Source organism: Gossypium arboreum, chromosome 3 (assembly GCF_025698485.1).
Source record: "Gossypium arboreum isolate Shixiya-1 chromosome 3, ASM2569848v2, whole genome shotgun sequence".
NCBI lineage: Eukaryota > Viridiplantae > Streptophyta > Magnoliopsida > Malvales > Malvaceae > Gossypium > Gossypium arboreum.
Window position 1 is genome coordinate 107,920,879 of NC_069072.1, and position 72,089 is coordinate 107,992,967.

Here is a 72,089-nt window from a genome sequence, read left to right on the forward strand (position 1 = left end):
TTAAATAGGACTTGTGTGAGAAAATTTAGAAATATGCTAGGCAAATGTTAAAGTGGTCTATTAATGCATGTTAGAAAATGCTTGTACTTGCATGTCAAATTAGCCAAATTTTAGATAGTGGCCGGCCATGTTATGGATTAAAACATATTATAAATATTTTATGTTAATATTTTGTGTTAAAAATAAAATAAAGAATATGGATAATAAAATAATAGTGGTTAGTGGGAGGAGAAACCAAAGTTAGCTTATGTTGCTCCTCCATTGCCGTAACTAGAGGAAGAAGAAGAAGAAAAATTCGGCCAAGGTGGTTCTCTAGATTAAGGTATGTTCAATGTTACTTTTGGAAGTTTATACATCCTTTGGATGATTAGTCTAAATTCTATCTATCTCATGATTGGATTTGGGGTTGTTGGAGAGTTAGGATTCGGCTAAGAAGCTTAAAAATTTTAGTTGATGCCTTGATGCTATTAGCATGTTAGTTATGTGGATGTGTTAAGTTGCTGGTTATGTTAGCATAAAAGTTGAAATTTTTAACTTATTTTGTTTGGAGGTGCCGAATTTAGATTTAAGAAGAGAATGGGTAATCGGTTGTGTTTGGTAAAATGGTGGATGAAAGTTGCTGAATGTGGTCTTTGGTTTGGGCATAAGAAATAATATTATGCATAGGTTTCGGTTTTGGTAGTACTTATATAATTATAATTAGTTCATTTTGATAGTTTGGTATGAGGTGATAAGTAAAAGTTTAAAGGTAGCTTAAGTCAATTGATATTCGGCTAATGATTTCGAATTGAAGTTTTGTTAGGTTATGGAATAAGTGGCCGAGAGAACTATAGGCTATGTAAGGATGAAATTTGCTTATAAGCTGTGTGTGTATGGCTTTATTTATTGATGACATTTAACATTAATTTTTATCATTTGTATAATTGTGCATTCGGTCTTTGGGAGTTAATAGACGAAGCTAAAATGATGAAAATGTTTCCTAATTAGACTTGTAAAGTTTTGTGGCTATTGCTTGGATGTATGTTTGGTTAATAGAGTCTCCAAATTGGTTATATATGTGTATGCTATTAGAAATTCAAAGAATTTTCGGCAAAATGTGGTTAAGGGTTAAGTCATGAGAACTTTGGGGGTATTCATATTTGGACCTTAAGATTATATATATATATACTTTGGCTATGTGAGTTAGGTGTTAAATAACTTAATTATGTGATAGGCATATTCGGTCTTTGGTTGGTAATAATATAACCCAACAAAAAAAAATTAAAATTAATTATAATATTAAAAGCATGCATTATGTATATGTATTGAAGTTTATATGATTGTCTATTGTGACTACTAAAATGTAAAATCGAGTAAGTAATTTAAATAAATTTATTTGTTCTAAATTAAGCTTAAGAGCAAAAGGGGTCTCAATCAGATAGGGGAAAGGAGAAAGCAGCCGAGTAGATTATCCACAACTGTTCAAAACACCGAGGTAAGTTTTGAGTAATCACATTTAGTAAATGATTGATGATACTTGGATAAGTGTAAAGCTGGATCTTTTAGTCTTATTTGAATAAAGTGTATGATTAATAACTTATTTATATGATTCATAGAAGATTGATCATTATAGGATAAGTTGAATGATAGAAGGAGTATGTGAGAATTTTCTATGATGTTTGAACCGTAATATTAACAATGGTACCCGTATGAAGCTTATTTTGAATGTGGAAATGACTACTGTTGTGATATGTAGAATGAGATGTGGTAAAATATGAATATATATACATGATATATGGTGATTATATCCAGACTTAAGGTCCGTAGGCTATATGTGGGAATTATATCCGGACTTAAGGTCCGTAGGCTATATGTGGGAATCATATTCGAACTTCGAGTTCACGGCTATATGTTTGGAATTATATCCGGCTAATAGTCCCAAGGCTTTGTGCTAGTGATTGGACTCGGGTTTTAAACCTAGCAGGCTTAACGCACGGTGATTTGAGTAAAATCGTGAATTTGAATATTCGAGAAAACCACTATTGATTTGGTATGATACACTAAGATAGCAGTGCACGCATACTACGTACTCATATGTCGATTGATGTTTTTGAAACAAACCATTAATATAAAGAATGATAATTAGATATATATATACATATGTATTTAAGTTTGTATATATATATATATGTATGTGTGTGGATGAGTACCGTATCACTGAATAAGAGAATGGTCTATTTGGTGATGTTCATTGTTATAAGGAAGTATATGTCTAAATTTAATTGTATGAGCTAAACAAGACAGTAAAGTATGTGCTAAAAGCCTTGTGAGTATACATGTATGTATTAGGCCAATCAGCCTTATAACTAGTACGCTTGTGTTCAACCGGTCAAATGATTTACAGTTTAATTATGAACTTAGCGATACTTAATGTTTGATTTTAAATGAAATGCTTAAAACTTACTAAGCATGTTAATGCTTACTTTGTTGTCTTAATTCTATGTTTTGTAGATTTTGTTCGTCAGCTACGGTTTTTAGGGATCTCAAAGTCGAAGTCATCCACACTATCTAAGCCCCTTTTTAGTACTCTTTTAGTTGAACTTTGATAATGGCATGTATAGGACTAACCTTTGTTGTTAATTAAGTATCTTTTGGTAATGTATATTCGTATAGCCATGCGAAAAAGGCTTGTATATTTTGAGTATAGCATTATAATCATTTTGTATATATGGTCTTATGATATGGTTATTGAGTGGTATGGAAATGCTTGGTAATGATTAGCCATTGGAATGGCTAATCATGATCATTTTTGGTGCTATGTATGTCAAATTGCTAGCTAATCCATGGAAACCATGAAATAGGTAAAATTTACCACAAAATAGATTCAGACAGCAGTAGTGATGTGAATTTGAAAAATCACTAAAAATAATAGAAATGGAATTAAATAATGAATAAGTTATGGAATCGAAGCCTGATGAGTCTATTTTTATATGGAAGAAGCAAAACAGGTATATGAGCTATATTTTATGAGATGTTTAAATTTTTGTGAAACAGGGCCAGAGCGATTTCTGGATCCCTTGTTATGACTTTGGAAATTCACCATAAATTTTACAAAGATAATTATAAGTCATGATTTATATGTACAGATTTAGTATTGAGTCTAGTTTTATTAGAGACAAACGACATAGTCATTGAAGCTCCGTACAGGGAGATATCTGATTCGTAATAAATAGAGGTCAGAGTAGTCGAACCCTGAAACAGGGGAGACTTTAACTAATAAACTGTACTAATTGGCCCGACCAAAAATTTTGAAAAAAAATTAGTAGATATATGTATGAGTCTAGTTTCAGGAAAAATTTACAGAACTGGATTTTGAGTTTTGGAACTCGAAATATGATTTTTAAAGCGACTATGATTTAGCTAGCTTGTCTGGAAATTTTAAAATGAATTGTATGAGCTGTTTAAGAAATGAATTAAGTCCGTTAACACCTCGTGTTCGACTTCGGCAATGGTCTCGGGTACGGGGCGTTACATTTCCTTTGACCAAAGCTGTCCTCATCTCCATCATTTTGTCCATCTGATCTCTTTGCTCGAGCGATTCCTCTCAAGATCTTAACATCAGATCTCTTACTTCCTGTTGTGACTTGGTGAACTGCTATTGCAATTCTTTTTGGGTCCTTTCCATCCTTTCAATTCTCTCATTGAACATGGCTTCCATAATTCTAGCTTTTCGGCGCGTCCTATAAGAATGGCATGATTCTAGACTCGTAGTGTCGCAACTGCAGATTATACGGTTTTAACCTCAGTGAATGATTATGGTGATATGTACATGCAATGAATGGATGAATGGATGGATGATAAATGAATGTTAGTCATGAATGAATGTGCAAGAATTTGGAGTTGATTTCAAGATTTCCCCTACTTAGGCATTTCATTAATCAAAAGAGTCGATTACAAAACGTTTCGCTATCTTTGATTCAACAGTTACACAAATTTTCTAGCCACATTGCCTTGTTTCTTCACTCGTTCTAAGAATTCTGATATGCTTGATCTTTGTCTCGAAGGGAATTGGCAACTGAGAACTTCTGCTTCGTCTGATAACTGCACAACTTGCATAGCTGCCTTGCTGATTTCATTGATCAAAAAGCCCAGTTGCATTTCCTTTTCTTGGAGAGTTCTTTCACAGGCGTGAGTGTCTCTGTCGTACTTGTAACACCCCAAACCCGGCCTGGAAGTTTGGCTCGAACCTGGCGTGTCACATTGAAGTGTTTTTCAAAAACCATGTTTCCATTAAAAACCCTTCTTAATAATTAAAAACTTATACCCTTTTTAAACCTTGTTAGAAAAACTCAGCTGAATAACATTCTTAACAACTTTCTAAAAACCTTGGCAGTTGCGGAAGCTTAATTTAAAAAAATTGTGGATACGTAATGTTTTGAACAACAGTAGTTGCTTTGGAAAACCGTGTTCTAATACTAGCAATTATAACAACAATAAATAAAATTCCAAATTTGAAATCTAGAAAATTACAATGGCTTTACTACAACCCACATAAAAACATTTAAAAGTAATAATCAAAACTATAACATAAATAGTGTGTGTGGCTTCCTCCGAGCCCCTCGCAGCTCCGATCCGTCTAAGGCTGGAAATTACCTGAAAGGTTAATAAACGGGGTGAGTTTACGAAAACTCGGTGTGAAATCCCCTACTATATAAAAGGAACTGTGACAGCCCAAAATTGACCCTAGTCGGAATGTGGTTTCGGGACCACAAAATCGAGGCATAAAAATAATTTAATGCTCATTTTGATGCTTATGATATGTGTTAATTCGTGTGTGACATTTTTGATGTTTGATTTAGAGTTATAAATGTGAATTTCACTAGAAAGGACCTAGTAGAAAACTTTGAAAGTATGATGGGGAAATGTGTGATGACTAATTAAAGCATGCATGCAAAACAATGGCCTTGCATGTCAAATATCCCTCTTTTTATAGGAGGTGGCCGGCCATGACAAGGGAGTATGGGCTAAACATGTCATGAAACATGTTTTGTTGGTGCATTAGGGAGAAACAATAAACAAATAAGTATGGGTAATAAAGAAAGAAAAAAAAATGTGTGTGAGTGAACCCCCCTTTGCCGTGCATTGAGGAAGAGAAAAGAAAAAAAATTGTTCATCCATTTTTCATTCTCTCTTGACCGAAAATACTAGAGGGGTAGGGTGGAATTTTGCTTCATGCTTGGTTTGGAAGAGGATTAGGAAGAGGTTTGGCTATACTTGCATCAAGATTAAGGTATGTTTGAGGTTGTGCCATGAGATTCATGCATGTTTTTAGTGGATAGCTTGATGCTCTTGTTAGCCCATGGTTCAAACCTTTGTTATATCATGGGGATGGTATTTGGCCAAGGTGGATTTTGTGTTAATGCCATTGCATGTTAAATATGAAGCTTGCTAATGAGTGAGAGTTTGATAGATACTATGAGGTTAAACTTCATGAGGTTGTAAGCTTGTAATTTGGATGATGAAATTTATGCTTTGTGAAGGTAAATGGTGTGGAAGGAGCATTCGGCCATGGTAGTAAGATGAAATGCAAAATGTTAGTATTTGCTTTCTAGTGTATAAATGTGTATTAGCCGAGTTTTGAATTTGAAATGAAACGAGATATAATCAATCGAGTAACCATACTTGTAGGAAGTATTGAGCATAATTGGCCTCAACATATACATGCATACTCGGCCACATGAGAAGATTAGTGTTGCATGCTTTCGGTTAGAGGCAAGCATATTGATGCCTTTATCTTGGTTAGGAAAATCGACTAAAAGGGATGTGAGTTAATATGTTGAGTTGATGCATGATTTCACATGTATGTGACTTTAATGTCTAATGTATAAATATGGGCTAAGTGCCTTGTATTCCTCTTTTCGATGCTCAAATGATTAAGTCAATTTGTTTGTTTAATTAAGCTCAAGAGCCTAGAGGATCAAGTTGGATAAGGGAAGGGAAGAAGTGATCGAATAGCCGTCGAAATCGTTCGACCACATCCGAGGTAAGTTTTAAGCGATTAATCGTTGAGTAAATTCAATCATAATAGGACATAATGAGTTGATTTGATAAGATATGATGTGGCCATGATATGTCTTAAGCCCAAATGGTAAGTTCATAAGTGTTTGGACTTGGAAAGTTAAGAGCAAATTGTAATAAATTGCTTGGACAGCAGCAGTAATGTGATTTTAGAAAATCACTATAAATTGTTGGTGTGGAATTATAGGCTGAATAAAACATGTAATCAAAGCTTAGTTGGTCTAGTTTCTTATAAAAGAGACCGTGGAAGCAAAGGAATTTCCTATAAAGAGATATTTAAAGTTGTGCGGGACAGTGTCGGAATGACTCCGAAAACCCCTGTTTTGTATTTGGAAAATCATTATAATTTGTACAAAAATGGTTATGAGATAAGATTTATATGCTTAGACTCCTTAATGAGTCTAGTATCAAATGGAATCAAATAAAACACATTATGAATTCTGTACAATGAAAAATTTGATTCGTAGTGAAGAGTGGTCAGATTGGTCAAACAGTGAAACAGGGGAAACTTTAAGAAAAATCTGGTATTGATTGGCCGAACCTAAAATTCTGAAAATTTTATGGATGAAAGATACATGAGTCTAAATTCGGGGAAAATTAACGGCAATTGATTTTGAGTTTTGTAGCTCCAGTTATAAACAATTTAGTGACTGTTGCTCAGGAAAAGAAAACTGCTTGTAGTGAATAGGTGATTTTGTTGTAAACTTTGATGAAATTATTTGAGTTGCTTATGAGCCATTGCTGAAATTGATGTACAAGAAAAATATGAAATATGTATGAGATGTATATATGTGATACGGCCTAATGGCCAATGTGATGAATGTGAAAGTGTATATATATGTGATAAGGCCTAATGGCCAATGTGATGAATGTGAAAGTGTATATACATGTGATAAGGCCTAATGGCCAATGTGATGAATGTGAAAAAGTATATATGTGATAAGGCCTAATGGCCAATGTGATGAATGTGAAAGTGTATATACATGTGATCAGGCCTAATGGCCAATGTGATGAATGTGAAAGTGTATATACATGTGATAAGGCCTAATGGCCAATGTGATGAATGTGAAAGAGTATATATGTGATAAGGCCTAATGGCCGATGTGATGAATGTGAAGGTGTATATATATGTGATAAGGCCTAATGGCCGATGTGATGAATGTGAAATATATGTGTGATATGTATATGTGGTAAAGCCGAAGGGCTAATGTGAAATATATGTGTGATATGTATATGTGGTAAAGCCGAATGGTTAATGTGAAATATATGTGTGATATGTATGTGTGGTAAAGCCGAATGGCTAATGTGAATGTTGTAACATGTGATTAAATGTACATGAAACTTGGAAATATGTTCCGGGTGAGACCCAATGACTACGTGTGGAGATTATGTCCGGGTAAGACTTCGTAATAAGAATTGCTTATAAATATACGCAATGCGAAAGGTTAAACAGTATGTACTCCAAGTTTATATATGATGCACACGAGAGCAATCTATGGGACTATTCCTATGATTATGTGACATCGGTTTAGTGTGAGAGGTTATGTGAAATCATACGATATATCTATGTCACATGAGCTCACTTTTATGTGAGAGTTTATCGCCTATTGTATATGATGAGATGTGCATATTCGGAAAAGGGATAGTATGCCCGAAGGAAGAGTGAAATAAAAATACGAACAACTATGTTATGATTTGGTTGTTATCTGTTGACACTGCTTAAAACTTACTAAGCATTGTAATGCTTACTCTGTTTACTTTGTTTTCCTCTGTTTTATAGATCTCATTGGAAGCTACAGGCTCGGGGATCGTCAACAACTAGTCACACTATCACTACCCACCGTTTGGTACTGCTACGTTTTGGAATATCTTATGGCATGTATGGAATAGACTAGTAGGGAGAGGATATTTTGGTCAATGTATAGGACTACCCCTTTTGTTGTGGGTCATGGACCCTTTGGATTTGTATAATTTTGGATAGCCATGCGAAAATGGCTTATAAATGTTTTGAGCATAATGTTATAATCATTCGATATGTATATGCTCATTAAGAGGCATGGAAATGTTTGGCAATGATCAGCCATTAGAATGGTTCATCTTGATTATATTTTGGACTATATATATGCAAGAGGGTTAGTTGAGTCCTAGAAACTATGTGCTAGATAAAGTCTACCCTAAAAATAGATGCTGGCAGCAGCAGTGATGTGGATGTGAAAAATCACTAAAAATAGTAGAGATGGAATTAAATAGTGAATAAATTATGTAAATGAGCCTTGATGAATCTACTTTCATATGGAAGAAACGAAACGGTCATATGAGTTGTATGTTAAGAGATATTTAGGTTTTTGTGAAACAGGTCCAGAACGGTTTCTGGAATCCCTGTTCCGAATTTGGAAATTCATTGTAAATTAACCAGAGATAATTAGGAGTCATGCCATATATTTATAGATTCCTCTTTGAGTCTAGTTTCTATAGAAACAAACGGCATCAGTATTTAAGCCCTGTACATGGAGATATCCCATTCGTAATGCATGAAGGTCAGTGTAGTCAAACCCTGGAATAGGGGAGACTTTAACTAATAAACTGTACTAATCGGCCCGACCAAAACTTCTAAGAAAAAATATGTAGATGGACATATGAGTCTAGTTTCAGGGAAAAATTACGAATCTGATTTTCGAGTTGTGGAACTCAAGTTATGATTTTTAAGGTGACAGTGACGCAGTTAGCCAGTCGTCTGGAAAAATTTTTAATTGGACTGCGAGAGTAAATGAATTAGTCGGTTAGCACCTCGTGTTCGACTCCGGTAACGGTCTCGGGTACGGGGTGTTACAGGAACAGTCAGTCATATAAAAGAATTAAAAGTCTATCCCCAGCCATACTTACAATTTCAGTATCAATTGGGCCTTAGCCAATTATAACAGACAGTACCAAATAGGCTTTAGCCCATTACAGAATAAGAAACATTATCAGAACTAGAATCAAAATGAGAATCAGAATCAAACCACAGAATCAAATTCAGAATGAAGCCCATAGGCCCATAATAGATACAGAACAGATATTTCATGTATGCAGAAAACCCAACCTATGTCCAGCCGTATACACCCCCGTACCAACCTTACACCATGTGAGGAGACAACTCGACCCACCCATCCGCTACACGCTACAGAATTTGCAGCATGGCTGCCAGAACTGATATTGTGACAGAGTCACCAGATACAGATATTGTGGCAGAGCCACCAGAATCAGATAATGTGGCAAAGCCACTTAACAGAATACGTGGCACAAAGCCATCGATAACGGGTCTATAATCGGCACGAAGCCCACAATATCGATACGAAGCCTACAATAACGGCACCCAGCCTTCAGTAACATGATCGGCACTCATCCATTGATAATGGGTTTATAATTGGCACGAAGCCTACAATATCGATACGAAGCCTACAATAACGGCACACAGCCTTTGGTAACATGATCGACACTCAGCCATTGATAACGGGTCTATAATTGGCACGAAGCCTACAATAACGGCACACAGCCTTCGGTAACATGATCGGCACTCAGCCATCGATCGATAAACAGATATTGTGACAAAGTCACCAGATAAAGATATTGTGGCAGAGCCACCAAAATAGATATTTGTGGCATAGCCACCAGAACGCTACCTCCATCAATATAACCCATATCCCATGCAACAGATACACATGTCATGGCAAACAACATATAGAATCAGAATATCATGCCCATATTTGAATCAAACAATCACAGTCAAGTCATTCATATCACCAACATATATTCATAATCAAATCCGTCAACCACACAGTCCAAGTCAGTCACTTGCCCACAAGGGCAAAACAGTCATTTAACACCCTAGGGGTAAAATGGAAATTTTACCCACAAGGGTATCTCGGTAATTCTATCCTACAGGGGTATTTCAGGAATTCTACCCTATAGGGGTATTTCGGTAATTCTACCTTACAGGGGTATTTCAGTAATTCTACCTTGTATGGGTATTTCAGTAATTCTACCCTACAGGGGTATTTCGATATTTCTACCCTACAAGGGTATTTCGGTATTTCTACCCTATAAGGATATTCCGGTAATTCTACCTTACAGGGGTATTTCAGTAATTCTACCCTACAGGGGTATTTCGGTAATTCTACCCTATAGGGGTATTTCAATAATTTTGTAAATTGAGGGTAAAATGGTAATTTTGTAAATCAAGGTTACTTTGGTAATTTTACAAGTCGAGGGTATTTCAATAATTTTACAAATCGAGGGTATTTTAGTAGTTTTTCAAACTGAGGGTATTTCGATAATTTCACAAATCAAGGGTATTTTGGTAATTTTACAAACCAAGGGTATTTTGGTAATTTTACAAACCAGGGGTATTTTGGTAATTTTGTAAACCAAGGGTATTTTGGTAGTTTTACAAACTAGGGGTGTTGTGGTGATTTGGTAAACTAAAGTATTCTAAACAGGGATAACAATACGAATGGGCCTAAAGCCCTTCTCGGCCCAAATGGGCCCACACGCTCGTATGGCCCTTTTAGCCCAAATCTAGCCACAGATGTGAGATTCACCTAGCCTAGTCCAATATTTACTACACAATCAAACAACTTTTCCAATTGGGCCCGTAGGCCCATTGGGCCCACATGGCCCCTTTCGAGCCATCGCGGCCCGAAGTAGCCATCCTACAGCTAGATTAGTGAGAAATACACACCTGATAGGAGACTGGAGTTAATCCGCACTCCAAGCATTCTTAGTCGACGCCCAACCTAAACGAGCACGCCATAAAGCGAAACGGATCAGCCAAGAAAGGTACCTTTACTCTCCTCATGGTTCACTCTATTTAAAGCCAGCTTCGCATCCACTCTTATGTTAGCTTCCCGATGTGGGATCCCTCCATCATCAGAGTTTAAATTCAACACCAACTCTTGCCGCCTCTTGTTAGCAAAATAAATGCTCTTTGATTGCCATGAGTTTCGAACCCTAGACCTCCTTGCCAACTATATGACGCCACATTCCTGCCTCTTATGTGGCGCTACTTTGCCACTAGACCACAAGGCTTTTTGGGGCACAATTTCCCCACCAATATTCTTAAGGCCTATCTACTACACCCAGGGTTTGATTCACCTTAAACCAAATTTTTTGCTAGAGTCCAGATTTGAACCCAGGACTTCTCAAACACTTCTCAGTACACTTAACCACTAAAACAAGCCTTCATTAACGAAATTTACATGCACAACAAAATATTATAAGCTGCCTTAAACCGCTCCCATGCTCAAGGCCCAAAACTTCTAAGCCCAAATTCAGGGTGTTACAGTACTGACTATTCTTTTCTTCCAAGGCTTTTAGAAGATTATCCAACTGTTGATGTTGAGCTTGCAGTGTATTTTCTAAATCTCGTACTTTCCCTCTTAGTTCTTGATGTTTAGACTGACTAGTCGTTAGTTCTACAGACACGGTTTCATATTTAAGATTTTTCTTTTTTAACTCCATTACAACACGCGCAGCTTTTTCCTCTTCTTTCTTTGCTTTCCCTCTCCAGAAATCCATCCCACCTTTGATATTGCTAATTTCTTCCTTCCATTCTGCTGACGACTTGCCCAAACCACTATTTTTTATAGTGTTTCTTAATTTCTTATTTTCCAAATGAAGGTCCCTTAAGTCGTTTCTCACAATCTCAACTTCTTTTTGAACTTTCATGGTTTTGGATTCTTCAATTTGAACCTCGATCTTCAGCTGGTAGTTTTCCTCTTGAAGAGAACTAATATCCCGTAACAGCTTGGCCTTTTCACGTTCGAATTCATGTCTCGCTACTTCCAACTCGGATGGCATTTCTTCTGGGAAAGGATTTTGGAAAGTGTAACTCGTCGGTAAGATTTGTTGACTATTCACTCGTTGTTTTCTCCATAAGCCATAATCCTGAGTGATGGTATCAGCATAAAGGGCTAACTTCATTAAGTGAATTTCCTTCCAAGACTTTGCAGTATCTCGGACTCTTTTCATGTAGCCTTCACCCGTAAAGGCGAACTCTGATTGTGCCAATCCTCCGGTAGCGGGTATGAACTGTTGTGAAGCAAAATGCCTTTGTACCATTAACGGAGCGTATCCAACTCCTCCCCATAATCCTAGTAAAGGCACCCAATCTTGGCTTCCACATTTGTATAATAGAACTGAAGGACGGATCCATAGTCCTCTCCAGGTTATATCTTCGGTACGAAGGTTCTGAAAAATTGAAACCCAATACTGTTCGGTGACATCCTTTGGCCAATCTTTATCAACGTAAGCTTTCAACGGGGTGAATGTTTTTGAAAACATGTGGAAAGGTGTGCGCTCCACTTTCTAGAAATGGCTTAGAATCCAGATATTAAGTAACTGTGTGCATTCAATAAAACGTCCTTCCCCTTTCCTCCTACAACAACTTAGAGATCTAAAAGTCTCGGCCAAGATAGTCAAGACGGGGTTGATCCATTGCTTCAATCTTTCAAAGAAATCCACTACCGCGACTTCTATATGCCCGAGAATTTTTAGGAAGACAATTAATCCGTAAATGGCCAAATCAAGCAGATCCACTCTCTTCGCAATATCTGGATGGTTTTGAACTAAGTCTCGCAGAGAAAACCACGGAACACAACTGAATTCATTCTTTTTCTTTATCTGTGTTTCAGCCCATATATCGATCATTCCCGTCAACCTCACTAGCTTTTTTCTTGAAAGTCATTGGTTTGGGCTCTTTCACATATATCTTGTTGAAGTGTATGTTGTCAACACGAAGCAAGGTAGCATACTCTTCTATGGTCGGAGTCATATCTTCCTGATTGAAAGTGAAACATTGGTATGTTGGGTCCCAGAATCGAACCATGGCTTGAATCAACTATTCGTCTACATTGACGGCGATCAAGTGAGCTATATCCCCATACTTTTCAGTGAAAATGCCCCTAGTATCTGAGTCCCATTGTTTCCAAATCCGAGTCAAGTCTTCGAGGTTATTCTGACGAAAGTTCAAAGTTACATGTTTGGGAAGATTGGAGATACATCCTTTCGTTAAACTATCCCTTTTTTCTTTCTGGGTTTTCAAAGACCAGCCTCGAACCATGGGATTTTTCTCGGTTATTTGCGTAATTGACTCCTCCATCAGAAACCTGTTTTTGGCAACCACTCTCTAATCAACACCTTTCTAATCAAGATGCCTATGATGCATGATGAAAAATAAAAACAAAAATAAACAACCTTGGTTAGTAATCACAATAAATATGAACAGAGAAAAAAACTATGGAGAATCTAACAAGTTAAGTTACCCGGTCCAATAGGCCCGATTCCTTTGCAAAGTATAAACGTAAAAGAAATGAAAGGTAAGAGGCGTTTCTCCTATGTACCTATTTTAGTGATTATTAACGAACGGAGGTTTGGCATGGCTCTAGTTAGGTGGCTCGTATGGTTTACTATATGCGGTTTCTGTTCTAGACAGGTACTCGAATTGTTCGTACTATCGTCTACTAAGACTAGTACAAAGCCTCGGTCGTAGGCCATCACAGGCTCACGAGTTCAATTCGAGGGATTACATTTAGTTATGCCTATACGGAGGGACAAGTTAACTCATGAAAGCATAAGTCATATGTAACCCGGAAGTATTCACTAGCCTGTGCGGAGGGACGAGTTAACTCACGAAGGCATAGCATTTACTTCCACTTAAGTGGACGGAGCCCGAGTAGAGAGCTCTTGTTATGCAAAAAATGCAAGTGCACTGTGTGTGGGGAGAAACTCACAAACCTTTACGTTTTATTTAAAAACTAAACTAAAAAACTAAAACCATACAAACTTAGAGCTGAAAAACAACAAGACAAAACAAGTTAGAAGAATATTTACGACACGATGCAAATACATACCTTTTCAAAAACAAAATTTAAGGATCACGAGTAAATATTAATTTGAACAAAGAATTTTGAAAATTTTGACAACACGCGTTTAATCCTAGACTTGACTCTCAAAGAAAAAAAAATGTCCCGAGCGGAGTCACCAGCTGTAGCGACGTAAAAATTACGTTTTGGTCACTAGTTGAGGCGATTATTTGAAAACTTGAAAACGGAGTTTAGGTTTGAAAGAGAAAAGGAGTAGCCACCGATCTTCTTTCTAGGTGTGATCGGACAACTAATAAATCCTCTTTTTTTTGAAAGAAAATTTATTTTTGAACAAAAATGAATGCCGAATTTAGGTCTACGTGAAAATCCAGAGAAAAATAGGGTTCGGGAGTCGGTTGGTATCTTATTAAACACACGTTGTCTTAATTCTCAAAGATACAAGTTTAATTTAATATTTAATCGCGACCGATTGAAATACGAGAATTTGAAATTTTTGATTTTTTAAAAGGACGTCTTGTTTTTAACACGAGCTAATGATATCCACCCAACATAGCGATGAAATCAGCGACTTAGTGCTGAAATCGGTACGTTGCCTTATTTATTGAAATTAATTAAAATATAAAAATAATGTTATTTGCAATAGGAATTTGTAAATAATGCAAACAATGATACAATTAATGAAACATATTAAAATACAATATTAGAATAAAAATAACAATAACATTCACAATATAGAAAATGATAATAAGAAATAATGTTCTAATAATATAATAAAAGAAATAATATATTTGTAATAATAGTAGAAAATACTAATATGTACATGAAAGATACACAAGTATATGTATATGTTAATAATGATGATAATGATAATAAAACTAGCAATAATAATGAAATACAAAAAACGCAAATATAATATAATAATAATGTTAAAATAAAGTAAATAAAAAATAATACTATGTATAAATATATATATATAATAAAATATACACTAATATTAATAATAATAATGATAATAGTAATAATATTGAAATACAAAAGCAAATATAATAAAAATATTAAAATAAAGTAATAAAGAATAATACTATATATAAATATATATACATATACGTATATAATAAAAAGTATACACTAATATCTAATAATAATAATAATAATAATAATAATAATAATAATAATAATAATAATAGTGATAATATTAATAATATTAGAAATAACAATAATAATATTTAATAAAGAAACGAAAATAAACAAGGAAGGACTAAAATTGAACTAAAAACAGAGTTTTGGGGCAAATTTAAAAGAAATAAAGGGAAAAGGATCAAAATGCAATACACGCGTAATCTGGAAAGACCGAAACAGAAATTATTCCTTCCCCTCAAAACGCAGCACAACATGGGGGACCAAATTGCAAAGCATAATAAATTACAGGGTTAAATTATAAATAATGAAAAATCTAACTTCAAAGCGATAAAAAGCGGAAGGGCTAAAAGCGCAATTAGCCCCTCTTTTGAAAACATGTGGATCCCCTGAGGAGGGTTGGGTCAACGCGCGGTTCGTCTCAAAAGGATGTCGTTTTGGCGTTTAAACCCCTGAACTGAAACGACGTCTTTTTTGTGGGGCTATAAAAGGCCAAATTTTTTTTTTTAAAAAAATCATTTCTCTCTTCTTTAAAACAAAAAAAAACTCTCAGCCCTCTCTAGCTGAAATCAAAATCTGGCGAGCAGACCGTCGTATGTCGCCGTCGACCACCGTCGCCGGCCACTACGTGCGGTGGCCGAAAATCCAAAAAGGGTATTATTTTTCTTTTTTTCTAGTCTTATATTTAACTGATTTTTTTTAAAAATAGAGAAAATATCAATGTATGCCTGTGAATAGATTCGAAAAAAATGGAAAAATATAAAAAAGTAACCTTTTGCCCTTGTATAACTTAGTTTCTTCTCCGAATCTGTTTTGGAGATTTTTTTGATATCTGAATCTCTTTTTTGATTGTATTCAAATGTCCAAAAAAAAAACTAAACTTTTTACATGGTTTTGTTCGGCTTATATAGCCATTTACATTGCCTTTATTTTTTTTAATCCATTGCATGTGTGTTTGTTTTATTTTTGCAGGCTAGTTGATGGCGGTGGAGCAGGTAGTGGTGGCAGACAGCATGGGGCGATGGGACAAGTGCGGCTGGTGGCAATAACTAGGTTGATTTAGGTTTTTTTTCTTTTTGTTTTGTTTTTGGGTTGGGCTAGGGTTAAAAAAAATTTGGGTTTTTAGTGGGTCTGGGTAGCTTTAGGTTATTGTGGTTTGCGCTTTGTTTTGGCTCGGGCCAAAATTGGACTGAACACTATTGCCCTTTTTTATTATAAACACCTTAAAAATCTCTATTTATGTTCATTTGTAATATAATTTATTTAAAGTACTAATTAGATCTATTGTGTTTAGATTAGGATTCATTTAGTGGTCGCTTCCTTTTGGGTACGATTCCCAGAGTACTCACCTACTTCGTTGTAACTATATTACATCTTGACCTGTGTACTTGTGGATACCGCCTTTTTAATACATTTTGTGCAAGATTCCTACTCTGGACATTGGTACGTCCGGATGCAGTCACACACATATGGTTATCTGAGGTGTCAACCAGGAAAGGTAAATGGGAGTTCGAGATTAAGATAGACGGGGTTAGGCCTCATAAGAAATTTTTATTTGGAAGTACACAGTGATGGCTAGATTAAATGAAGTGCCATCAACAGTTAGCTTAGAGAAAACAAGGTAAAGGTAGTAAGAGTACACGGCAACTAGATTCAACTTGAGTGACCGCCAAATTATCTTGTAGAGTACTTGTAGGCGTTATCGTGGCCAATTAAACCACAGAACCTCTTGTAATATATAGGGAGATAAATTATGCGAATCATTCATTTATTTATCTAACTTCTAGTTAATTGTAAGCACTGTAATCCAAACTCTCACTAGGTTCATATGAACTTAAGTGTGCTTTATCTTGGATGTAGGGTCAAGAAGAGACTTGAGAATTATATGGAGGGATCACGCCAGACATTGCCAAGTCCTATGCAAATAGCATTGTGACTGTATCATGCATATAGAAGAGCACCCCTAAAGGAGATACCTCAAGGATTAATTTAGTGTATCTGTAGTAGTGTTTCAAGTTAAAATTTGTAAATATTTATTCCTGGTTAATAAGGTAGAATGACTCTAAGATCTTAGTGCTTGTATGTAGGGGAATATAATGAGAGTTAAAACTTGAAATCTGATGTTACTCCCGAAACTGAGTAAAATTAAGTAGTAGCAATGTATGTATAATTTGGTAACGTCTAAATCTTTAAGTAAATCAGGGTTAGAAATTTTATTAAGATATTCCAGTTGATTGGGACATTTAGTAGCCGAACCCAGTGATCTAGTCAGGTATAGGGTGTTACATTTTAGTGGCATCAAAGCTTCAGTTTAGTCGACCCTCTGGGCATTGGAAGTTAAGGTATAGCCTCTATATCCATGTTACGTTAGATTTAGCTTATTCCCTTAGGTTATTATGAGATTAATGTGTGTTATGGAATTGGATGCAGTTGTATAGATTTTCATAAGTTAATATTAGGCATATCATAAAAGAAGGAAAGATAAATAAAACAAAATATCAAAGGCAAGTAAAAGCAAATTCCATTAAAAAGAAAAAAAAGGGGTTAGTATAAGGTACAACTAGAATTTTAGTTTTCCCTTAGAGTAGTAGGACCGATAACATCTTTGGGATTCTCACTATCTGAGTCAACCTCTTCTAATGACTCAGGGATTCTCACTATCCGGGTCATCCTCTTCTAAAGACCCAGGGATAGACATCCCGACTCCTAAGCATAAAATAGTTCCCTAGAACCCTTCCACTTCCTTTGGAACTCCTCCCACTCTAGCCTTGAAGGATTGAAAGTGTTGTAGTTGAGGTTGGCATTGATGTGCCTTCGTATGCAGTTGAAGTTCAGTTGGCTCAAGTCAAGGAGACCTATGGTGACTTGTGCGCAAAGAATCATGTTAGCCCTTAGATTAGGCAAATATTCTTGAATGCTCTTCTGGGTGTTCGGCTTGTATTTCTCTAAGGCCTCACTTTTCTGTCTCCAAATTTTTTCCTTCTCGACTAGGTGCTGCTTCTCGAGTATCTCCAGTTGGTGAACCTTCTCCTGCAACTCCTTTCCTCGGGTCTCAAAGGATTAGTACTTGGTCTCCCAAGTAGAGACAAATTTTGAGAGTTCATTGGTTTGGTAGATAGGGGCTTCATATGATTGGTGGAGATGGCTAAGGGATTGCTCGTTAGATAGAAAAGCCCTTTCAGATTCTACCTGCTTAGCTTCAGTTTCAGCACAAGCCTTTCGAAGGGCCCAACTCGCGAGACCACACTTCGTTTCCAGCATGGAGAAGGAACTCAACAACTCATTAAGAGTGGGCTTATGAATGCTGCTAGAGGGGAATAAAGGATAGATGAACTCCTGGGACAACTCCCTATCTTGTCTCTATTGGACAACATAAAGGGAAAATGGGTATTGCCTCGTGTGTAACACCCCTTACCCGTATCCGACGCTGGAACAGGGTTCGAAGCGTTACCAAACTTAAACATAAACATTTATATAAAACTGGGTCATAAAATTTCGTCCCAATTTAAAACTTTTCAATCACATGCATATTGTCCCTTATAAAAGTCTGCAAGACTCGAAACATACATCAGAAGCGGTTTGGGACTAAACCGAGAACTTTTGGAACCTTTTAAACACTTAGAAAATTTTCTTATTTTAGAGAGTCACACGCCCGTGTGGTCACACATGCCCATGTGACTCAAGACACGCTCATGTCCCTAGCCTATGTAACTCTTTGACAATGACATCATCAACAAAATAAGGTCACACGATCAAGTCACATGCCCGTGTGCTTAGACCATGTGGCGAATTAAATTCCAAAAATTAAGTGTGGACTTCACACGACCTGGGCCCACGCCCATGTCCTTCACACGGCTAAGACACATGGCCATGTCTCTGCCCGTCTGTTTACTATTGCGCATTCTATTTTGCATAATTAGGGTATAGGGGACACACGACCAGATCACATGCCCATGGGGTAGGCCATGTGTCACACACGGCCAAGACACATGCATGTGTGTCTAACTGTGTGGATAAATTCTAAGCTATTTTCCAAGCCATTTGTCACCCTTAAACACTCACACATTTACACTCACTTCATGGCATGTAACATGGCACATTTGATCACTCAAACATTCACATTCATGATTAAACTATGACTTAGTAAAGTCAACATGTCACCCATTCAAATTATCATACTTTAATATGTCATTCCACACCAATTTCATGTTTATTTATCATCTTTACCAATCTACCTTCAAGTTACACATTTTCACCACATTTATTGCATACTTATTAACCATATCTCATTCACCAAATGTACATGCTATCCATCACACTCATCAACCACAATCAACCATACCCATATTAAAGCATCAACACATTTGCATGCATGCTTCAATAAATAGGGTTGCAACCCAAAATAATAAATATGAACCACCTCTAATGGCCATATACAAAATAATCATGACACCATCATAAGCCAACACCTTTGGCTAATCAATATGACATAGAACAAAAAGACCAAGTCCTTATACATGCTACACTCAGAATGATAAGGCTAGCTATACCCAAATGTTCGATTGATAGTGTGATCGAGTTTCTAACATTCTCCGGTCCCCGAGTTAGGTTGGCAAAACTATAAGAAAGGAAAAAGAGAAAGGGGGTAAGCATAAAGCTTAGTAAGTTCACATGGAAATAAAATACAACTTAAACAAACATAAATCATGTATTTGACATAATGAAAATAACCTTATGTTTTATCAAATCTCATGAACTTATTTCTCATATATATATATGTATAGATGTTCTTACCACAAGCTCATCATATTTCATGTCATTCGCATTAGTTCGATGTACATACCTGTGCCACTTGCACATAATAACTTACTTTCTAGTCTTGATGCAACCATTAAGATTGCTCATTGAACTTCTCTTGAACTGCCTGTTCAACACTCAGAATTCTATCGGATACATCAGAAACTTGCACCTAAGTGCCTCATATGTAGCCAATGTTACTCCATCTCTCAGACCACATGTTGCTCACTAACGAGCTACTCACGGGACTGCTCATACAGGCCATCAGGTATTTGCAACACCAGTCGGACTACCTCGCCATTAATATCATATACGAGACCAATACTCGGATGCCAAAACTTGTGTTATACATATCACGAACTCAGACCACAACTCAAAGAGTTCGGATGTCACATATATCATGAACTCAGACACAACTCAATGAGTTTAGATTACATAATTCCTAGTGACATGTCACATGTATCCAAATCTATTCCTAAGGTTCAAACGGGATTCTTCAATACCACATTTCTATTGAGCTGGCTCGTAGTGTCAATTTCAATGCTCATAGCACCAATCACATACTCATGGAATAATTAAGGCATCATTCATAATGGAAATGTAAATATTTAAACACATGGTACAACATCTCATTAAATATGTATGTACTTACCATACATGCAATATTAAAGCATTTAAAGCATGGTATATGTTGCATTATTTGCAAATGAACTTACCTCGGTACAGAAGTGATAGAAACAAGTCTAATCCTCGTAAACCTTGTTCTTCCCCCGATCAAGACCCAAATCACGTTTTTTCTTGATCTATAATGCCAAATTTAATTTGTCAATACACACATTACTCATATCGACTCATAACATATACTTTGGTGAAATTACCTTTTTACCCCTAACTTTTCACTTAATTACACTTTAGTCCTTAGGCTCGTAAAATGAAATGCATCTAATTTCTTGGTTATCCAAGCTTAGAAAATTTATATTCTATCTCATATCAGCCCATATTTTCCTTTATTTCACATTTTTACTACTTATTTTTACTTTTTTTACAAACAAGTCCTTTTTAGGTGTTTTCACTATATATCACTTAGAAAAAGATGTTTATCACACATCGAACATTCATGTTCCTCCATTAAACATCAAAATACAACCATGTTACACATGGGTAAAATTTAATGCATGAATCCTAGCTCAAAATAATGGTAGGAATGGATAGATCATGCTTCAAAGACTTCAAAAAAGCAAACAATATAAAAAACGGGGCTAGAGAGCACTTACAATCAAGCTTGAAAAGTTAAAAACCCTAGCTATGGAGCCCTTGTAAAATTCAGCTATGGTTTGAAGAAGATGGGTAAGATTTTCACTTCATTTTCCCTTTTTATTCTTTTATTTACCAAATGAAAAAAATGTCCTTAAGGCCTTTCTTTCAAAATTTTCCTATTCATGCCCATTTTTGTCCAAATTTTTAGAACTTCGTCTAATTGCTATTTAAGGACCTCTAATTAATAATCTAGTGCAATTTCATGCTTAAACCTTCTAGAACACAAGTTTTGTAATTTATTTAATTTAGTCCCTAAAGTCAAATTGGACATCTTAGGCATAGAATTTATTTATGAAAATTTCACACAAGCAAGCAATTATATCATGGACCATCAAATAATCATAAAATAATCATTTCTATTTGGATTTATGGTCTCAAAACCACTGTTCTCACTAGACCTTAATTCAGGATGTTACAACTCTCCCCTTTAAGGGATTTTTGTCCTCGAAAATCTTACCGATGAAAAGGTTTGGGTATTGCTTCCTCATGGCCTCCTCGAGCTCCCATGTAGCCTCTTCAACCCCATGTCTTTGCCATAGTACTTTTACCAAGGTAATGCTTTTGTTTCTCAATTGTTTGACCTCTTGAGCAAAAATTCTAACTGGTTCCTCTCCATAAGTCATATCCAGTCGAATCTCAACATCTGTCGATGAAATCATGTGCGAAGGATCAAATCAATATTGACACAACATAGACACATGGAATACATCATGAATCTTTTCCAACCCTGATGGTAAGGCTAACCGATAGGCAACCAGTCCTATTCTCTCGGTGATCTCATACGGCCCTATAAAAATGAGGACTCAACTTGTGTAACACCCCATACCCGAGTCCGTTACCGGAGTCGAACACAAGGTGCATACGGACTTAACTTAATTATTCCACAGTCCATTTAAAAATTTCCAGACTAGCTGGTTACTGCATCACTGTCGCCTTAAAAATCATATCTCGAGTTCCAAAACTCGAAAACTGATTCCGTAAATTTTCCCTGAAATTAGACTCATATATCCATCTGTGGATTTATTTCTAGAATTTTTGGTCGGGCCAATTGGTACAGTTTATTAGTTAAAGTCTCCCCTGATTCTGGGTTAGACTACTCTGACCTTCATGTCTTACGACTTGGATATCTCCCTGTACAGAGCTTCAATACTCATGCTGTTTGTTTCTAATGAAACTAAACTCAAAGGGAAATCTATACATGTAAGGCATGACTTCTAATTGTCTCTAGGTAATTTATGGTAAATTTTCAAAGTCGAAACAGGGGATCCAGAAACCGTTCTGGCCCTGCTTCACGAGAACTTTAATATCTCTTAATATACTATTCATATGATAGTTTCGTTACTTTCATATGAAAATAGATTCATCAAGGTTCGATTACATAATTTATTCACTATTTAATTCCATTCCTACAAATTTTAGTGATTTTTGAAATCCACACCACTGCTGCTGTCAGCATCTGTTTTCAAGGTAAACTTTACCTATTTCGTGGTTTCCATGGACCAACTAGAGTTTTGTCATACATAGGTCCACATATAATCATATTTAGCCATTCCAATGGCTGATCATTTGCCCAACACTTCCATTCCAGTCCATAGTCACATCATGAAACCATACATATATACATAAACACAAATGGTCTAATGCCATACTCCACTTTTACGAGCCATTTTCGCATGGCTGTACACACATACATCACAAAACGTACTTGAAAAACAGCAAAGGGTAGTCCTATACATGCCATATCCAGAGTTCAACTAAAAGAGTACCAAAAGGTCTTTGATAGTGTGGATGACTTTGACTTCGATGATCCCGAATCCGATAGCTAACGAGCAAAATCTATAAAACAGAGAGCCAAAGCAACGGGGTAAGCATTTTAATGCTTAGTAAGTCTCAAGTAATGAAATCAGCTTTGACTAAAGTATTACATTCACATAGCTAAATGAATCACTTTATTAATACACATTCTCATAATCATACTTACTTCACACTTCATCAACATATACACACACAAGGTATCAACCTATCTAAGAGCCGAAAGTTCGTTAGTCGATTGAACAAATACTGTTTCAAACGAATCGACTTTTCCGATGCACATGCAAACATACCTTATCGTTTGGGTTTTTCGAGCGTATTAATTGAATTTATTGCAGCACAAAGCGCTTACCTTCAAACCAAGTTTCTTCGGAATTTAGCCGGATATAACCACAAGCACAATTACCTTCGGGTCTTAACCGGGTATAGCAACTCGCACAAATGCCTTGGTCTTAGCCCGGATATAACAACTTCGCACAAATGCCTTGGTCTTAACCGGATATAGCAACTTCGCACAAATGCCTTGGTCTTAACCGGATATAATCACTAGCATAAATGCCTTCGGGCTTAGCCCGGTATCATTCAATTGCTCACGCACACATATATCAATAATCACGACACACCCATATTTCATTTTCGTTACTAAGGCTCAAACACAAAACATTTATCAAACCTTTCCAATTTCGGCTCAATAGCCACACACAAAGAGCATGATTTCAATTGACTTTACAACGTAGTCCCTACGCACATTCGGCTATCCGCCATAATATGACAAATCATTTCAATATAATTCAAGTAGGATCATTACTCGAAGACTTACCTCAGACGTGGTCGAGCGATTTCGACGGCTATTCGATCATTTTTCCTTCCCTTATCCAACTGTGGTCCTCTAAGCTCTTGAGCTAATTCACACAAATTTAACTTATTAAAATCTCATTATGCTAGCTTATGGCGAATATGACAAGGAGTTTAAATGGTCATATGGCCACCCTTTGGCTCGAATACACAATGGTCATGCACATTTTTAATTGCATCAAGCAATTCAATACAATTCATTCAAACATCAAAGAGAAGCTCAAGGTACTTAGCCCATATATCCATTAGACATTAAAGTCACATGTGTGCGAAATCACGAATCAATTCAACATACTAGCTAATATTTCCCCTTAGCGAATTTTCTAAGTCAAGCTAAAGCCATCAATAGGCTACCTAAGGCCGAACATACACATCAACATATGTACTCATTCATGTGGCCGAACATACACATCTATGTTGAGGCCGATTGCAACACTTGATGCATTCTACAAGTATGGTCACTTGTATCGACTAAACACCATTTTGTTTCAAGTTCAAAACTAGGCTAATACACACATATACACTAGTAAATCAAACACTAACATTTGTACCTCACCTTACTACCATTTCTCATTCAAATAACATGAACAACGACCATAGTTTTCTTTTACTTCCTACCATGGCGAATGCCATACAACACCATACCATTTCAATTTTGGTCATGGTTGAACAAGGAACATAATGCCTCACTCAAAAATGCTAAAAAGAAGATTTGAGAGTCATCAATCCACCATCCCATGCATCATTACAAGCTTTACTTTTAGCATGCAAATGACATCCACAAATCCACCTTAGCGAACATTATCTCCATGACATAGTGAAGATTTGAACCATGGGCTAGTTAGAACTCAAGCTAACTACTAAAACATGCTTGAATCTCATGGCACAACATCAAACTTACCTTAATAGTGACCTAGGATAGCCGAATGCTTCACTCCTTCTTCCTTTTTCCTTCAATTTTCAGCCAAAGATGTTCAAAGATGAACACTTTTTTTTTTGTTTTCTTTCTTACCTTCACGGCAATAGGGAGGGGGGAGAAGCCATCACACACATTTTTTTTTCCATACTCCTTATTTTATTTATTCCAACATAAACCACTTACAAAACATGTTTCATGACATGTTTTGCCCATCCCCCTTTGTTATGGCCGACCACTAGTTCTTAAATGGGGAAATTTGACATGCAAACCCCTCATTTTTTGCATGCATGATCAACTAGTCATCACACATTTCCCCATCATACTTTCAAAGTTTACTACTAGGTCCTTTCTAGTGAAATTCACATTTATAACTCTAAATCAAAACATCAAAAATGTCACACATAAGTTAACACACATTATAGGCATCAAAATAAATTTTAAATTATTTTTATGCCTCGGTTTTGTGGTCCCGAAACCACATTCCGACTAGGGTCATTTTAAGGCTGTCACAACTTGCCTTTCTTGCCAAATCTCAAAACCTTTTTCCTTGGTGACACTTTCAAAAATACCTTATCATTGACTTGATACTCAATTTCTTTCCATTTCAGATCTGCATAGGATTTTTGTCTATCCAAAATGGCTTTTAAACAATCACGAATCACCTTCACTTTATCTTCGATTTCTTTGACTAGATCAACTCTGTGAATCTTTCTTTCAGCTCTGTCCAAAATAGTGGTGTTCGACACTTACATCCATACAGTGTCTCAGAAGGCACCATTTTCAAACTCAACTGATAACCATTGGTGTATGAAAACTCCACCAACGGTGAATACTTTTCCCAACTACTTTGGAATTCTAATAGAATTCTAATACACAGCATCAGAGCATGTCTTCCAAGATCTAAATTACTCTCTTAGACTGTCCATCCGCCTGTGGATGAAAAGCAGTGCTAAAATTCAGCTTATTACCCAAAGCTTCTTGTAACTTTTTTCCAAAATCGTGAAGTGAACCTTGGATCTCTATCCAATACAATTGATATAGGTACTCTATGGAGTCCAAAAATTTCACCAATGTACAATTCTGCTAACTTATCAATTGGGAAATTGGTACGCATTAGAATGAAATGAGCCGATTTAGTCAGTCTATCGACAATAACCTATATGGCATCTTTCTTTCTTGGAGTTAAAGGCAACCCTGTTACAAAGTCCATAGTAATCCAGTCCCATTTCCACTCGAGAACCATGATGGGCTGAAGTCCATAGTACTTAGTGTTAAGGCTTTACTTGCTGACAAACTAAGCATTTGATACAAACTCTGAGATATCACTTTTCATACCATTCTACCAATACATTTTCTTCAAGTCATTATACATCTTTGTGCTGCCCGGGCTAATTGACAAATAACCAGAAGATAATCTCATATTTTTTTGTACATAATTCTTGATACAGTCTCAACTCAGTGTCTTTCGGAACACAAATCCTACCACGAAACCTCAAAAAACCATCGGAGTCATTCAGAAAATTCGATTCACTGTTGAGCTCACATTGAATTCTCTTAGCTTGCAACTCTTTATCAACTTTCTGAGCATCACAAATCTGTTGAAGAAAAGTTGGCCTAGCTCTCAACTCGGCTAGAATCGAACCATCATCGAACCAAGTCAGTCGTATATTCATAGCCCTCAAGGTAAACAACGACTTCTTGCTCAAAGCATCTGTAACACCCCAAACCCGGCCCAGACGTTACGACCGAATCCGGCGTGTCACATTGAAGTGTTTTTCGAAAATCATGTTTTCATTGAAAGCCTTTCTTGATGTTTAGAAACTTTTACCGTTTAAACTTGAATAAAACCTTAGCCTTATTTTTTTCCAAAACGTGATTCATTGTAATAATCAAAGCATTGTTAACAACCTTGTAAAATCTTATGGGAAACTTTGAAAACTTGTAAACCTTTGTAGTGGCAGAAACATGTTATTTTAAAAAACAGTTAAGTATCGAAAAAATCAAACCTTTTTTGTCATGGCTTAAAGTGAATGGATACTACGCACCAGGTAGGATTCCAAAAAAGAGGAGGTGAGTCAATTAGACTGCTTAAGTACCTAGCTCTTCCAAGATCCAATCCTAGACATGCACACATCCATTGCCACACTTAAACTTATTACTTGTCCACGAACAACAAATTAAGTTTAAGTCTATTTAAAATATTTATTTCTTTTAAAAACATTTATGTTGCGGAAGATTTGCTCAGAAATCGTGATATTTTGAAAATAAGTAATTTTATAAAACTCGCCCTAGAGCTAACCAATTTAATAATCCAAAATATTAAAAATAATAAAAAGAGCGGCCTTATTACAACTTTAACCAGAATAAAAATAATCAAAATAATAAATGCGAAACTTATTTTGAAGAAAACAAAACTTAATCTTCGTGGCCACTCTGAATCCCGTCCAGCTCCAAGTCCATCGATCTAAGGCTCACCTGCAAAGATGGGAAAAAAGGGGGGTGAGTTTGGAAAACTCAGTGTGTAAAGTATCCCAACCAAATCAGTTCAAGCTTTATTGGGCCTAAGTCCTATTCAGAAATCAGAGCTATTTGGGCCTTAGCCCATAACAATATTAATCTAGGCCATAGCCTCTTACAGTATCAGAGTATACTGGGTCTAGCCTATATCAATATTAATCTGGGCCGTAGCCTTATTACAAGTCGGGATATATTGGGCCTTGCCCATATTAACACAGTTGGCCCACAACAAAACAGTCTAATATGATCAATGCATGATAACCCCATCCAACCCTGCACTTGCCTCCGTCCATCCCTACACTTCCTGTGGGGAATAAATCACCCACGCCATCCCTACACTTACAGTGTTAGCACCGGTTGCGGCACTAACAATAATCCGCAGCGAAGCTGCTTATATCAGAATATGTGGCACAGCCACCAGAATGGGTTCTTCCTCCATAAAAAAACCCAACCCCATGCAACAGATATACATGTCATGGCATACAACAAACATAATCAGAATATCATGCATTTCAGTAAAAATTAACCCTAGTGGTATGACGGTCATTTTGCACCTAGGGTAAAACGATAATTTTCATATTTAGGTGTAGTTCAATAAAATTTACTATTCTAGAGTTTACATACATATTCTAACCATTAACACATTAACAGAAGCACTTACCGAGTGTTTTTACCGAATTGGGCCCATTGGCCCACTAACTCATTTTCGGCCCATTAAGCCCAAATATACCGAAGTGCACGAAATTGCGCACTCTGCAATCATACCGCTTTAGATTACCAAAACTAACAAACAACCATCTCACGAAAGGCCAGACGTCATAAGTTCACAAAATGCTGGCTTTCCGGCATTTCGGCTTTTCGACTTTTGCCGATCTAGTCTATGAGTGGGTGTCGTTTACACACCTGTTTTATGACGATTTGCTGACGAGATCCACGTACGAACTGCCTACAATTATATTACTACCACATTAATCTAACTACCGAAACGAACTACATATTCACTCTTTACCATATTCAGCCAATAACACCTTAGGCCTTAGCGTTCCTACCTTTGCCGAAAGTAGCGTCTCGATCCAGATCCGTTCGCTCCACTTGTCCAAGCCCTTGATCAACAGCCTCTTAATCACACTCTTACCAAATTAATACTGTTACCACAACCCCTTAGGGCTACAAGTCCAAAAACGACAACCTTCCTAACTTTTAGGGATTCCAGCTTTTCTTAAAATACGAAAGATAGACTAAACTGGAAAGACTTACCACCGATTCTTTCAGTCAACATCCCCCCCTTAGTTCCTACTTGATTCTGATGCAGCTTTAAGCCCTCAAACGATAACAAAAGTCGAGCCTTCAGTGATCTCAGTATTCAGCTATGTCCCTAGGATAGTGTGGGATTTTCAGCTTTTTGCATAACTGTAGAGAAAGATAAAATATGAGGGTTTTTACTTGTGGTATTATCGACAGAAGCCTGGGGTTTAGAGGAGGAGAGAATCGGCCAAAGATGATGAGAAAAATAAAAGATTCGGCTAGTTGGAAAAGAAAATCAAAGGAATAAATAAATTAAGAATAAGGGAGAAGATTTTGTGAAAAGTGAATGAGCAAAATAAAAATCAATTTGAAAATAAAAAGAAACAGATTCGGCTAATCGGCTAAGAATATATCCCAATTTAAATCTCGTGCCTATCTCCTTCTTTATAGCCAACAACATAGTTTGAATTTAATTCAAACTCTCCTTGCACAAACAGCAGGAGGAGTCCTCCGCTTGGCTAACTCACCTTGCACCTTGCTGCTGGGGGGAGTTTCAATCCGTCTGACCCTTTTAGATGTGGCGTACATAAAAAGGAGCACCTCCTCGCACGCAACGCTTTCGAACACGGACCTCCAGGTGCCCAACATCTGCGACCACCGGGACGGGCCTCCTCCTTTGATATAATAGCATCGCGTTTACCTTTAAACCTTACCTACTAACGTCCTGAGTTCTTTTAAAAATAAAATAGAACATACATGCGCCTGGACTCGAACCCGAGCCACCCTAGGACTCCTAACGCTGCTTGCTGCATTGCCACAAACCTTTAGTGGCATAACTTGGTCGCAACTATACTTAAGTTTTACCTTAGCTCGACGTGGCTTCTAAAATAAAAAGCAACTTATATGCAAGACCGTGCCTTGAACCCGTGCACTCCTACAACCTCCTAGCGCCACCGCTTTGGACCAAGCTTCCTTTTGTCTATTTTAACCTACTCTATTATTAAAGCCTTATTGCCCAATTCCTTAAGAAGCAAAAAAACTAATTTTTTGCTAAAGTCTTGGATCGAACCAAGATTTTTCCCACACTTTAAATACTTCTAAATTTATTTAAAACTAAATTTAAACACCACATTAATAATAATAATAATAATAATAATAATAATAATAATAATAATAATAATAATAATAATAACCATAGCAATGAAAATTTCAAATACAATAATATATATATTTTTTCCTAATAATAATAATAATTATAATTTCCATAAAATAGATACAGAAAATTTTCTAATAATAATTTAATTGAAACACTAAATTAACAACAATAATTTTATAAATATATTTGTATCTAATAATTATAATGATAATAATTTTCATAAAAATTAAAATAGTAGTAATAACATAAATATTTTATCAATATATATTTTTTAAACACTAGTAATATTTAAAACTTCTCAATATTCAGGTTTTCTTCTATCCGAATCCCAGACTCAAAGCGCAACTCTTCTAGGCCCAATTTTTGGGGCGTTATAGCATCGGTGACTACATTCGCCTTTCCTAGATGGTAATCAATCACAAGCTCATAATATTTTAACAGTTCCAACCATATTCACTGCTGCAAGTTTAAATCCTTTTGAGTCATCAAGTACTTAAGACTTTTGTGATCGGTATAGACATGGCATTTCTCGCCAAATAAATAATGTCGCCAAATATTCAAAGCAAACACTATGACAGCCAGTTCTAAGTCATGTGTCAGATAGTTCCTCTCGTGAGGCTTCAACTATCTCGAAGCATAAGCTATGACTTTACCCTCTTGCATCAGTACACATCCCAAACCATTCTAGGAAGCATCACTATAAATCACAAATTCTTTATCTGACTCGGGTTGTACCAACAACGGAGCCTCAGTCAACAATGCCTTTAATTTCTCAAAACTCTGTCCATTTGAACTTGACATCTTTCTGTAACAACCTCGTCATCAGTGTAGCAATCATGGAGAATCCTTTAACAAACCGTCTGTAATAACCGGCCAAGCCTAGAAAGCTTCCAACCTCAGTTAGATTCCTCGACGGTTTCCATTCAACGATAGTCGAGATCTTACTCGGGTCTACTCTAATACCATCACCTGAAACAATATGGCCCAAGAATCCAACTTCGCGAAGCCAAAACTCGCTTTTACTAAACTTAGCATACAACTTCTTGTTTCTCAAGGTTTGCAAAACAGTTCTCAAGTGTTCAGCATGCTCGGATTCATCACGAGAATATATCAGTATGTCATCAATAAAAATAACCACAAATTTATTCAAATACGGTCAGAAAATACGATTCATCAAGTCCATAAATGTGGCAGGAGCATTTATTAAACCAAAAGGCATGACAAGAAATTCATAACATACCTCATCCGAAAAGCAGTTTTTGGCACATCCGAGCCTTTCACCCTTAGCTGGTAGTAACCGGACATGAAGTCTATTTTAGAAAACCATGTCGCTCCTTTCAATTGGTCAAACAAGTCATCAATTCTTGGCAAAGGATACTTATTCTTAATTGTTACCTTATTGAACTGTCGGTAATCTATACAAAACCTCATGGATCTGTCTTTCTTTTTCACGAATAATACCAAAGCACCCCGCGGCGAAAAGCTCGGTCTCACAAAACCCTTGTTGGTCAATTCTTGCAACTGTGCCTTCAGTTCTTTCAATTTAGTCGGGGTCATTCTATATGGAGCAATCGAGATAGGTGCTGTACCAGGGACTAACTCAATGCCAAACTCAACTTCCCTAACAGGTATACATGCAATATTAAAGCATTTAAAGTATGGTATATGTTGCATTATTTGCAAATGAACTTACCTCGGTACAAAATTGATAGAAACAAGTCTAATCCTTGTAAACCTTGTTCTTCCCCCGATCAAGACCCGAATCACATTTTTTCTTGATCTATAATGCCAAATTTAATTTCTCAATATACACATTACTCATATTGACTCATAAGATATACTTTGGTAAAATTACCTTTTTACCCCTAACTTTTCACTTAATTACACTTTAGTCTCTAGGCTCGTAAAATGAAATGCATGCAATTTCTTAGTTATCCAAGCCTAGCCGATTCATATTCTATATTCTATCTCTTATCAGCTCATATTTTCCTTTATTTTACATTTGTACAACTCAGTTTTGCACCTTTTACAAACAAGTCCTTTTTAGGTGTTTTCACTAAAAATCACTTACCAAAAGATGTTTATCACACATCAAAAATTCATGTTCCTCCATTAAACATCAAAATAAAACCATGTTACACATGGGTCAAATTTAATGTATGAACCCTAACTCAAAATAATGGTAGGAATGGATAGATCATGCTTCAAGGACTTTAAAAATGCAAAGAACATCAAAAACAGTGTTAGGGAGCACTTACTATCAAGCTTGAAATGTTGAAAACCCTAGCTATGAAACCTTTGTAAAATTCGGCTATGGCTTGAAGAAGATGGACAAGATTTTCACTTTATTTTCCCTTTTTATTCTTTTATTTACCAAATGACAAAAATGTCCTTAAGGCCTTTCTTTCAAATTTTTCCTATTCATGCCCATTTTTGTCCAAATTTTTAGAACTTGGTATAATTGTTATTTAAGGACCTCTAATTAATAATCCAATACAATTTCATGCTTAAAGCTTCTAGAACACAAGTTTTGCAACTTATTCAATTTAGTCCCTAAAGTTAAATTTGACATCTTAGGCATAGAATTTATTCATGAAAATTTCACACAAGCATGCAATTATTTCACGAACCATCAAATAATCATTTCTATTTCGAATTTGTGGCCTCAAAACCACTATTTTGACTAGACCCTAATCCGGGATATTACATCGTGCCTATGTGCTTGCACCAAGAGAAAATGGTTTGGACCTCGCCGAAACACACGGGTGTAGTAGAGGGCGTCAATCGAGGGATATGACGAGTTTGGCAAGAATTGTTCAAATCTAAACTCGTAGGAAGTGACACGGTTACAGAAATGTAATACCCCAAAAATTTTTACAGTAAGATATTATGCTTGATATAGTAAAATAAGAAAATAAAGTGACAAAAAGAGAAATTTTGAGTTATGTCAATATTGGGAAGTATATTGTGATATATTAATTCAAGAAATGACTAAATTGTAAAAGAGAGAAAAGTTTTGTTCCACAAGAGTAAATACTTAAAATTAGAGGGGTTAAAGTGTAAATATGAAAAAGTTGAAGGACCAATAGTGTAAATATTTTAAGGGTGAAATGATCTAGAAACTAAGGAAAATGGATGAATTAAGACCAAATTGAATAGGTGAAGAACTATGAGGGGCTAAATTATAATTTTACCAAATTTAATGATGACTCAAGGATGGAATTTTAAAAGATAATAAAGGGCAAAATGGTCAACTGGAAGAGAGAGAAATCTAGAAAGTAATAATGATGCTAGAGATATTTTGATATTTTATAATTATTTAATTAGATAAATATTATTTTATTAATATTTTAATAAGATATTTTATTATTATTTTATTAGTATATAAAAAAAGAAAGATGAGGAATTCTCATCCATTTTTCCCATGCAAAACCAATGTGAGAAGAAGAAGAAGAAAAGAAGTTTTCATTTTTTTACAATTTGGTCCTTTTACCAAAAATTCACTATTTTCACCCAAAAATCAAAAGAATTTCCATAGCTACCAAGACAGAAAAATGTTAAGAAGACTATGGGAAGTTAGAATATCAAGTTGAATTCAAGAAATGGAAGCTGAAGGAGAGAAAAAATCAAGATGAAGATTGAAATAAATAGAACAAGGTAAGAACATCATGATTTCAATATATTTTTAAGTTTGATATTATTAAAAAAGCATGGGATTAATGTTAATGTAGAGTTTCCTTACATATGGTACTATGTTCTTGATATGTTAGTGAAGAGAAAATAAGAGAAAGTGATGAGAAATAGTGTTGAAAAAGAAAATAAGGGTGTTATAAACATGGTAATTAATATCTTGCACTAAAACAGTTTTGGACAGCAGCAGTAGTCTAACTTTGAAAAATCACAAAAAAAATTATAAATTGAATTATAGGATGAATAAAATATGAAATTAAATCTTATTTATTCTAGTTTCTTATAGAAGAAATTATGTAGGCAATGGAATTTTAAATCATGAGATATAATAAATTTTAAGAGACAAGGTCAGAATGATTTCAGGTTCCCCTGTTCTGACTTTGGAAAATCATAAAAAATTTGAGAAAAATAATTAGGGGCTCAAATTTATGTATATATAATCTTGAATGAGTTTAATTTCAATATAAATAAACTAAAACATCATTCAAATTCTATACAAGGAGATAATTAATTTTTAGTGAAGAAGGGTCAGAACTGTCAGACAGCAGAATAGGGGTAACTTTAAAGAATAAATTGTACTTATTGGCTAAATAAAAAATTCTTAAAATTTTATGATAAGAAGATATATGAGTCTAGTTTTAGGGAAAATTAGCAGATCTTAATTTGGAGTTCTTTAGTTCCAGATATAAATAATTTAGTGACTATGATACGGATGGACAACTTGAATATTCATAAAAGTAAATAATAAAAATTATAGATAATGTTACTTACAAGTGTGTTATATACATTAAGGATGTGGAATGAAGAGGAGGAGGAGGAAAATATATATGAATATTCAGCTAGCATGGCTAATTTGCATGTTTTAGTCTTAGGGACTAAATTGAATAAAAGTAAAACTTCAGGGGGCAATTTTGAAAAAATGTCAAAAATAACCAAATTGAAGGGAATGAATTGTTTTATTATTTAAATTAATAAATTGAGTGAAATTATCAATTTAAGATTGGGTGAAAATTGGGAAAATGGTAAATTATCAAAATGCCTCTGAATCTTGATATTTCTGCAATTTCGCCAGGTAAGTTCGTGTAACTTGATTTTATATTCTTAAATGCTTGAAATGTATGTTATTGATGTGAATATGATTTGAATGATCATTGTATGAAAATTGATGAAACATTGATATATTTAATAAAAAGGGAAAGAAATCCCGGTTGAATGAAAGGAAAATTCGATGGATCTCTGAAAAGGAATTGACGGTAAAAAAGGATCTAGCCTGGACGGGTGATCCTATCCTGTTATAGCCCTCCCAAAGAATATGAGTAAAATGGATTTAACCTAGACTGGTAATCCGAATTAGGGTCTGAATTTAGCCTGGAGTGGTAATTTAGATCCAAGCTCATTAGAGTAATTGTCATTGTAAGGGATTTAGCCTGGACTGGTAATCTCAATAATACTCTATGAGTTTATATTACAGGGGATTTAACCTGGACTGGTAATCCCGCTGTAAGGATGAGGTTCGCGGGAGTGTGCTTTCTGAAATGAAATGTGTAAGACCATGGTTGAAAGATACCATGGCAACATGATATGAAATGTGTAAGACCATGGTTGAAAGATACCATGGAAACATGAGATGAAATGTGCAAGACCATGGTTGAATGATACCATGGCAACGTGACATGAAAAGAATAAAACCATGGTTGAGAGATACCATGGCAACATGATGGGAAATGAATAAGACCATGGTTGAAAGATACCATGGCAACATGACGTGAAATGCATAAGACCATGGTTGAAAGATACCATGGCAACGTGACATAAAAAGAATAAGACCATGGTTGAAAGATACCATGGCAACATGACAAAAAATGAGTAAGACCATAGTTGAAAGACACTATGGCATCATGTGAAAGATAAATATGACCGTGGATGGGAGACGCTATGACATCGTTGAACAATTGATATTCATGTAATATGTATCAGATGACGAATGGTTATATGAAATGGTTGTGTGAAATGTTTACAAGAACTGGTCATTTGGAAATATATGTACAAAATAGTTGTATGAAATAATTATGAAGATAGATAAACGAAATAAGTATAAGTACGTGGAATATAATTTATGTTAAGTTTGATATAAACTATTACCGAATAAATATACATAAAATATATGGAAATGATGGAGCATGAAATATTGATATAATGAAATGAATGATATATACTTATGAAGAAAAGGTAAGAGAATGATATGTTTCATGACATGTACATATATGATTATCTTTGATATGTTGATACAAGAAAATTATGTAGGTAAAGACAATTATTAAACTCAAGTGTGACATGTCGAGAAAATAAGTATATCAATGTTGAATTTATATGAAATATGTACTAGTATACTAACAATGTTGTTGTTTGATGCTTATATAAGTGCCAAGCTGTTGATTGAATGGTAATATATTTATTTATATGATACATTGAATTGGTAAGTATTTAATTGAATTTTTTTAATGATTCTCTGAAACCTTGTTTTGATGTCAGATACGGGTGAAGAATGTTACAAGAAAAGACCGTTACATTGGTGGAATCAGTAGGAAGCTCGAGGGTGACTAGAGGAAAAGTAACGGATTCACTTTCTAGAAGGATTGGCTCCTTGCCAGGCCTGTGGCAGGTTAACCTATTGCCGCTACATTGCCTGGAGCTCGAGGACCCTCTTTCAAGTTTAAGCCTCTTGCAGCTACTACTGTTAGCTTGTGCTCTAGAGTCAGCCATTTCCACGGCTTGTTGTGCACTTTCTCTCAACACCTCTACGCCCATAACTTTGGGCTAGGAGGGTTGTTTTGAGAGAAATGGATGAGTAAGACCTATTGTATCAATAGAGGGGTCAACGATATTATCAACTAAATTTCTACCAGATGACTCACCCTTGAATCTAGTCGAGGGAAGGACCAATTGTGGGAAGGAATATTCCATATGGTGTAAAAGAAATTTGGAGGTTCCCTTCTTCTCTTAACAAACACCTAGGCTAACTTGTTGTTGGCCCCAAATGGCCATGCCTCTTTAGCAGACAGCACCATTATGGGGCTCACGCCAAGATAGAGATATGTTGCTTACCAACCATTTGGGCTTTTTCCTTCTAAATAGTATCGCAAGATATTTCTAACTCTAATAAGCCTGTTTAATTCTAGAGCACGCTTGGGGTTTAACTTTTCAACTTGGGTAATAGTGATCTTTGTGTCTAAAGGTTGGGACTAGAGGCAAGTGGACTCCTTAGGAATTGACCATCATGTGGGAAAGCCGAAGCCACTAGTGTTCACCAAGATAAATTTGATACGATCCAGGTGGAGGTTTGAAGCACAATTTTTGAGAATGGGTTACCAGCCTTAGTAAACACTGAAGTACATCATCCCAACTACGGGCCCTTGATTTTAGACCTTCAATCGATAGAAGTGTTGGAAGAAGCCAAGTAAGGGTGGTACATTTCGATTGTTGCAATCTAAGAAATATTCCACAAGGGTTCACTAGGATTAACCAGTCACCTGCGTTGGTGCAATCCCATACTCTTCAAGAACTATGTAAAAGAAATGGTGCAATGGAAGTGTAACGCCCCAAAATTGGGCCTAGAAGTATTGGGCCTTGAGCATGGGAGCGGTTAGGAGACTGCTCATAAATATTTTAGTTAAGGAAGAAAGTGGCACAAATTTCATGTTTTCTTTATTGGCTAAGTGATTTGGGTGTGTTTGGGAGTGTTTGAGAAGCCTGGGTTCAAGTTTGGGCTTTTGCAAAAATTTTAGTTTTCCCCCTTAAGGAACCTTGGCTTTAGCTTGTAGGCCTTATAAATATTTGTGGTACAATGTGTCACAAAAAGAGCCTTGTGGCTTGATGGCAAGTGACGTGTTGACCAACTGAGAGGGCTTGGGTTCGAATCCCATTGCATGCAAAAGGATATTTATTTTGCTACTTGGGGCGGCAAGTGTTTGTGGTAGACTAAAACACTATTGAGTGGTTGTGGACTTGGTAAAATGGGAGGGGATCAAGGGATATGATGTTGGTTGTTGGGGATTTGAAGGAGTGGATTATGGAGAAAATGGTGGAGTGATTAAGGAATTTGAAGCTTGGAGAGTTGTAGCCAAATTAGGTAGCTTGCATGTGCAAATTCGACTAAGGGGTTTGGGGAGTGCATGTACAGCAACTTGAGAGTGTATAGGTGCTGAATTCTTTTTTTGGCATTTCAGGTTATTTTTCCCTTTTTGCGTTTTGGTTTCATTCTCTTCTTTTGGCAATTTCGTGCATTACCTTTGTGACCATTTGGACATTTTTCTTTCTTTACTTTCTTTTCTAAAAGCTGAATCTGGTATCCCCCTCTCCTCAATTTTAGTTCACCATTCGGCCTAACTCTGCCTTTCTTCTTCTTCCCCTCTTTTATTCTTTCAGTTTTACTCTCATAGTCGAACTTTTTATTTCCTTTTCTCAACAATTCTTCTATGGTTGCTAGGGTTTGACTAAGCCAAATTCAATTTCTTCTTTACCCTTCTACTGTTCCTCTTCTTTTCAAGTTAGCTGAATACTTCTCCCTTCTCAATGCATTGGGTTTATGTCTATTTAGGAATTTATGCTCAGACGATGGCTGACTGTTACTTCGTTATTCCTTTCCTATCAGCTGAGTTTGGGTAAGTTTTTCTTGTTCTTGATTTGGTTCTTGGTCCTTTTATGATTGTTTTCTTCTCTGATGAAGCCTAGTGTTTCGGTTTAGGGCTACTAACTCTTTGACCCTTCTCATGTGTTTGGGTGCTCAAATGTTTGTAGGCATTCAAGTCCTTCTTTCAGCATTCAATCAATAATCGGGGTAAGTGGACTTATTTTGGCCAAATGCTCATTCTTTTGTCTCTAGTTTTAAGATTCCTTTAAACGAGTAGATACCAAAATAAGCCTCCTGCTTATTCATTTCATGTTAATGGATTCTTTTGGTTAATACAACCTTTCCACAGGAAGGGATGTAGATATCTTTCAATTAAGATCATAAGTGGATTAAATAGCATACTTGGGTGATGGTTCGACATTCGTGGGTTAATCGTGTGAGCTGTGATAAAGATGTGTAACCATAGCCTTCCTTACTGTAAATCAGCAAAAGCCAAAAAGCCGAAGTGCCAAAACTTTGGCATTTGAGGCCTCACGAGCGTGCAATCACTCGTGGGGTAAATCGAGCCCACAAATCATGGGTGATAGACTATAAAGGCCACCATAAGCGTTTTCGTAGACTTGGGTCGTTATGGGCCACGTTGGGTCGAAATGGGCAGTATGGGCCCAATGGGCTGTAGGCCCTGCACAGATTAAATCCATGGTAAGTGATAAATATTGTATTGGGCTATATAAGTCACATATCCGTAACTGAATTTAGGCTAAACTAGCCACACTAGCGTGTGGGCCAGCTTGGGCCGAGTAATGGGCCTTGGACCCATTTATACCGTTATGATCATTTAGGTTATCTATGTTGCTCGAAGTGACTATAGATCTTCAGAGAGGTTGTTATCTGAGCTGAAACCCCAAAATAGGTAAAATGACCATAATAGCCCTGTATGGTAAAATGATGATTATGCCTTTATGTTCTGTTTGGCTGATGTGCTTATGATTTACATATATAATTGTACTGAGTATGACTTTACATACACGTAATATTTATGACCTGACATACTGCATGGGGCTGGAATTTTGATATGGAGGAAGTACTCTACTGGTGACTATGTCACATTCACTGTTACTGGTGGCTATGCCACAATTACTGATACTAGTGGCTTTGCCACATTTATTGTTTCTGGCAGCTATGCTTTATTACTATTACTGGCATTTTTCCTACAATATCGGTGTACTAGCTGGGTGGATCGATTTATAGCCCCACATGGTGTGTTGGTTGGTACGAGCGGTGTGCTAGCTAGATTTAGGTGGGATGCATAATTGCATCACACTGCATCTTGATCATCAGATAGGGCTAAGGCCCAAAGCGTAATGATATCTTGAATAGGGCTCATGCCAGCTTTCTCGCATGCTTTGCTTCTTGTTTAACTGATAGAGGACTACACACTGAGTTCTCGTAAACTCACCCTTTCTTTTCAACTGTACAGGTATTCCCTAGCCTTAGATGATTTGATGCTGCGAGGGACTTGGAGGTAGCCACACGACTGTTTTGTCTTGCATTTGACTTTATTTAATTTAGATTCCACTTTTGGATTTTTAATTTTTTAATAAGGCCACTCGTGGGTTTTAATTTTGTAATTGGGCTTTGGATTATATATTTTTAAACTGCAAGTATAGGTAAAGACGAGTTTTTTAAAACAATTAATGTTTTCTTAAACACGCGTTTTAAACTTCATCGACTTAAAAAGCTTCTGCGTTTTTAAATCATTTTAATATAACACTGATGGTTAATAAGGTAAAAGTTTTGACGAGAACTTTCGTTAATTACTAATAAAAAGATTTAAATTCAGTAACGGATTTTTACCGAAAAGATCAATTTTCAAAAAACACTCCGATGTGACACGCCAGATTTGGCCATAACATCTAGGCCGAGTTTGGGGTGTTATATTTAGTGGTATCAGAGCCAGTTACAAAACTCAACTGTGGAATGGCTTTTGAAAATTTTAGGAATTTTTGGAGAACTGTTCTTGAAATATTTTTGGAAGGTTTACCAGTGTGGCACACCGAGTCTTCGACGCCTAATCTGTAAGTTCTTCTTTTACTGTAGATTGCTTGAACTAAAAGGTATTACCAAGGGACTACTGTAGGTAGTAGGACTATACTGAAACTCTTTAGTTAGAGTAGACTGAGATTATAGAAGACGGAAAACTATAGTAAGATCTTGTTCAGCGAAAACAAACCCTAATAACTATCATTCATAACACATTTGTTAACAATTACTGAAATTACAAACTGATACATAAGACTTTTAAACAGATAAATCATTATCAAAATAGGCACTAGAAGTACTCGCGGAAGGGGCATACAAGGCCGCGGTAGAGGCCGAGGAAGTGTTAGGGTTGGGTCTTCAGAATCAAGTCACATGCCTGCTAGGGAGGCAGCAGCTTCACCGGAACATGAGATGGTTCAGGAGACGAAAGTCAGGATAAGTCCGCCAACTTTGGGTAGCGATAACCTGGAGCTTGGTACTGAGGCGCTAACCCGATTGGTAAGGGAAGTGCTAGAGGAAGTTAAGGAGATTGGTGAAACACTCCGGGCTAGGTGTGTGGACTGTAAGAAGAAGAGAGATCGTAGTTCTCTGGCTAGAGCCTCATTCTATGAAGTATGTTAAAACGCGTCCGAACTTTTTGACTTGTGAGCATTGCAAAAGGCATCATCCGGGTGAATGCTGGAGGAAGTCAGGAGCATGTCTCAAATTCGGGTCTAAGAAGCATCGAAATCGAGATTATCAAGTCACCTTTAAGTCAGATATGTTTTGTTTAAGTTTGATGATTTGGACATAGAAATTGTATACGTGTGATGTCTATCTACTTCATTGGTTAAGTGTTTTGGGTGTGTGTAAGAGGTTCCAAGTTCAAGTTAAATTGTGTTAGTGTCATTGGGATCCAAATGCGCAGTAAGAGCATAGTGGTGTAACTTGGATGGTGCAACTATTTTGATAGTTGGAAATTTTAAGGACAAATTTCTTTAAGGAGGTGTGAATTGTAACACCCCGAAATTGGGCCTAAAAGTATTGGGCCTTGAGCATGGGATCTGTTAAGAGACTGCTTCTAAATATTTTAGTTAAGCAAGAATGTAACACAAATTTCATGTTTGCTTTATTGGCTAAGTGATTTGGGTGTATTTGGGAGTGTTTGAGAAGCCTGGGTTCAAGTCTGGGCATTTCCAAAAATTTTAGTTTTTCCCCTTAAGTGAACTTTGGCTTTAGCTTGTAGGCTTATAAATATTTGTGGGTAAAATGTGTCACAAAAAGAGCCATGTGGCTTGGTGGCAAGTGACGTGTTGAGCAACTGAGAGGGCTTGGGTTTTGAATCCCATTGCATGCAAAAAGATATTTATTTTGCTACTTGGGGTGACAAGTGTTTGTGGTAGACAAAAACTCTATTAAGTGGTTGTGGTCTTGGTAAAAGGGGAGGGGATCAAAGGATAGGATGTTGGTTGTTGGGGATTCGAATGAGTGGATTATGGAGAATAGGGTGGATGAATCAAGGAATTTGAAGCTTGGAGAGTTGTAGCTGAATTAGGTAGCTTGTATGTGCAAATTCGGCTAAGGGGTTTTAGGGAGTGCATGTACAACAACTTGAGAGTGTGTAGGTACCGAATTCTCTTTTTGGCATTACGGGTTGTTTTTACCTTTTTGCGTTTTGGTTTATTTCTCTTCTTTTGGCAATTTCGTGCATTACCTTTGTGACCATTTGGACATTTTTCTTTATTTACTTTCTTTTCTAAAAGCCGAATCTGGTATCCCCCTCTCCTTAATTTTAGTTCACCATTTGGTCGAACTTTGCCTTTCTTCTTTTATTCTTTCAGTTTTACTCTCATAGCTGAACCTTTTATTTCCTTTCTCAACAATTCTTCTATTGTTCCTAAGGTTTGACTAAACCGAATTCAATTTCTTCTTTACCCTTATATCGTTTCTCTTCTTTTCAAGTTAGCCGAATACTTCTCCCTTTCTAATGTATTAGGTTTGTGTCTGTTTAGGAATTTAGGCTCTGACTGTGGCCGACTGTTCCTACGTTATTCTGTTCCTATCAGCTGAGTTTAGGCAAGTATTTCTTATTCTTGATTTGGTTTTTGGTCCTTTTATGATGGTTTTCTTCTCTGATGAAGCCGAGTGTTTCAGTTTAGGGTTACTAACTCTTTAACCCTTCTCATGTGTTTGGGTGTTCAAATGTTTGTAGGCATTCAAGTCCTTCTTTCAGCATTCAATCAATAATCTGGGTAACTGGACTTATTTTGGCCAAATGCTCATTCTTTTGTCTCTAGTTTTAAGATTCCTTTAAACGAGTAGATACCAGAATAAGCCTCCTGCCTATTCGTTTCATGTTAATGGATTCTTTTGGTTAATACAGCCTTTCAATAGGAAGGGGGCGTAGATATCTTTCAATTAAGATCATAAGTGGATTAAACTGCATACTTGGGTGATGGTTCGACATTCGTGGGTTAATCGTGTGAGCTATGATAAAGGTGTGTAACCATACCCTTCCTTACTGTAAATCGGCAAGAGCTAAAAAACTGAAGTGCCGAAACTTTGGCATTTGAGGCCTCACGAGCGTGCAATCGCTCATGGGGTAAATTGAGCCCACAAATCATGGGTGATAGACTGTAAAGGCCACCACGAGCGTTTCTGTGGACTTGGGCCGTTATGGGCCACGTTGGGCTGAAATAGGCCGTGTAGGCCCAATGGGCTCATGGGCCCCGTACATATTAAATCCACGGTAAGTGATAAATGTTGGACTAGGCTATGTACTTCACATAGCCGTAACTGAATTTGGGCAAAATGGACTACACGAGCGTGTGGGCCCACTTGGGTCGAATAATGGGCCTTGTGCTCATTTACACTGTTATGATCATTTAGGTTATCTATGTCGCTCGAAGCGACTGTAGACTTACGGAGAGGCCATTATCTGAGCTGAAACCCCAAAATAGGTAAAATGATCGTAAACCCCTGTATGGTAAAATGACAATTATGCCCTTATGTTCCATATGACTGATGTGCTTATGATTTACATATATGATTGTATTGAGTATGACTTTGCATACATGTAATATTTATGACATGACATCCTGCATGGGGTTGGGATTTTGATATGGAGAAAGTACTGTACTGGTGACTATGTCACGTTCACTGTTACTGGTGGCTATGCCACAATTACTGATACTGGTGGCTTTGCCACATTTAATGTTTCTAGCAGCTGTGCTGCATTACTATTACTGACAGTTTTGCTGCGATATCGATGTGCTAGCTAGGTGGGTCAATTTATATCCCCACATGGTGTGTTGGTTGGTACGGGTGGCATGCTAGAAGATTTTGGTAGGATGCATAATTGCATTACACTGTACTGATATTGTATTGGGCTTAGGCCCACACTGTTACTGTATAGGGCTAAGGCCCAGACTGTAATGATATTAAATAGGGCTCAGGCCCAGACTATTTCTGCATGCACTATTTACTATTTGACTGATAGGGGGCTACACACTGAGTTTTCGTAAACTCACCCTTTCTTTTCAACTGTACAGGTAATCTCTAGCCTTAGACGATTTGGTGCTGCGAGGAACTTAGAGGTGGCTACATGATTGTTGTGCCTTGCATTTGAATTAGATTTGACTTTTGGGTTTTTAATTTTGTAATAAGGCCATTCGTGGGTTTTAATTTTGTAATTAGGCTTTGGATTATATATTTTTAAACTGCTAGTCTATGTAAATACGAGTTTTTTAAAACAGTTACTGTTTTCGAAAACACGCGTTTTAAACTTCATCGACTTAAAAAGCTTCCACGTTTTTAAATCAATTTAATATAACACTGATGGTTAATAAGGTAAACGTTTTGACGAGAGCTTTCGTTAATTACTAATAAAAGGATTTAAATTCAATAATGAATTTTTACCGAAAGGATCAATTTCTGAAAAACACTCTGATGTGACACACCAAATTCGACCATAATGTCTAGGCCGGGTTTGGGGTGTTACAGGAAGATAGAAGCCAACCTCTAAAGGGTACAGGGGTAATATGAGTCTCTCATTGGAATCACCGAATCATCTCTTCCCATTGATGATTTTGAAGTGATATGTGAAATTTGGCAACTAGATACCTTGGGCTGCCATGTAATTTACCATTTTCTCCTAACTAGTCAGGCAACTATACAGAGGAGTCATGGCTGAAGAACTAGTCTCTCGAGACTGTGATTCATCATCACCTGTGACCGTAGAGCTTTCATGGTAACCACTTTGGCTTCAACGCTGGAACCCCTTGCCCTCCATCCCGACACTGGTATGATCCCATGCATGTTGATATGGAAGTAAGAAGTAAGAGAAGAATAATGAAGGATTACCTAGAAGTAGGAAAATGCTTACCAAGGAAGAGTAACTCCAGTGATGGAATTGGGGGAATAAGAAAGGAATGGGAGAAAGAAGATAGAGTGTTCTGAAAGAAACTTAAATGACATGGAATTTGAGGGGAACTGATTTCAGATGAAAGGGTTTCCTTTCTCCCATGTCTCAATTAAAATAACCAAACATCTAAGATAAACTTGAGTTTCAAAATGTAATGAACTGTCCAGGTCATCAAATCTACAATTGACACCTATTGATCAAAGGAAAGGCTTTTCTTAAACCCTTAGGTAATAAAAAAAGCGAGAAACTCCGCTAGCGCAAGCAATTGATTGAATATCTACAAACGACATTTGTCTATAAGGATTCCACCAAGTACTGTCATGTGGCGATTGCCTGGTTCAAAGAGTAAATCAAGAAAATTCCACCAGGATAACCATGAACGATTCTGAATGCTAGCCTTTGGCTTCAAGTTATGTATGGATAGATCCATTGTAATGTCCTCTACCTGACCTGATTCATTGAGTCCGGGTTTCGGGCATTACTTTATATAAAACTTAACAAATTTTTTTAAATAATTAACTAAACTCATTACTGAAACATTTCCCATTATTTTGATTAAAAACTCCATATTTAAAGAACAAAGAGAAGAATTTGCAAATAACATATTATATCAGTCTTGTAAAAATTTTATTAAACTCATAATTTACAAAAGACAAACTCTAACAGTATAGTCTTCCGAAACATCAACCCTTCCTATACGCCCATTATATTCATAGTATCCCAACTTGTTACTACTCTGACATATTCCTGGCATCGTCTCCTCAAGTATTTACACTGACATGACAATACCTGAAACATAAATATAACATCAATAAGTTCAGAGGAACTTAGTGAGTTATGAACACATCTTAACTTTTTAACTCTTCTTGATAAGTTCTTTATTTTGAATATTTGGACCTTCCACATCTGTCTTTGGCGAATACCTTCACAATGTCAGTTGTAAACTATCATACTTATACGCCACTTACCATTTGTACTATATTCTCCTTGATTCTACTACTTGAGAGACTTTAGGTCTTTACAGTTTGAACTACCTTCTCTTTCTCTTCAAATAACCTCTAACAATAAATCTCGAACATATAATCATATACACTATCCTCGGCCTATACCACTTACTCTTCATGCCTTTGGCGTATACCCAAATTGATCTTACAAAATCAAATTATAATTTAGACCATACCGTAATTTAACTTAAGACATTCTTGTATTGTAAACAAAATAGAATAGATTAGATCTGAACAAGACATAATGCTATGCTAACACAATAAGTATCAGATAACTCAAAATTCTACCTTATCAGCTCAATCACTTAAAGTGAAAGACTCTTTTATCAAATAGGCCCATATACACATTTGATAGATAACCACAATGGATACCCCATTCTAACATGTTGAATCATACTTCTTTCAAGAACTCTCTTTAAAACTTATTCAATTTCATCACAAAACCTTTCACAATAAGGCTTCAGACAAATCATATACTTAACGTAGACTTACCAAAGTATGCCATTAGGCCCAAACTGTAACACCCCTAACCCGTATCTGTTGCCAGAGAAGGGTTACGAGGCATTACCTACAATAGAACAAATTAAACAGACATTCATTTCAATACTAATCATCTAATAAAATTTTAAACCAATCTAACATGCTTCGATTCTATAATTCATACAATTTCTATATTCATATTCAATCATTATAATCAAGGAATCATTGTAATCGAATGCTTAACCTATAACCAAGTATATTTCAAAATCATATACCAGTCATATATTAAGGCATCCACTCATATAAATATAATTCATTAGCTACCTTTGAAAAACACTATATATAAATATGCACTTCTTCAGTATTTACTAAGTTAAGCCAAACCACATATATAAGGCATATTTGAAACACAAACATTTAACTTAACAACTTAACCTTTAATAACCGAATCACGAAAAAATATATCATAAGCATATAAAGGTATATTCTACCTATTGTTATCCAAATATACACTCCCCTTTACCATTTCCAAAATACATATGCATAGCCAATCTTTTAACTATATATTTGGTCATAAAATATAATCTTCAATAATTCACCCATTTACACAATTTAACTAAAAACTAATGGTACCATTTATAACCGTACCAAAATGACCATCAAATTAATTACAAAACATATTCAAACTTTAACATTTCAAACCGTACGTTAACAAAAAATATGCAAGCTATCACATATACATAACCTAGCTTATATGAGCATATATATTATATCAAAACACATCATTTACCATTTATCTCACTTAAGCCGAATTTTATAATCAACCACCACACAAAATATACCACAAATCATACTTCCAAAATGAGCTACTTTCATGGCTGATTATATTTCATCATTTACATATCTCATTTCCCAATCATATAACCAACATCACAAACATATTTAACATGAAACATACTACCAAATTAAGCTCATAATATGACCATATATATATACATACCAACATTGGTATCATGATCAAGCCATTTTCGGATGGCTTATATATATACACATACCAAAATCAACAAATCCAAATATAATCTAGCCTATACATGCCATAGGTTCAAAAATTAAGTTTATAAAGTATCAAAAACAGTCGATAGTGTAATAAACATCGCTAACGATCCCCAAGCTCGTAAGTTGACTCCAAAATCTATATAATAGAGGCAAACATACACACAGAGTAAGCTATCATAGCTTAGTAAGTCATAAGCAAATAAATAACTCATGACATAATCAACTCAATTTAATTAAACCAATTTATAATAACATAATCACATTTAATCTCAAGCTTAGAGTTTCATATACAACATATACTTTCATATATAAATTTTACCTTGGCCGAATAAACATATATCTATTATCAAAGTATCATTCAATTTCAAAGCCATAATATCATTTTATAACCGAATGTCGACACACTCATATGCAAAAAGTAATGAATCTAACTTTAATATCACATACTTATTCATAACATGTGGCCGAATATAATTCACTAATACACATATATTTACATTAGCATCATGTTTAATTTGCATCATATATCAAATAAACAACTTACCTTATTTTCAAATAGATAATCAAATATCACATACCTGATCACTTTAGCTCGATTTACACATTCGATCACAACTTATCATTGCCCGTTGAACCATTCAGAATTGAATCGGATACTTGAATAATCACACATATCATACAATGCCAACGTCTCAGACGTGGTCTTACAGGCCATCACATATCGATGCCACTGTCCTAGGCAGGGTCTTACACGAATCAAATACAATGCCAATGTCCCAGACATGGTCTTACACATAATCATATATCGATACAACATCTCAGACGTGGCCTTACACGAGAACACATTCGGAAATCCTATGTCATGACATATGTATCCTAGCTATTCCTAAAGTTCGTACAGGGCTTTCAGACGTTGTAACTCGGTCGAATCGAGCTCCTACACATAGATTTCAAGCTTATACATATTCGTCTTCCACATATATATTATCACATATTTCATTTCACCATATATAGTTCGTATTTAATCAAATAAATAAGATATATTTGCTTATAAACTTACCTCGAACAACGATAATCAGAACGGGACGGCTAATCGACAACTTTGGTTTTCCCCCGATCCAAACTCGATTTCTTTGGTTCTTGATCTAAACATATTCAAATTAAACTCATTCAAACATAATTTCATTCAATTTAGTCCAAAAACAAATAAATGGGTAAATTACCATTTTACCCCTGACATTTTACACTTCTTACAATTTAGTCCAAATTGCACAAAACACAAAACATGCAAAATTTGCACACACCATGCTTAGGCAAAATGCTATCCATGTTCATACAAGTCCATACATTTTGTTTATTTCACATTTTAGTCCCCCAATTTATTATTTTTGCAATTTAGTCCTAGTTACTGAAAATCATCAAAAATTCCAATACAAAACATATTAATCCAAAACATATCTTTCATAATTCATCAACTAACATCACAAAGCTCAATTATTCATCAATGGCATAACTCAAAACATTCATCAAAATCATAAATTCAAGAATGGGCTTTGTATATTACACTACAACGAAATTATAAAAATTATCAAAAACCGAGCTAGATACATACCTTAATCAAGCTCAACAATGGCCGAATACCCAAAGCTTTATTTTCTTTCTTTCATTCTCTCTCAAGTTTCAGAAAAAACAAGATAATATGCATGGTTATTTTAATTTTATGTTTTATTATATACATATTTTACATATTTAACCTTTAAACTAAAATATAAAACCATTATAATATAAGGTCACAACCGTCCATCATATATAATTATGGTTTAATTGCAACTTAAATACCTCATGCAATAAAGACAACATCAATTTGGTCCTTTTACAATTGACCATCAAATTTTCATTTTATGCGATTAAGCCCTTTTTATTAAATCGACACTCAAACTGCAAAATTAAGACACAAAAATTTCACAGATATAATTTCACACATAATAAATACAAAAAATAATTTTAAAATAATTTTTTTGTCTTGGATTTGTGGTCCCGAAACCACCATTTCGAATAGGGTCTAAATCTGGCTGTTACAACTCTCCCCCATTAGGGATTTTCGTCCATGAAAATCTTACTGGTGAATAGGTTCGGATAACGTTCTTTCATTGGATCTTCTAGCTCCCATGTTTCCTCTTCTACTCCGTGTTTATGCCACAGTACTTTCACTAACAGAATTTTCTTATTTTGCAATTCTTTAACTTCGTGAGCCAGAATACGAATCGGTTCTTTTTCATATGTCATATCAAACTTAATCTCGATCTTTGACGTATTAATTACATGTGAGGGATCAGATCGATATCTACAAAGCATCGAAACATCCAAGAGAAACTTGGGTTTCAAAATGTAATAAATTGTCTAAGACTTCAAATCTGCAATTGACACCTGTTGATCAAGGGATAGGTTTTTCTTAAACCCTTGGGTAATAAAAAAAGTGCGAAACTCTGCCAGCACAAACTATTGATCGAATATCTACAAACGACATTTGTCTATAAGGATTCCGCCAAGTACTGTCATGTGGTGATTGCCTGGTTCAAAGAGTAAATCAAGGAAATTCCACCAGGATAACCATGAGTGATTCTGAATGCTAGCCTTTGGCTTCAAGTTATGTATGGATAGATCCACTGTAATGTCCTCCACCTGACTCGATTCATTGAGTCCGAGTTTCGGATATTACTTTATAGAAAACTTAACAAAATTTTCTACATAATTAACTAAACTCATTACTGAAACATTTCCCATTATTTTGATTAAAAACTCCATATTTAAAGAACAAAGAGAAGAATTTTCAAATAACGTATTCTATCAGTCTTGCAAAAATTTTATTACAACTCATAATTTACAAAAGACAAACTCTAACAGTATAGTCCTCCGAAACATCAACCCTTCCTATACGCCCATTATATTCATAGTATCCCCACTTGCTACTACTCTGACATATTCCTGGCATCGTCTCCTTAAGTACTTAACTGACATGACAATACCTGAAACATAAATATAACACCAGTAAGTTCAGAGGAACTTAGTGAGTTATGAACACATCTTACATTTTTAACTCATCTTGATAAGTTCTTTATTTTGAATATTTGGACCTTCCACATCTGTCTGTAGCGAATACCTTCACAGTGTCAGTTGTAAACTATCATACTTATATGCCACTTACAATTTGTACCATATTCTCATTTATTCTACTACTTGAGTGACTTTACGTCTTTACGGTTTGAACTACCTTCTCTTTCTCTTCAAATAACCTCTAACAATAAATCTCGAACATATAATCATATACACTATCCTTGGCGGATACCACTTACTATTCATGCCTTTGGCGTATACCCAAATTGATCTTACCAAATCAAATTATAATTTAGACCATACCGTAATTTAACTTAAGACATTCTTGTATTGTGAACAAAATAGAATAGATTAGATCTGAACAAGACATAATGCTATACTAACACAATAAGTATCAGATAACTCAGAATTCTACCTTATCAGCTCAATCACTTATCTATACTAATACAATAAGTATCAGATAACTCAGAATTCTACCTTATCAGCTCAATCACTTAAATTGAAAGACTCTTTTATCAAATAGGCCCATATACACATCTACTAGGTAACCAAAATGGATACCCCATTCTAACATGCTGAATCATACTTCTTTCAAGAACTCTCTTTAAAACTTATTCAATTTTATCACAAAACCTTTCACAATAAAGCTTCAGACAGGTCATATACTTAATGTAGGCTTACCATAGTATGCCATTAGGGCCTGTCTGTAACACCCCTAACTCGTATCTGTCGCTGGAGAAGGGTTACGAGGCATTACCAATCATAGAACAAATTACACAGACATTCATTTCAATACTAATCATCTAATAAAATTTTAAACCAATCTAACATGCTTCGATTCTATAATTCATACAATTTCCAAATTCATATTCAATCATTATAACCAAGGAATCGTGGTAATCGAATGCTTAACTTATAACCAAGTATATTTTATATCATATACCAATCATATATTAAGACATCTACTCATATAAATATAATTCATTAGCTACCTTTCAAACACACTATTTATAAATATGCACTTCTTCACTACTTACTGAGTCAAGTCAAACCACATATATAAGGCATATTTTAAACACAAAAATTTAGCTTAACAACTTAACCTTTAATAACCGAATCATTTAAAAAACATATCATGAGCATATAAAGGTATATTTTACCTATTGTTATCCAAATATACACACCCCTTTACCATTTCCAAAATACATATGCATAGCCAATCTTTTAACTATATATTCGGTAAAAAAAATTTAATCTTCGATAATTCAACAAATTACACAATTTAACTAAAAACTAATGGTACCATTTATAACCATACCTAAATGACCATCAAATAGATTACAAAACATATTCATACTTTAACATTTCAAACTGTACCTTAACAAACAATATGCAAGCTATTACATATACATAACTTACCTTATATAAGCATATGTATTTTATCAAAACACATCATTTACCATTTATCTCACTTAAGCCAAATTTTATAATCAACCACCACACAAAATATACCACAAATCATACTTCCAAAATGAGCTACTTTCATGGCCGATTATATTTCATCATTTACACATCTCATTTCCGAATCATATAACTAACATCACAAATATATTTACATGAGACATACCTCCAAATTAAGCTTATAATATGACCATATATATATACATGCCAACATTAGTATCATGATCAAGCCATTTTCGGATGTCTTATATATATACACATACCAAAATCAACATATCCAAATATAATTTAGCCTATACATGCCATAGGCTCGAAAATTCAGCTTCTAAAGTTCGGAAAACAGTCGATAGTTTAATAAACTTCGCTGACGATCCTCGAGCTCGTAACTTGACTCAAAATCTATAAAACAGGGGCAAACATACACACAGAGTAAGCTATCACAGCTTAGTAAGTCATAAGCAAATAAATAACTCAATGACATAATCAACTCAATTTAATCAAACCAAGTTATAAGAACATAATCACATTTAATCTCAAGCTTAAAGTTTCATATACAACATATACTTTCATATATAAATTTTACATTCGCTGAATATACATCTATCTATTATCAAAGTATCATTCAATTTCAAAGCCATAATATCATTTTATAACCGAATGTCAACACACTTTATACGAATAATAATGAATACAACTTTAATATCACATACTTATTCATAACATGTGGTCGAATATAATTCACTAATACACATATATGTGCATTAGCATCATGTTTAATTTGCATCATATATCAAATAATCAACTTACCTTATTTTCAAATAGATAATCAAACATCACAGACCTTATCACTTTAGCTTTATTTACACATTCGATCAGAACTTATCATTGCCCGTTGAACCATTCGAAATTGAATAGGATACTTGGATAATCACACATATCGTACAATGCCAACGTCCCAGACATGGTCTTACATTTTGGCACATATCTATGCCACTGTCCCAAATAGGGTCTTACACGAATCAAATACGATGCCAATGTCCCTGACATGGTCTTAAACATAATCACATATTACTGCCAAAGTCCCAGACGTGGTCTTACACAAGAACACATATTGGAAATCCTATGTCATGACATATGTATCCTAGCTATTACTAAGGTTTGTACGGGAATCTCGAACGTCGTAACTCAGTCGAATCGAACTCATACACATACATTTCAAGCTTATACATATTCGGCTTCCACATATATATTATCACATTATTCATTTCAGCATATATAGTTTGTATTTAATCAAATAAGTAAGATCTATTTGCTCATAAACATACCTTAAACAACGATAATCGAAACGGGACGACTAATCGACAACTTTGGTTTTCCGCGATCCAAATCTGATTTCTTTGGTTCTTCATCTAAACATATTCAAATTAAACTCATTCAAACATAATTTCATTCAATTTAGCCCAAAAACACATAAATGGGAAAATTACCATTTTACCCCTGACATTTAACATTTTTTACAATTTAGTCCAAATTGCACAAAACACAAAGCATGCAAAATTTTCACACACCATGCTTAGGTCGAATACTACCCATGTTCATACAAGTCCATACATTTCGTTTACTTCACATTTTAGTCCCCCAATTTATTATTTTTGCGATTTAGTCCTAGTTACTCAAAATCATCAAAAATTCCAATACAAAACATATTAATCCAAAACATATCTTTCATAATTCATCAACTAACATCACAAAGCTCAATTATTCATCAATGGCATAACTCAAAACATTCATCAAAATCATAAATTCAAGAATGGGCTTTGTATATTACACTACAACGAAATTATAAAAATTATCAAAAACCGAGCTAGATACATACCTTAATCAAGCTCAACAATGGCCGAATACCCAAAGCTTTATTTTCTTTCTTTCATTCTCTCTCAAGTTTCAGAAAAACAAGATAATATGCATGGTTATTTTAATTTTATGTTTTATTATATACATATTTTACATATTTAACCTTTAAACTAAAATATAAAACCATTATAATATAAGGTCACAACCGTCCATCATATATAATTATGGTTTAATTGCAACTTAAATACCTCATGCAATAAAGACAACATCAATTTGGTCCTTTTACAATTGACCATCAATGTAACACCTCGAACCCGAGACCATCGCCGGTGTTGGACACGAGGGGTTAACAAGCCAAGTTCACTTGTTTTGCCCATCCATTTGACATTTCCAGTCAGGCTGGAAAACTGCGTCACTGTCGCCTTAAAAATCATATCTCGAGTTTCAAAACTCGGAAACTGGTTTCGTAAATTTTCCCTGAATTTAGACTCATATATCCATCCATGGATTTATTTCTAGAATTTTTGGTCCGGCCAATTGGTACAGTTTATTATTTAAAGTCACCCATGTTACAGGGATCGACTGCTCTGACCTTCGCGCGGTATAACTTGAATATCTCTCTGTACAGGGCTTTAATGCTGGTGCCGTTTGTTTCTAATGAAACTAGACTCAAAATGGAATCTGTACATATAATATATGTCTCCTAATTCTTTCTGTATAATTTATAGTAAATTTTTAAAGTTGCGACAGGGGACCCAGAAACCCTTCTGGCCCTGTCTCACAATAGCTTTAATATCTCTTAACATGTAACTCCTATGACCATTTCGTTTCTTCCATATGAAAATAGACTCATCAAGGTTCATTTACATAGCTTATTCACTATTTAATTCTATTCCTACGAATTTTGGTGATTTTTCACATTCACGTCACTGCAGCTAGCAGCATCTGTTTTAAGGTAGGTCTTACCTATTTGGTAGTCTCCATGAACCAACTAGTCTTGCCATACATAGGTTCATATATGATCATTTTAACCATGCCAATGGCTGATCATATGACCAACATTCCCATTTCAAGCCATAGCCACATCATGACACCAAATATATACATACAAACCACAATTAGTCTAAGTCGATACTTCACTTTTACGAGCCATTTTCGCATGGCCGTACATATATACATCACAACATATTCAACCAACAAGGGTAGTCCTATACATGCCATTTCAAGTTCAACCAAGAATTTATACCAAAATGGAGGCTTGATAGTGTGGATGACTTGACTTCAACGATCCCGAATCCGATTGCTATCGGCGAAATCTAGAAAAGCGAGAGCCAAAGCAACGGAGTAAGCATTTTTATGCTTAGTAAGTCTCAAGGAATATAATCAACTCTAATTACAGCAATACATTCACATAGCCAAATGCATCATTTCATTAATACACATTCTTACTTCACACTTCATCATTATATACTTTCACAAAGTATCAATCAATTCAATAACTGAAATTCATTAGTCGATTGAGCGAATGTTGCTCAAACATGTCGACTTTCAATGCACATATAACGTACCTTATCCTTTGGGCTTTTCGAGTGTACTAATTGAATTCATTACAGCAACCAACACTCACCTCCAGCCCAAGATTCTTGAATATAACCGGATATAATCACGTGCACAAATGCCTTGGTCTTAGCCGGATAGAATAACTTCGCATACGAATGCCTTGGTCTTAGCCGGATATAGCCACTAGCACAATTGCCTTGGTCTTAACCGGATATAATTTCCAGCATAATTGTCTTGGGCTTAGCCGGATATCATTCAATTTCTCATGTACACATACATCAATAATCATTGGACATACATATTTCATTTTCGTTACTAAGGCTCAAACGCACATATATTCACAAGCATATTCGCCGGGACTTAGCCGGGTATCATTCAATTTCTCATACACACATAAATCAATAATCATACACATCCATACTTCATCTCACATAATTCAAGTAAGGTCACTTCTTGAGAACTTACCTCGGATGTTGTCGAACGGCTTTTTCGGCTATTCGATCACTTTTTCCTTCCCCTTGTCCAATTGTGGCCCTCTTAGCTCTTGAGCTAAATTCAAACAAATTCAATTTATTAAAACCTCATTGTGCTTGCTTACGGCCGAATATGACAAGGAGTTTAAATGGTCATATGGCCACTCTTTAGCTTGAATACACAATGGTCATGCACATTTTATACTACATCAAGCAATTCAATACAATTTATTTGAGCATCAAGGAAAAGCTAAGGCCTTCAATAGGCTACCCAAGGCCGAAATATTCATGTACATGTTGAGGCCAATTATGCACTTAATACCTCACAAAAACAGCATGCATTTTACTAGTTAATGCTTTGCACATTGTGGCTCAAAACTTATAATATAGCATCAAGCACTTATATGTGTGCTAGGCCGAATCGTGCTTGCAATTTCACAAGCATTCTTCAACATCTTCTTCTTTAAACCAATATATTCATCACTTACTTCATAGCCAAAACATCATGTGCAAACATATATATACAATATGAGCATGGCGAATTTCAAGGTGTCCATAGCCATCCAAAATACAAATTTTAACTAACATGCAAGAAGCATGAACCATGCTCATGAATGCCTCATGGCGAATATGACAATCTTGCTCCTTTTCAACTTCAATCATGATAAAACAAAAGAAACTCAAAATCTTACTCAAGAGTAGACAATCCATCATTGCATGCATCATCATCAAGCTTCACACTTAGCATGCAATGGCTTTATCACCATAACAACTTTGGCCAAATACCATTTCCATGGCATAACCAAGATTTGAGCCATGGCTAACATGCACATCAAGTTAGCAACCAAACCATGCATGAAACTCCCAACACAACCTCATACATACCTTAATCTTGATGCAAACTTAGCCAAATCTCCTTCTAGGTCTCTTCCAACCCAAGCATGAAGCAAAAATCCTCCCCTTTCCCTTAGTATTTTCGGCCAAGAAGATGAGAAAGGATGAACAAATTTTCTTTTCTTTCTTTAGGACATTCGCCAAAGTGTTTAGAATGGATGAACAATTTTTTTTCCTTTCTTTTCCTTTACTCACGGCAACAAGGGGGGCATCCATGCTCATCATTTTTTTTTTCTTTAATGCTAGTCTTTATTTTATGACTTCCTACATACACCACTAGCAAAACATGTTGGAAACATGTTCCCTTGCCCATAACCTTGTCATGGCCGGCCACTCCTCCTTAGGAAAGGGATTATTTGACATGCAACTCCACCTTTTTGTTAACATGTACTAACAAGCCATTTAAAATTAGCCTATCATATTTCACCATGTTTCACTTTGATCCCTATTTAATACTTTCTCATACAAATGGGTAAAATTAGAGAATGAAATTTCCACATATGCATGCACACACATAGTATGCATAGAATATAACAATTAATTATTTTTATGACTCGGTTTAGTGGTCCCGAAACCACATTCCGGCTAGGGTCTATTTTGGGCTGTCACAACTCTCCCCCACTTAAGAAATTTTCGTCCCCGAAAATCTTACCGGTAAATAGTTTTGGATATCGCTCTTTCATAGAGTTCTCGGTCTCCCAAGTAGCTTCTTCTATCCCGTGCTTGAGCCATAACACTTTCACTAGCGGAACCCGCTTGTTTCGCAACTCTTTCACTTCTCGTGATAGGATACGAATCGGTTCTTCCTCATAACTCATATTAGCTTGAATTTCAATTTCGATGGACTAATCACGTGCGATGGATCGGATCTATAGCGTCGAAGCATCGAAGCGTGAAAGACATCGTGAACCTTTTGAGTTCGGGGCAAAATCAAGCGATATGCCTTTGGACCGACTCGCTCGATATCTCATATGGCCCAATGAACCTCGGGCTCAACTTGCCCTTACGGCGAACACGAGTATCTTTTTCCAAGGCGATACCTTGAGAAACACTTTATCACCCACGATACTCGATATCCTTACGCTTCAGATCCGCGTCGACTTCGACGATCGGAGGCTATCTTCGGACTTTCACGGATTACTTTCACTTTCATTCAGCATCTCTAATCAAATCCACCGAGAATCTTGCTTTCACCAAGCTCGGTCCAAAACAATGGTGTACGGCATTTACGACCGTACAAAGCCTCGTAGGGTGCCATCTTAATACTTGATTGAAAGTTTGTTGTTGTAGCGAATTCAATCAACGGCAAATACCGTTCCCATGAATCACTAAACTCGAGGACGCAACATCTTAACATATCCTCAAGTATCTGAATTATCCGCTCGGATTGACCATCGGTTTGGGGGTGAAAGGCGGTCTTTGAAATGCAACTTGGTACCCAAAGCTTCTTGCAACTTTTTCCAAAATCGCGAGGTAAATCTCGGATCTCTATCCGACACGATGGAAATAGGCACCCGTGTAATCTCACAATCGAGAAAGCGTACAATTCAGCTAATTTGTCCATTGAAAATCCGTGCGACGGGGACAAAGTGGGCCGACTTAGTCAATCGATCTACCACGACCCAAACCGCATCCTTCTTACTTGCGACAATGGCGGTCCGGATACAAAGTCCATTGTGACTCGATCCCATTTCCACTCGGGTATCGTGATTGGTGAAGTAATCACGAAGGCACTTGATGTTCCGCTTTCACTTGTTGACATATTAAACATCTCGAAACAAAGTCGGAGATGTCTCGCTTCATACCATGCCACCAAAACCGACGTTTCAAATCATTGTACATCTTCGTACTCCCGGGTGGATTGCCATTCGGCTACAATGGGCTTCATTGAATTATCGAAATGAGTTCAATTCTTTGGGACACACAGACGACTTTTGAACCTCAAACAATCGTCATCGTCGATTTGAAACTCCGAGTCCTTGTTCGAACACACGCTGCCGTTTTGCAACCAACTCATCGTCGACTTTACGAGCTTCTCGAATTTGGTGTGTCAATAATGGTTTGGCTTTCAATTCAGCCACTAACACCTTTGTCGGATCGGACGGACAAGTGCACATTCATCGCTCGTAAAGTGAATAACGATTTACGACTCAAGGCATCCGCAATCACATTCGCCTTTCCCGGGTGATAATGATCAGCTCATAATCCTTTAACAGCTCGAGCCAACGTCTTTGTCGCAGATTTAAGTCTCTTTGGGTCATCAAATATTTGAGACTTTTGTGATCCGACTATACATGGCACCTTTCACCAAATAAGTAATGTCGCCAAATCTTTAAGGCGAATACGATGGCGGCCAATTCGAGATCATGAGTCGGATAATTTTTCTCATGTGGCTTTAATTGCCTCGGACGCATAGGCCACAACTCGACCCTCTTGCATTAATCGCAACCTAACCCAAGTAGAGAGGTGTCGCTATAGATGACAAACTCCTTGCGGACTCGGGTTGCACTAGAATTGGGGCTTCGGTCAAATAAGTTTTCAGTTGATCGAAACCTTTTGGCATTTCTCCGTCCATTCGAACTTAACATCCTTTTGGAGTAACCGTCATCGGCGTGGCTATCGTTGAGAAGCCTTTACAAATCGTCGGTAATAACCAAGCAAGCCCCAAAAAGCTCGAACCTCAAGTAATATTTCTGAGGCTTCCAATTAAGTATGGTTGTAATCTTATTCGGTCGACTCGAATACCCGATGCGAATACCACATGACCCAAGAAGCTAACCTCTCTTAACCGAACTCACACTTCTTGAACTTAGCATATAATTGCTTATCCGTAAAATTTGCAGCACTAACCGCGGTGTTCAGCATGTTCGGTCTCATTTCTTGAATAGACCAAGATGTCATCAATGAACACGACTACGAATCGATCCAAATATGGTGCGAAGATCCGATTCATTAAATCCATAAATACCGCGAGGGCATTAGTGAGCCCAAACGGCATCACTAGGAACTCATAGTGACCATATCTCGTTCAAGGCGGTCTTGGGTGCGTCAGAATCTCGGATTTGCAATTGATAATAGCCCGATCTCAAATCTATTTTCGAGAACACCGAGGCTCCTTCAGTTGATCGAACAAGTCATCAATACGTGGCAGCGGATATTTGTTCTTTATCGTCGCTTTATTAAGTCGACGATAGTCGATCTGCAAAGCATGGTTCCATCCTTCTTCTTCACGAACAATCTTGGCGCACTTTTAAGGCGAAAAACTCGGCGAGCAAAACCTCTATCCACCAACTCTTGCAACCGAGCTTTCAACTCCTTTAATTCCGTTGGTGCCATACGATATGGAGCTATCGAAATTGGAGTGGTACCGGTGCCAATTCGATGCCAAATTCTATTTCCGAACGGTGGTAAACCCGACAATTCTTTGGGAAAACATCCGGTATTCACAAACCACGCACAGATTCGAGTTTCTTTTCGATTCCTTGTCATCGAAAGCACGACGCAAGGTACGCTTCGCACCCTTTTCTTACATATTTACGGGCCAACATCGGCGATATTACGGTGGCAACCCCTTTAAGTCCGTAGACTCAACCCGAATTATTTCATTATTCGCGCACCTCAAATCGATAGTCTTGCTCTTGCAATTTACAACCGCATCGTGCATGGTCAACCAATCCAAACCAAGAATAACGTCGAACTCATCGAGCGGCAAAAGCATCAAGTCCGCCGGAAAACAAGAACCTCGGAACACTAGGGGACTTTTCTTGCACACTTTGTTGACAAGCACGTAATGACCCAAGGGTTTGACACCGAATTACAAACTCATGAGACTCAATGGGCAAAGTCTTCTTTGGATGCTAAGGTTTCACATATATATGAATGAGTAGAACCGGGGTCAATCAAAGCAATCACATTTGTATTGAAAAGAGTGAAAGTACCGGTAATAACATCCGGAGAGGCAGCATCCTCGGCGTGCGGCGTATGGCATAAGTCCTAGCAGAGCACGAGCCTCAGATCGATGGTAGCATCTCTAGATCCTCTCGACCGCCAACGACATTGCCCATATTTCTAGGTGGCCTACCTCGGCGATGGTAGCACCGGGTTTGCACTCGACTTACATTCTGTTCATGCATCCTCGGGCAATCCTTCATAAAGTGGTCGGCCGATCCACACTTATAGCGGAGCGATCACGAAACCAACAGCTCCCGAATGCCATTTGCCACAATGTGGACACTCCGCCTCTCTCGCGATCATTTCCACCACCGGCGATCGAGGTGACTCGTGTGGTCACAGGGGTCGATCGCGTCCTCGTCTAGAAAAGCCCGAAATGCCTCTAGACCGGCTCACATCATCTCGAAATCTCTTGATGCTTGTTGAAGAGACTTTCCGAGGACCTCTTCGAATTCTCCGGTTCCCACATCGACTTTTTGTTTCTCCTTTCTAAGCTCTTGACTTTACAAGCTCGCTCAACAAGTACTACAATTCTCGTATCTCGAGGATGCCAACAAACATCCTTATATCATCATTCAGCCCATCCTCAAGCGTTTTACATAATAGCCGGACAAAATGCATTCTCGCGTACCAGCTAAGCCTCACAAATTTTCGTTCGTAGTGATAATCGACATCGAACCTTGCTTAAGATCAAGGAATTCCCTCCGCTTTTGGTCGATGAATCTCGATCGATATACTTTTTTGAACTCGGTTTGAAAGAATTCCCAAGTCACTTGCTCTTTAGGCACCACGAAGTCGAGTACTCCACCAATAGTAGGCGGACTCGCGTAGCAAGGAGATGGTACACTTTAAGCACTCATCGGTGTATGGGATAGCTCATCAAGCACCGGATAGTGTTATCTAACCAAAATTCAGCTCGCTCGGCATCATCATCATCCGTAGCCTTAAATTCAGTGGCCCCATGTTTTGAATCCTATCGATTTGGGGCTTACTTGACCTTATTTGGTCAGTCACCGGAGGTATTGTAGGTGCGGGGGTTGCATTTGTCGGGAATGGAGGTTGTGGAGCAGCCGTGTTGGTTCGAATGTATTGATTAAACCATTCGTTCATCACACTATAAAAGGCTTGCCTAGCCTCGTCATTAGGATTGCTAGCCATAGGTTGAGAGTCCGCCGACGTTGTCCCCCTTGCGCGGAGCAGCGCCACACTCTCCACATCATCAGCTATCGCTTCGGTTGGGATCGGGATCCATTGCTATAAACAAACACAAAGTCAAATTGTCAGAAATCACCACACTATCGATTCATCATTTAATGGCATGTATAGCTAGACCCCAAACACATCACGGTAGTCCTAGAATCGACAAAACCGTGGCTCTGATACTAATAAGATTGTAACACCCCGAACCCGAGACCATCGCCGGTGTCGGACACGAGGGGTTAACAAGCCAAGTTCACTTGTTTTGCCCATCCATTTGACATTTCCAGTCAGGCTGGAAAACTGCGTCACTGTTGCCTTAAAAATCATATCTCGAGTTTCAAAACTCAGAAACTGGTTTCGTAAATTTTCCCTGAATTTAGACTCATATATACATCCATGGATTTATTTCTAGAATTTTTGGCCAGGCCAATTGGTACAGTTTATTAGTTAAAGTCACCCATGTTACAGGGCTCGACTGCTCTGACCTTCGCGCGGTATAACTTGAATATCTCTCTGTACAGGGCTTTAATGCTGGTGTCGTTTGTTTCTAATGAAACTAGACTCAAAATGGAATCTGTACATATAAGGTATGTCTCCTAATAATTTCTGGATAATTTATAGTAAATTTTTAAAGTTGCGACAGGGGACCCAGAAACCCTTCTGGCCCTGTCTCACAATAGCTTTAATATCTCTTAACATGTAACTCCTATGACCATTTCGTTTCTTCCATATGAAAATAGACTCATCAAGGTTCATTTACATAGCTTATTCACTATTTAATTCCATTCCTACGAATTTTGGTGATTTTTCACATTCACGTCACTGCAGCTAGCAGCATCTGTTTTTAAGGTAGGTCTTACCTATTTGGTAGTCTCCATGAACCAACTAGTCTTGCCATACATAGGTTCATATATGATCATTTTAACCATGCCAATGGCTGATCATATGACCAACATTCCCATTTCAAGCCATAGCCACATCATGACACCAAATATATACATACAAACCACAATTAGTCTAAGTCGATACTTCACTTTTACGAGCCATTTTCGCATGGCCGTACATATATACATCACAACATATTCAACCAACAAGGGTAGTCCTATACATGCCATTTCAAGTTCAACCAAGAATTTATACCAAAATGGAGGCTTGATAGTGTGGATGACTTGACTTCAACGATCCCGAATCCTATTGCTATCGGCGAAATCTAGAAAAGCGAGAGCCAAAGCAACGGAGTAAGCATTTTATGCATAGTAAGTCTCAAGGAATATAATCAACTCTAATTACAGCAATACATTCACATAGCCAAATGCATCATTTCATTAATACACATTCTTACTTCACACTTCATCATTATATACTTTCACAAAGTATCAATCAATTCAATAACTGAAATTCATTAGTCGATTGAGCGAATGTTGCTCAAACATGTCGACTTTCAATGCACATATAACGTACCTTATCCTTTGGGATTTTCGAGTGTACTAATTGAATTCATTACAGCAACCAACACTCACCTCCAGCCCAAGATTCTTGAATATAACCGGATATAATCACGTGCACAAATGCCTTGGTCTTAGCCGGATAGAATAACTTCGCACGAATGCCTTGGTCTTAGCCGGATATAGCCACTAGCACAATTGCCTTGGTCTTAACCGGATATAATTTCCAGCATAATTGTCTTGGGGCTTAGCCGGATATCATTCAATTTCTCATGTACACATACATCAATAATCATTGGACATACATATTTCATTTTCGTTACTAAGGCTCAAACGCACATATATTCACAAGCATATTCGCCGGGACTTAGCCGGGTATCATTCAATTTCTCATACACACATAAATCAATAATCATACACATCCATACTTCATCTCACATAATTCAAGTAAGGTCACTTCTTGAGAACTTACCTCGGATGTTGTCGAACGGCTTTTTCGGCTATTCGATCACTTTTTCCTTCCCCTTGTCCAATTGTGGCCCTCTTAGCTCTTGAGCTAAATTCAAACAAATTCAATTTATTAAAACCTCATTGTGCTTGCTTACGGCCGAATATGACAAGGAGTTTAAATGGTCATATGGCCACTCTTTAGCTTGAATACACAATGGTCATGCACATTTTATACTACATCAAGCAATTCAATACAATTTATTTGAGCATCAAGGAAAAGCTAAGGCCTTCAATAGGCTACCCAAGGCGAATATTCATGTACATGTTGAGGCCAATTATGCACTTAATACCTCACAAAAACAGCATGCATTTTACTAGTTAATGCTTTGCACATTGTGGCTCAAAACTTATAATATAGCATCAAGCACTTATATGTGTGCTAGGCCGAATCGTGCTTGCAATTTCACAAGCATTCTTCAACATCTTCTTCTTTAAACCAATATATTCATCACTTACTTCATAGCCAAAACATCATGTGCAAACATATATATACAATATGAGCATGGCGAATTTCAAGGTGTCCATAGCCATCCAAAATACAAATTTTAACTAACATGCAAGAAGCATGAACCATGCTCATGAATGCCTCATGGCGAATATGACAATCTTGCTCCTTTTCAACTTCAATCATGATAAAACAAAAAGAAACTCAAAATCTTACTCAAGAGTAGACAATCCATCATTGCATGCATCATCATCAAGCTTCACACTTAGCATGCAATGGCTTTATCACCATAACAACTTTGGCCAAATACCATTTCCATGGCATAACCAAGATTTGAGCCATGGCTAACATGCACATCAAGTTAGCAACCAAACCATGCATGAAACTCCCAACACAACCTCATACATACCTTAATCTTGATGCAAACTTAGCCAAATCTCCTTCTAGGTCTCTTCCAACCCAAGCATGAAGCAAAAATCCTCCCCTTTTCCCTTAGTATTTTCGCCAAGAAGATGAGAAAGGATGAACAAATTTTCTTTTCTTTCTTTAGGACATTCGCCAAAGTGTTTAGAATGGATGAACAATTTTTTTTTCCTTTCTTTTTCCTTTACTCACGGCAACAAGGGGGGGCATCCATGCTCATCATTTTTTTTTCTTTAATGCTAGTCTTTATTTTATGACTTCCTACATACACCACTAGCAAAACATGTTGGAAACATGTTCCCTTGCCCATAACCTTGTCATGGCCGGCCACTCCTCCTTAGGAAAGGGATTATTTGACATGCAACTCCACCTTTTTGTTAACATGTACTAACAAGCCATTTAAAATTAGCCTATCATATTTCACCATGTTTCACTTTGATCCCTATTTAATACTTTCTCATACAAATGGGTAAAATTAGAGAATGAAATTTCCACATATGCATGCACACACATAGTATGCATAGAATATAACAATTAATTATTTTTATGACTCGGTTTAGTGGTCCCGAAACCACATTCCGGCTAGGGTCTATTTTGGGCTGTCACAATCAAATTTTCATTTTAGGCGATTAAGCCCTTTTTATTAAATCGACACTCAAACGGCAAAATTAAGACACAAAAATTTCACAGATATAATTTCACACATAATAAATACAAAAAATAATTTTAAAATATTTTTTTGTCTCAGATTTGTGGTCCCGAAACCACTGTTTCGAATAGGGTCTAAATCTGGCTGTTACAACACTCCCCCCTTAGGGATTTTCGTCCACGAAAATCTTACCGGTGAATAGGTTCGGATAACGTTCTTTCATTGCATCTTCTGGCTCCCATGTTGCCTCTTCTACTCCGTGTTTATGCCACAGTACTTTCACTAACGAAATTTTCTTATTTCTCAATTCTTTAACTTCGCGAGCCAGAATACGAATCGGTTCTTCCTCATATGTCATATCAAACTTAATCTCAATCTCTGACGGATTAATCACATGTGAGAGATCAGATCGATATCTACAAAGCATTGAAACATGGAATACATTATGGATCTTTTCTAACTCAGGTGGCAACAACAATCTATAAGCAACCGGCCTGATACACTCTGTAATCTCATAAGGCCCAATAAATCTCGGACTCAATTTGCATTTACGACCGGATCTGAGTATTTTCTTCCATGTTGAGACATTCAAAAATACTTTGTCCCCAATCTAAAACTCTATATCTTTTCGTTTCAATTTAGCATATGATTTTTGACGTTCTGACGCTGTTTTCAAACTTTCGTGGATCACTTTTACTCTTTGTTCAATCTCTCTGATCAAATCGACCCAGTGTATCTTGTTTTCACTGAGCCCAGTCCAATATAATGGTGTTTGACATTTATGACCGTACAAAGCCTCGTAGGGTGCCATTTTGATAATCGATTGAAAGCTATTATTGTACGCAAACTCAATCAGAGGTAAGTATTGTTCCCATGTACCTTCAAACTCGAGAATGCAACATCTCAACATATCTTCAAGTATCTGAATGATTCATTTGGACTAACCATCTATTTGAAGATGGAAAGCAGTGCTGAAATGTAATTTCGTACCTAGAGCATCTTGCAGTTTCTTCCAAAATCGCGATGTAAACCTCAAATCTCTATCCGAAACAATAGAAATAGATACTCCATGTAATCTTACAGTTTGAGAAACATACAATTCAGCCAGCTTATCAAGCGAGTAATCTGTGCAAACTGGAACAGAATGAGCCAATTTAGTCAATCTATCCACAATAACCTAGATTACATCTTTCTTGCTCGGTGTCAACAGCAAATCGGATAGGAAATCCATCGTGACTCTGTCCCATTTCCATTCAAGTATCATGATGGGCTGAAGCAATCCAGAAGGTACCTGATGCTCGGCTTTTACTTGCTAACAGACTAAACATTTCGAAACAAAGTCAGAAATGTCTCGTTTCAACCATGCCACCAATAAAGCTGTTTCAGATCATTATACATTTTCGTACTACCTGAGTGAACAGTTAATCGACTATCATGAGCTTCATTCAAAATCATCTGAATCAATTTTGGATTTCTCAGAACACATATTTGGTTTCTAAACCTTAGACAACCTTCAGTATCAACTCGAAACTCCGAATCAACATTTGAATCACATTGACCCTGCTTTACTAACAAATCATTATCAACTTTATGAGCATCACAAATTTGTTGAATAAATAACAGTCTTGCTTTTAATTCAGCTATTACCGAACCATCATCAGACATAGCCATATGTGCATTCATTGTACATAAAGCAAATAGTGATTTTCGGCTTAAAGCATTAGCAACAACATTAGCCTTTCCCGGATGGTAGTCAATCACAAGCTCGTAGTCTTTTAACAGCTCTAACCATCAGCGCTGTCTCAAATTCAGATCTTTCTGAGTCATCAAATATTTCAGGCTCTTGTGATCAGAATAAACCTGAAATTTCTCACTGAACAGATAGTGACGCCATATCTTCAATGCAAACATAATAGCTTCCATTTCTAGATCATGTGTCGGATAGTTCTTTTCATGCGGCTTTAACTGTCTTGAGGCATAAGCTACAACTTTGCCTTCCTGCATCAAAACACAGTCCAAACCATTTAAAGATGCATCACTATAGATAATAAATTCTTTACCCGATTCTGGCTGAACTAGCACTAGAGCTTTGGTCAAGAGGACTTTCAATTGATCAAAACTTCTCTGGCACTTTTTTGACCACTCGAACTTCACATCTTCCTGCAATAGTTTTGTCATCAGAGTTGCAATCATAGAGAAACCTTTCACGAATCGTCTATAGTAACCATCAAGTCCTAGAAAACTTCAGACTTCAAAAACATTTCTCGGAGGTTTCCAATCAAGTATAGCTAAAATTTTACTCGGATCAACCCGAATACCCGATGCTGATACAACATGTCCCAAAAAACTGACTTCACGTAACCAGAACTCACATTTACTAAACATTGCATACGATTGTTTATCTCACAAAGTCTGTAACACAAGCCTCAAATGTTCGGCATGCTCGGTTTCATCACGGGAATAGATCAAAATGTCATTTTTGAACACAACCACAAATCGACCCAGATACTGTCTAGAGATCTGGTTCATCAAAACCATAAAAAACAACAGGTGCATTAGTGAGTCTGAAAGGCATCACCAAAAACTCATAGTGTTTGTACCTTATTCGAAAAGCCGTCTTTGGCACATCAGTGTCTTTAACTTGCAACTAATAGTAGTCTGATCTCAAATCTATCTTTGAAAACACTGTAACCCCTTTCAACTGATCGAATAGGTCATCAATCCATGGCAACGGATATTTATTCTTTATAGTCACCTTATTGAGCTGTCTATAGTCGATACGCATTCTCATAGTTTATTCTTTCTTTTTCACAAGTAAAACTGGTGCACCCTAGGGAGAGAAACTCAATCGCGTGAAACCTCTATCTGCAACTCTTGCAACTGAGCTTTCAATTCTTTTAATTCAGTAGGTGTCATTCTGTATGGAGCTATCAATATCGGAGTCGTCCCCGGCATTAAATCAATACCAAACTCTACTTCTCGGATAGGTGGCAAACCCAGTAATTCTTTAGGAAACACATTCAGATATTCGCACACAACTGGTACTAATTCAATCTTTTTTTCAGCCACTTTACTATCAAGCACATATGCAAACTAAGCTTCATAACCCTTCTCACATACTTCTGAGCTAACAACAAAGGTATTACTACCGGTAAACTATTTAGATCATTAGATTCAATATTAATAATCTCATCATTCTGGCACCGTAAATCAATAGTCTTTCTTTTGCAGTTTAGACAACATCATGGAAAGTCAACCAGTCCATACCCAGAATTATATCAAACTCGTCAAATGGCAACAACATCAAATCGGCCAAAAAACATGAATCTTAATTCATCAAAGGACAATTCTTATACACTTTGTCAACTAGAACACATTGGCCCAAGGGGTTCGATACTGTGACACCCCGTACCCGAGTCCGTTCCCGGAGTCGAACACAAGGTGCACACAGACTTAACTTAATTATTTTCACAGTCCATTTAAAAAAAATTTTCCAGACAAGCTGGTTACTGCATCACTGTCGCCTTAAAAATCATATCTTGAGTTTCAAAGCTCGAAAATCAGTTTTGTAATTTTTCCCTGAAATTAGACTCATATTTCCATCTACATATTTTTTTCTATAATTTTTGTTCGGGCCAATTAGTACAGTTTATTAGTTAAAGTCTCCACTGTTACAGGGTGCGACTACACTGACCTTCATGCATTACGACCTGGATATCTCCCTGTACAGGGATTCAATACTGATACCGTTTGTTTCTATAGAAACTAGACTCAAAGAAAAATCTATACATATATGGCATGACTCCTAATTATCTCTGGTTAATTTATAATGAATTTCCAAAGTCGGAACAGGGGATCCAGAAACCGTTCTGGCCCTGTTTCACGAGAACTTTAATATCTCTTAACATATAACTCATATGGCCGTTTCGTTTCTTCCATATGAAAGTAGATTCATCAAGGTTCATTTACATAATTTATTCACTATTTAATTTCATTCCTACAAATTTTAGTGATTTTTCAAATCCACACCACTGCTGCAATCAGCATCTTTTTTCAAGGTAAACTTTACCTATTTCGTGGTTTCCATGGACCAACTAGAGTTTTGTCATAAATAGATCCACATATAATCATATTTAGCCATTCCAATGGCTGATCATTTGCCCAACACTTCCATTCCAGTCCATAGTCACATCATGAAACCATACATATATACATAAACACAAATGGTCTAATGCCATACTCCACTTCTACGAGCCATTTTCGCATGGCTATACACACATACATCACAAAACGTACTTGAAAAACAACAAAGGGTAGTCCTATACATGCCATTTCAAAGCTCAACCAAAATTGTACCAAAAGGGGGCTTTGATAGTGTGGGAGACTTTGACTTCCAAAAATCCAGTCGATGGTGACGAGCCAAAATCTATAAAACAGAGAACAAAGAAACGGAGTAAGCAATTTATGCTTAGTAAGTTTTGAGCAAGGGATTCCAGCACAACAAAAGCATAGCATTCATATAGCTAAACGGATAATTTCATATGCACACATTCTCAATATCATACTTACTTCACATTACCAACCCTTGTTCATACACAAAAGATCAACTTAGCCAAAGGCCGGTAGCTCGTTTATCAACTGAGCGAATACTTATTTGTAAGGGCTCAACTAATTCAAAGCACATACGAAACATATCTCATTGCTGGAATTTTGCAAGCGTATTAACCGAAATTTTTACAGCAAGATTTCTCATTCCCGAATCACGTACCTTCGGATTTTATCCGGATATGGCAACTCGCTCAAAGGCCTTCGGGACATAGCCCGGTTATAATAGCTCGCACAAATGCCTTCGGGACTTAACCCGGATTTGGTAACTCGCACAATTGCCTTCGGGAATTAACCTGGATTTGGTAACTTGCACAAATGCCTTCGGGAATTAACCCGGATTTAGCCACTTAGCACAAAAGCCTTCGGGGCTTAGCCCGGGTATCATTCAAATGCTCATGCACACATATATCAATAATCACGACACATCCATATTTCACTTTCGTTACTAAGGCTCAAACACAAAACATTTATCAAACCTTTCCAATTTCGGCTCAATAGGCACACACAAAGAGCATGATTTCAATTGACTTTACAATGTAGTCCCTACGCACATTCGGCTATCCGCCATAATATGACAAATCATTTCAATATAATTCAAGTAGGGTCATTACTCGAAGACTTACCTCGGATGTGGTCGAGCGATTTCGACGGCTATTCGATCACTTTTTCCTTCCTCTTATCCAAATGTGGTCCTCTAAGCTCTTGAGCTAATTCACACAAATTTAACTTATTAAAGTCTCATTATGCTAGCTTATGGCCGAATATGACAAGGAGTTTAAAAGGTCATATGGCCACCCTTTAGCTCAAATACACAATGGTCGTGCACATTTTTAATCACATCAAGCAATTCAATACAATTTATTCGAACATCAAAGAGAAGCTCAAGGTACTTAGCCGATATATACATTAGACATTAGAGTCACATGGGTACGAAATCACGAATCGAATTCAACATAGTAGTTAATATTTCCCTTTAGCCGAATTTTCTAAGTCAAGCTAAAGCCATCAATAGGCTACCTATAGCCGAGCATACACATCAACTTACGTACTCATTCATGTGGCCGAACATACATGTCTATGTTGAGGCCGATTACGACACTTGATGCATTCTACAAGTATGGTCACTTGTATCGACTAAACACCATTTTGTTTCAAGTTCAAAACTAGGCTAATACACACATATACACTAGTAAGTCAAACACTAACATTTGTACCTCACCTTACTACCATTTCTCATTCAAATAACATGAACAACGACCATAGTTTTCTTTTACTTCCTACCATGGCCGAATGCCATACAACACCATACCATTTCAATTTTGGTCATGGTTGAACAAGGAACATAATGCCTCACTCAAAATGCTAAAAAGAAGATTTAAGAGTCATCAATCCACCATTCCATGCATCATTACAAGCTTTACTTTTAGCATGCAAATGACATCCACAAATCCACCTTAGCCGAACATTATCTCCATGACATAGTGAAGATTTGAACCATGGGCTAGTTAGAACTCAAGCTAACTACTAAAACATGCTTGAATCTCATGGCACAACATCAAACTTACCTTAATAGTGACCTAGGATAGCCGAATGCTTCACTCCCTTCTTCCCTTTTTCCTTCAATTTTTTCACCAAAGATGTTCAAAGATGAACACTTTTTTTTTTTTGTTTTCTTTCTTACCTTCACGGCAATGGGGAGGGGGGAGAAGCCATCACACACATTTTTTTTTCCATACTCCTTATTTTATTTATTCCAACATAAACCACTTACAAAACATGTTTCATGACATGTTTTGCCCATCCCCCTTTGTCATGGCCGGCCACTAGTTGTTAAATGGGGAAATTTGACATGCAAACCCTCATTTTGCATGCATGATCAACTAGTCATCACACATTTCCCCATCATACTTTCAAAGTTTACTACTAGGTCCTTTCTAGTGAAATTCACATTTATAACTCTAAATCAAAACATCAAAATGTCACACATGAGTTAAACACATTATAGGCATCAAAATAAATTTTAAATTATTTTATGCCTCAGTTTTGTGGTCCCGAAACCACATTCCGACTAGGGTCGTTTTAAGGCTGTCACAGATACTCTAATCACAAACTCAGTAGACTCAACAGGCAAAGTCTTACTGAATACTAAAGTCTCACACACATAAGAATGAGTCAAACCAGGGCCAATCAATGCAATTACACTAGTATCATAGAGAGTATATGTACCAATAATAACATTTGCAGATGAAGCCTCCTCGCGTGCGCGTATAGCATAAGCTCTGGCAGGTGCACGAGCCTCAGGTCAAACTGCTGTGTCTTTAGTTCATCTTTGACTGCTACTCACATTACCCATATTTCTGGGTGGTCTACTTCAAGCTGACATATTACTCAGTCTCACATTCTGTACTGTGTTTTGTTCAGCTAACTTAGGGCATTCACGAACGAAATGATCCATCGATCCATATTTAAAGCAGGCCCTATCATGCAATCTACAACTGTCAAGATGTCATTTACCATAATGTT